This window comes from Panicum virgatum, chromosome 5K (genome assembly GCF_016808335.1).
Source record: "Panicum virgatum strain AP13 chromosome 5K, P.virgatum_v5, whole genome shotgun sequence".
In the NCBI taxonomy this organism is placed as follows: Eukaryota; Viridiplantae; Streptophyta; class Magnoliopsida; order Poales; family Poaceae; genus Panicum; species Panicum virgatum.
Window position 1 is genome coordinate 22,724,348 of NC_053140.1, and position 70,499 is coordinate 22,794,846.

General features: G+C 49.7%; 4 protein-coding genes and 1 long non-coding RNA gene across 7 annotated transcripts in view; 1 reads left to right on the top strand and 4 right to left on the bottom strand.

Moving 5' to 3' along the window:
* Nucleotides 1–853, bottom strand: part of LOC120709452 (cyclin-L1-1-like) — a 4,487-nt gene extending 3,634 nt beyond the window's left edge. The window contains exon 1 of one of the 2 annotated variants that reach the window (XM_039995082.1): nt 412–853. In XM_039995082.1, the coding sequence (XP_039851016.1) occupies nt 412–563 (152 nt within the window). In that variant the 5' untranslated portion in view covers nt 564–853. The remainder of the gene's footprint in view (nt 1–411) is intronic. The other variant, XM_039995081.1, reaches the window with a different exon arrangement.
* Nucleotides 854–15,827: 14,974 nt separating this feature from the next.
* On the bottom strand, nt 15,828–17,614 carry LOC120709453 (putative nuclease HARBI1). 2 transcript variants are annotated; one of them, XM_039995084.1, is made up of 4 exons: nt 17,307–17,614; nt 16,673–17,209; nt 16,160–16,586; nt 15,828–16,066 (listed from the first exon to the last, which is right to left on the bottom strand). In XM_039995084.1, exons 1-4 carry the CDS (start codon nt 17,350–17,352, stop codon nt 16,057–16,059), a joined length of 1,020 nt encoding a protein of 339 aa, XP_039851018.1. In that variant the 5' UTR covers nt 17,353–17,614; the 3' UTR covers nt 15,828–16,056. The 2 variants fall into 2 exon arrangements, with proteins under 2 accessions (XP_039851018.1, XP_039851017.1); XM_039995083.1 differs by having other exon boundaries at nt 15,828–16,586.
* A 167-nt stretch (nt 17,615–17,781) lies between these two features.
* LOC120709455 lies at nt 17,782–19,524 on the bottom strand. Its single transcript, XR_005689667.1, has 3 exons — nt 18,880–19,524; nt 18,027–18,161; nt 17,782–17,881 (listed from the first exon to the last, which is right to left on the bottom strand). It is a non-coding gene; the product is annotated as an uncharacterized LOC120709455 (long non-coding RNA).
* A 1,065-nt stretch (nt 19,525–20,589) lies between these two features.
* On the top strand, nt 20,590–25,204 carry LOC120709456 (NPL4-like protein). Its single transcript, XM_039995085.1, has 2 exons — nt 20,590–21,842; nt 24,824–25,204. The coding sequence occupies exons 1-2, from the start codon at nt 20,844–20,846 to the stop codon at nt 25,076–25,078; spliced, it is 1,254 nt and encodes a 417-aa protein (XP_039851019.1). The 5' UTR covers nt 20,590–20,843; the 3' UTR covers nt 25,079–25,204.
* A 1,830-nt stretch (nt 25,205–27,034) lies between these two features.
* Nucleotides 27,035–34,057, bottom strand: LOC120709457 (peroxidase 27-like). The gene is made up of 4 exons (XM_039995087.1): nt 33,417–34,057; nt 33,070–33,258; nt 32,812–32,977; nt 27,035–27,647 (listed from the first exon to the last, which is right to left on the bottom strand). Exons 1-4 carry the CDS (start codon nt 33,666–33,668, stop codon nt 27,223–27,225), a joined length of 1,032 nt encoding a protein of 343 aa, XP_039851021.1. The 5' UTR covers nt 33,669–34,057; the 3' UTR covers nt 27,035–27,222.
* Nucleotides 34,058–70,499: the final 36,442 nt, after the last annotated feature.

Genomic DNA, 70,499 nt, shown 5'->3' on the forward strand with positions numbered 1-70,499 from the left:
AGAACAAGCCAATTCTACAATTTATATGACATCAGCGCAGCAGAAAGAAATCCAGAGGCAACTAAAATTCATCCAATCACAAGTTATCACTGACTATCCAGCTTAATTAAGCAAAGCTGCTAGAATCTTAAATGGAAACACCTCACTGATCAATAACACTATAGAAGCCACAAATCTACCAGGCAAACTAACCTAATCCCAAGCAAAACCAAGGGAATTATTTCTACAAGAAAACAAATGACCTATAAATCGCACTTGAATGCTGAATAAGAGATGGACCATCCAATGGAAACTAATTACCTAACCCTAGAAACCCTAGGATCCTCGAGGAAACCCCGAAGGCCCTAACGAGTGGATTTGGACATAGAGCGGAGGCTGGATTAGCAAGAGGGACTGGATGCAAAAGGATACAGCCTGAGGAGGATGCCGCTCTCCTGGATGAGGTCGCATCCGTAGACGCGGAGCGCGGTCTCAGTGGCCTCGTTGATCCCATCCTTCCGCGACGGCGAGTCCCGCAGCTGCTCGTCCGTCAGGTAGAAGGTGTCAATCGCCGTGTAGATCATCCTCTACACGGGCCGCCCCGCCGCCGCTCGCCTCCCCAACGGTCGGCACCGCACCGCCTCACCGGCCGCCTCTGATCGGGCCGGAGCCGCCCCGGCGCTCCGCCAGGGCGACGGCAGCTGCGCGATGCGACGCGCGGCAGAGATGGAGGAGAGGAGGCTGGCGCGAGCGGGAGTGGCACGGTGAGGGCACGAGGGCGGCGTCGGCGGCGGCGGATGATCGGAAGACAGCGCCGGGGAAGGGGATTGAAATTGGAGCACCGCTCGGGAGTCGGGAGTCGGGAGTCGCGGGGTGCTCGTGTTCTCGGGCTCGGTTGGGTTTTTTTATTTGGTAGCATATTTCCTTGTTATTTAATAATAATATTTAATTATAAATTAATTAGGTTTAAAAGATTCGTCTCATACTAATCAGTTAAATTGTGTAATTAATTATTTTTTCAACTGTATTTAATATGCTTTATGTATGTATTTAAATATTTGATGTGATAGGTAATGTACAATTTTTTTTGAAAGCCTTCTCTCGACCTCGCACGGGGTGACGTCGGCTGGAGCATCCTTGCGCAATCTGGTCCGTCCGTTTCAAAACAACGTCCAGGATACCAGTGCGGCTATGGAGATCGCCTATTGCCTGTGTAAGTGTAACCGTGAAGAAAGGATTCCTATCGAACACCGCCGAGATTTGATAATGCAGAAAAAAAAGATTTGATAATGCAGGGTGACACTGAGCTTTTATTTGACTGTAATAAGTATTGAAAGAGCGTATGCTTATTTCTAATCTATTTCTCGAGTGATTTAATTTTCATTGATTTGCTTGGTGTTTATGTTCTTGGTAATCGTCAATGATTTAAGAGCATGGCTAATAGATACGGCGGCGGCAGGCGAAAATGAGAGTGAAATAGTGAGCATTTAATGCTGCAGCAGTAGTAGATGGTGGAGTGGCAGCAGCCAATCAGCGGTGAGTGGAGCAGCAACAACGAATGCCAGCCCCGCGCGCATGCACCCGCTTTTCGCTAATGTCTCATGAGGCGTCCGCTTGCTTCTCTTTCCTCCTTTCTCTCTCTTCCATGTTGAACTCCGTCGGCTCCCTGTCGCCCATAATACTTGCACTAAGGGTGTCTCTAATCTAACAATAATATCTTATTTAAAATAGTCGACATTATAGATTTATTCTAGAAGGAGAAAAAATAGCCAACGATAAGGGTTACTAGTTAGTCTATAACATAAAGTTAAGTTAGTGAAATGTTATTCATTATTTATTGAGTAAGTTAGTTTCATTGTCGAAAATGCTTAACAAACTCTTTAGAGCGCCTTCCACGAAGTTAGAGTCCCTTTGGCAGGGCTCCAAGAATAGCTCCGGCAGCGGCTTCACCTGGAGCCCTACCAAACGGTGGATTTTCTACCAGCTCCGGACCAGGAGCTGCACTTGGAGTTGGTTACAGCTTTCACGTGGGGGCTAGAGCCACGAAAATTAGGCTCCAAGCGGCTCCACGTCGGTTCATGCCACTTTAACCCCCCCTCCCCCACCACATGAAACAGGGGCGCCACCAAAAGGAGTAGGAGGCGCGGGCCGCCGCCGCGCATGGGGAGGAGGCGCAGGCTGCCGCTGGGAGGAGGGCTGGAGGAGGAGGCGTGGGCCGCCGCCGCCGGGAGGAGGAGACGTGAAACACTGCTTGTAGGTCGAGGAGGCGCGGGCTGCTGCTGGGAGCAGGATTGCATGAGGATGCGCAGTTCCCTTGTCGCCGCCGAGAGGAGGAGGCATAGACCACTGCCGCCGGGAGGAGGAGGAGCTGCGGGCTACTGTTGCTTGGTGGAGGAGGCGCCGGTGGAACCGTGGAAGAAGGAAGGCAGCACGTGCGGTGGGTGGGTAGGTCGTCAGAGGATAAGGAGAGGGAATGCAAGGAAAGTAAATAAAAAGAAAAGGAATGGGATGAAAAATAAAAAATTGCTAAGAGTATATTGGACATTTCACTAGGAAAAAAACTACCTTTTGTCTCGGTTCCTTAGACCTTTTAGTCCCAGTTCCAAAACCGGGACTACCGGTCCGAGACCAAAGACCCAGATCTTTAGTCCATGGTTTCCACACCCGGGACTAAAGGGTACGTACAATGCAAAAAATATACTCTGCACTCAGTTGGATTAGAACCGGTGACCTTTTATCTCGCGTAAAGCTCCTTGTCATCCTATCTACGCAACACATGTAAAGCTTCCTTGTCATCCTATCTACGCAACACATGCGATTTTGGATGGGAAGTCTTCCTTTTAAACTAACTCGTAAATGATCCTTTAGTCCTGGTTGGAGCCACCAACCGGGACTAAAGACCCTTTTGGTCCAGTTTCGAGCCACTCTTTAGTGCTAGTTAGTATTACCATCCGGATTTAATGTACAAGACCTTTGATCCCGATTGGAGCCACCAATTAGGACTAACGGGTGACTTTTTGTCCCGGTTGGTGGCTCCAACGGGAACAAAGATCCCCGCCGCCCCCTAGCTGTTAGACTCGGAACAAATGCCTCCATTATATTGGTCTCGGGCCCAATAGCGGCAGGGACAAATGTGGGGGATCAAAGGCATGTTCTGTAGTAGTGTTTGATATCTTCAATCCATTTATGAAAATAAGGTGAAGTTGTTTTGCCTATCGATTTTCAAAATGGATTTAGCTCCATTAGAGAAGTCGCTCCACCAGAGAACCCGGAGCCGAAGCCCTGCCAAACAGACCCCAGTTTGCTAGATACTCGCTCCAGCCATATTTGATAAATGTATAAGGGAAGGTGAGCCAGCCACGTAATTATCATTATGTGCTACGTAGCGCACATCCCCCCGAATCACATCAAGCCCCCTTTAGGCCTCGTTTGTTTTTTTTTAGTTTAAGTCATAAGTCCCGTCAACATCGCATGTTTACACATCTATTAGAAGTGCTAAACATAGATTTATTACAAAACTAATTTCATACGTCGTGACTTAATCATTAGATGAATCTATTAAGCCTAATTAGGCTATAATTTGACTACTAATTGCTACAGTAACCATCTACTAATTGTGCATTAATTATACTTAATAGATTCGTCTAAAGCCTTAATTACAACTTATGCATTATTTTTATATTAAGTTGGCAACCGAATATTCGATGTGACAGCAATTTAAAAAAACAAACAAAGCCTCGCTCCTCTCTTGTTTCCCTCGTAATCCACCGTCACCGCATCTATTTGTTTTGCATCTATTCCCCCTCATGGAAGAAGCATCTGTCGCTTCCTCATTCTCCATTGCTCTCCCATATTCCAGCACCGCAACGATGGAAGCAGACAGCAAGGGCATGGAGAAGCACGTAGAGAAAGAGGAGGACATGGAGTCGCACACAACGAAAGGACGATGAGGTTATGGTCGCTCTGACCGAGACCGAGCGCCATATGGTGGTGACGAGCGAGATGTCATAGGTGTGGATTCGCTGCAGTCGAGTTTATAACACCTAGGATCATAGAAGTTCCAGTGCCATTGATCAGGAAAATAAAATGATATGAAGTAAAATGGTTTGCACAAGCCACCAAGCTCCCGTGAAATTCTCGCGGCCCTCTCAGGATCGCAAGCGGGGATGAGCTAAGCTAGGGGCCTCTCGCTCCCTCCCCGCCGCCACCCACGCCGCCGCCGGCTGCCACCGCGGCGCCAGCGGCCTCCCCCTCCATCCTCTCCCCTCACCTCCCCGCCTCACCCTCCCCTCCTCCACGGCTCCACAACGCGTGTCTAGGCTCGCGACGGCGCCCGAGCACGCGGGATGCGGGGCTGTGCCGCGCGTCGGGCGGACGCCAGCACCCCCTCGCCCTCCACGCCGCCGGGTGCTACCTGCTGTGCCGCCACCGCGGCCACCCCACAGCCTAGAAAGGGGGCTAGATCTGGCGCACCCCTGCCTCTGGTGCCGGCCGCCGCTGTCGCCGCAACTGCCCCCCCGGCCATCGACTCCGCCCGCCGGCGCGGCGGGAGCTGCCACCCAGCAGGCAGGCCATGACCCCCTCTACCTCAACGCTGGTCACCCAGATCTGGCTGTGGGGGGGGCTGGGCCGCAGGCAGCCAGGGGAGCCACTACGCCTGACGGCGGCTCGTCGCCCCCGTCCGGGTCTGGGGGAGCGAGCCCCTCCTCTCTCTCACCGGACGCGGCCCCGTTCCGCCCATGTCGTTCCGGTGGACGCACGAAGAGCCATTGATGGGCGGATGAATACGGCGAGGGGCCCGACGACGACCACCCCACATCCTACCTGTCGGATACCACAATTAGGGACACCCTAACTGGGGTACTCAGACCGCTTCAAAACGCAAACACATGTTAAGACAACTGGGCCCACGAAGGCCCACGGCCTCCTTCCAAATCTGGAAGAAAGGAAAAGACTCAAAGAAGCCCAGCATGTAGACCATTCGCACCCCTCTCAGGCCCGCCGGACAACCTCCGCCTCACTCGAGGGTAGCGGATCTACCCTTAAGCGGGTCACTCATCTCCGCCTCGCTCGAGGGCTCCCCCTCGGGACCCTCGACCGCGCAACGCATCTCCGCCTCGCTCAAGGGTGGCGAATCTACCCTCGAGCGGGTAAGTCATCTCCGCCTCGCTCGAGGCCACCCCTCGGCACAAGGGACGAACAGCCCCGCCGCCCAATCGCTCGCCGTACGGAGGCATTGAATGCCCATCACTCTTCCACAGTGCTCAGGACAGGCAGCGTCAGGCCGCCATTCCCACAGTAGCTGTGACAGGAGTCCCATCCATCACCCCCGGTCACTGCTCCGCCATCCCGGATGCTGTGGCAGCACTGTGGAACCTGCGACGCGGGACAAGACGCGCTCAGCGCAGTCCCCGTTACTATTCTGCCAACTCCGGTTGACCGGACTCCACCTCATCATACGTATGGCCCCGGGCCCATCTTCCGCTGGGAGGAGGTCCGGTGTCGCCACGGACCCCTCGAAGAGGGACGCCCGTCACCATAGCCGGGGCCCCGGACCCCCCTCGAGGGGTCCGGGACTTCAACGTGCCTCCCGGACCTCCTAATGTTCACGCCAGTACTCCGACCAGGGGGTCCGGGACCACCGCGTGCCCCGCTACTGCTGGAGCATACGAGACTTTGACCTGCGGGGCCCGCAGAATGCCACCGCTGGAGCACGTCGGACCCTGACCTATAGGGCCCACGAAACGCCGTCACGCCACTTGCAGGGGCTGGCGGAACGCCGACGCGATCTCCGCAAGAACAAGGACGATATCCAGGACGACTGCCGCTCCTGACACCATGCCCCACAGTGTACATCCTACAGTATTCGGCCACTGTACCCCGTGATTCGGAGGAAAACGACGACTTCCACGCCCCCACTCATGTGCGCCGTCCCTCCTTGTGACTATAAAAGGAGGAGGCAGGTTTCCTTTAGACGGGCTGGTTTTTCTCGCTCTCTCGCTTCTCTCGCTCTGAGGACGCTCAGACACTTCTGGGCCTCAGCTGCTGCGATCACCAACGCTCACGATCATCGCCATACCCGACTCCTCTTCTAGCAGAGACCTGGGAGCTTCCCTCCCTCTCTCGCCTCGCTTGTACCCCCTACTACAAGCACATCGGGTGCAAGATAATACAATGCCCTCGCACACCCCCTTTGCTGGACGTACGGCCCCGCGGCCGGAACTAGGATAAACCGTGCGTTACTGTGTTGTCTCTTGCATCATCACCTGGGACAAGGAAACACGCGGCATTTACTAGTTGGCATCCGGGCCCCCAGGTCGGGATACCGATAGTTGGCGCGCCAGGTAGGGGCCACGCTGCGTGACATTTTTCTCTCTTGTTCCCATTTGATCTCCAGGGATGGCGGGCAGATCCAACCCATACCCTATGGGTATTTCGGATCCGCTCCCAGCGGGATTCGTGATCTGGTTCTGGAGTCTCGAGTTCAGAGCGACCGGCAACGGTTACCTCATGCGGCTCCTCTCGCCCAGACGCAACCCCATCACCCCGACTTCACCAGCCCGACACAACAGGCGCTCGGGTCAGCGTTCGCGACAAGCACACGCGGAGCGGCGTCGCGCGGCATGCCACAGCTCCCCCACGTGGGTCGAGGCTGGCATGTTGCAACTCAGCATCATGGCCAACGGGGCCACCGTTTCGTCATCACGTGCCTCGGCGTCATCTGCGCTGGCACCGTCACCTGCTGCGGCACCAGTGGCTCCGGGGGGGGCTCGACCTCGCCTTCGCCCTTCCTCTTCGGGATGCGCAACACTGCCGCCCGCACCTACGCCTCTTCAATCAGCACTAACTTCACCGAGTATGAGGATCTGCCGGGTCATCATCTTCTGTCGATCCGCAACCTCATCGCATCGTCTCCCGACGAATCCTACACCGAGACGGCGAGCTCAATCGCCGACGACGTCAACTTCTTCAGGAACAACTTCACGGCCGAGGAGGCCGAGGACTACTCCGGGGTCCGCGACCCCGACGCTCTCTGCTCGTTTCAGCTGGCGACGGCTTACTGCCTCACCTGCTCTGAGGACTCTAGCGAGGGGGATTATGATCCCGCCCGGGAGTGCTTCATGGCTGACCTCGCGGACGAGCAAAACAACAATGCCCCGAGCAACGACGGGGACGTCGGGGCGGACGCACAGGCAAACCAACCGGTGGTGCCTCCTGTAGCCCCTTCCTCGTCAAGCTCGGCAGCGCGGCAAGCTCAGCTGGCGCAGCTCAAGGAGCTTCAAGCCAAGCTCGACGAGCAGTGTCGGCAGACCCAGGAGCTGCGCACCGCACTCGAGCAGCAGCGTACCGCACGTGGTGCACACGCCTAGGCGGCGGGACGTGTTGCCCGGGGGCGCATCCTAGCCGATGACAATGTCGACAAACTTCTGGAACTGAAGACGGCCGGTGAAAAGCGCTGTGGCCTATCTACTCCAAGCTATGCCCGAGCCATCGACGCCTTCGGGCCGCAACCTGCGCCGCGAGGCACAGGAGCTCATCAAGCAAGCTGCCGTGCAGCAGGCCGAGAGTTCTGCGTCTCGTATGCGCGCGAAAGCCCCGGAGAACTCTGTTGGTGAACGCTGAGAGCGCGCCACGGTAGTTCCGAAGGTAGAAACACCCTCGGCTCCACCCGGCGTTGTTCGTCGTCATCCTGCTCGGGATGTAGAGGTTCTTCCGGGAGTGACGCACGTGGAACGTCAGGCCACCAGCTCGCGCGAATCGCCTCGGTTGGCCCCGCGCGCTCTCGACGAAAAGTTCGTCGCGGAACAGGTGGATCCAGATATCCCAGTGTACCTCTATCCCAAGGTACCCCTCGCAGACGGCAACGAAGACCGCCGCCTGCGAGATGGAGTTGGGGCTGAAGTTGTGCAGCTCCGCTCCATAGTAATCGCACAACGGCCGCATGAACCTGCAGACGGGGACGCCGAAGCCTCGCTCGTGAAGGCGCACGAAGCTCACGACGTAGCCCTGCAGGGGCCTCGGCTCGGTCTCCTCTGGCCGGGGGGAAATCCACGCCGGTGCCCCCCGAGTTAGAGATCCGCGGCAACAGCCGGTCGGCGACCAACTGCTCCAGAACCGCCACGGTGGCGGAGGATTTCCCCCACGGCAATGGCTCCTGGATGTCCGACATCTCTGCGAGTCGAGGGGGGAATGCGGGAGTGAAGGCTCCGAAATGGCTAAGGTGCTCTCTCCTTCTCTCTTTCTCTCTCTCTCCTTCCTCTTCCTCCTTTCGCTCTTGGCTGTGGGCTCAGGATGCAGGGGAGCGCGGAGAAGGCAAAGCGGGACGAAGGCAAACAGCCAGGTGAGCCCAAACACCCCCTTTCTCTTCGTTTTTATTCACCGTAACGGGCAGAGCCACAGCCAGAGCCCGAATCTACCGCATTGAATGCAGTAGATTTCGCTGTCGCTGACGGCTAGGCCTGACGACCGCGGAGTCTCCCACGTGCACACGTAGCAATAACTGCGGCACGGTAACCGGCGGGCGCAGCGCGACTGTTGCACTATCCCATCCGTCAGCTGCCGCCCACGCCGCTTCGTCTGCCCGAGACTGCCGCCTGAAAAGGCGCGCCCGCACCGCACCGCACGAATCGGGCCACGTCGCCCACCACCAGCGGAAGATCCGCGCGCGTGACTCGCGACTCTGCATAGTTTTCGAATCAAGATGGAATATTCCTTCAGGGGTCCCTTTACCCTCGAAGGAATCGCATTTCGAGGCCTTATTGATCAGGGGTTCGAAGCCAGGCCCTTCGGAGGTTCGACAGGAGCCACAGATCACTAGAGTCAGGGACTGCAGGGATGTGCCGTACAAGCCACCCTCGAACGCGGAGTTCGAGACATCCTACGCAGTGTTCAAGGCCAGTCGAGGGTGCCTAGAAGGGGGATCCCATCGAGGGAGAGCATCGAGCCCTCGGACCCTATCGAATGGGTCCGAGCCCCGCCTAGCGAACCCTCGCGAGCGCTTTATGAGACGTGTCCATGGACCATGAGCCGACCCCTATTGAACGGGGCACGGACGTCCGCTTGTACTACCCGCTAATAGCTCACCGAAGGAGCCATTGCTCGCGGCCCGGGCATGGGTAGCATGGTGCGCTTCACCCCTCCTCCCTGCGGAAGGGCGACGAGGGTCGTAGTCAAAGTCGAGGGTTCCCCTGAACGCCTTCACATGGGCCTGGGCTCGGGGGCTCCTCGCACACCACGGTTCCGATCGCACCCTCGAATAAGTCGATGACCGTCAACTACGAAGCTCCACGTGTGTAACTAAATGCTCCGCTATTTACGTGCACTCTCCTGACAGTTAAGCTGAACGCCGGGTCGTTGTACCAGCACGGAGAATGCCGAGGGCGGCTGAAAGAGTGCCGTTGCCGGCTAAAAAAGACGCTGGACGACCATCCCGGTGAGGCAACCCAGTGGGACAACGTTCATAGCCCTTGGACGAGCACAAACTCTCCTCCAAGGCCTCGGGGGCTACACCCGCGGGTGCGCTGACGCGCCCCCGCGAAGGAGACTTCACACATATTCGAGGCCTGTAACCCTCTGTATGCCCCTATACCCTCGATCATACTTCCCGTACAAAAGAAAGAGGGACTTTATTGTTCAATGCAAATAAAGATTACAAAGGGTTACCGGCGCGAGACCGTCGGAAGATACAAACACGTTGCCACCTATGTGGCAATTTTCCCTGTCTTGGGGAGGAGCGAGCGACGAAGAAAGACACCGAGCCCCTGGCTAACGCAACAGCCAGGCTGCTAGGGATGCGAGGAGCAGCCCCCAGGCCGCACGGGTCCAGCGGGATGCTCTCCTCGCAAGCTTTCCTCTAGCATCTCCTCCACCAAAGACCATGCGGGGGGTCGAGCTGGCGGACAGCGCCCTCCGCACCGTCTCCCTGAGAGCAACCTTGTTGCCGGGGGGGCGATGCGAAAAACAGCCACCAGACTTGGCGCCAGCACCACAGTCAGGCGTCTCCATCCCCCTTCAGGCTAGGGGACATCGCAGGAGCAGGACCCCACGGGCCCAATGCTCTTTTGCTGATCCCACTTAAGCTGAGGGATGGTGCGCACGCCCACTCCGGTCTTCCCCCACCGCTCGCAAGCATTCTTCTAGCGCCAAAGCCTAAAAAAGCCAGGCCACCCCATCTGGGGGCCGGTCACGAAAGGCAAAGGAAAACATTACAAGATTTAGGCGATGCTGGAAGAAAGAGCTGGGAGGTTGGAGAGGAAAGGGAACCCCACGACCCCTATTTATAGCTGCGCCGGGCACCAAGCTTCAAGCCTATCGAAAAACGGGGGCTTAGATCGCCCGTGACGGCGCGGCACTCCACGAGCAAAGGATGCCCTCGGTCACCGCGGCGAGACGCGACTGAACGAAATAAATCGAAGCTCAGCCCCTGGACGCTAGGCGGCACAGCATCGGCTCAGGCCGACCGCCCTCAAACGACGCGCCGCAAGGCAACCAGGGAAGGCGGGGCCAAGGCCCTGAGTGCGGGACAGCACGATGAAAGCACCAACTGCCAAGCAGCAGGCGCCATCGTCGCCCTGGCCCTCCTCAGCGCGCGGACACGTCTTGTCCTTGGAACAAACAAACAAGGAAGCACGCGCCTCGAAGTACCCACCTCGCAGGCGCACTACTTCGACCGACGAGTTGTCACATCCGCCGGGCCCGCGCTCAGGCGCACCCAGCAGGAGTACGACTTTAACCGATCACGCCAAGGGAGAAATCGCTGAATTACTCTTTGGCCGAATCCCTTGACTCGACCAAAGCATCGAGGGCTACTGTCGGGTACCACAATTAGGGACACCCTAACTGGGGTACTCAGACCGCTTCAAAATGCAAACACATGTTAAGGCAACTGGGCCCACGAAGGCCCACGGCCTCCTTCCAAATCTGGAAGAAAGGAAAGGACTCAAAGAAGCCCAGCATGTGGACCATTCGCACCCCTCTCAGGCCCGCCGGACAATCTCTGCCTCGCTCGAGGGTAGCGGATCTACCCTCGAGCGGGTCACGCATCTCCGCCTCGCTCGAGGGCTCCCCCTCGGGACCCTCGACTGCGCAACGCATCTCCGCCTCGCTCGAGGGTAGCGAATCTACCCTCGAGCGGGTAAGTCATCTCCGCCTCGCTCGAGGCCACCCCTCGGCACAAGGGACGAACGGCCCCGCCGCCCAACCGCTCGCCGTACAGAGGCATTGAATGCCCATCACTCTTCCACAGTGCTCAGGACAGGTGGCGTCAGGCCGCCATTCCCAAAGTAGCTGTGACAGGAGTCCCATCCATCACCCCCGGTCACTACTCCGCCATCCCGGACGCTGTGGCAGCACTGTGGAACCTGCGACGCGGGACAAGACGCGCTCAGCGCAGTCCCCGTTACTATTCTGCCAACTCTGGTTGACCGGACTCCACCTCATCATACGTATGGCCCCAGGCCCATCTTCCGCTGGGGAGGAGGTCCGGTGTCGCCACGGACCCCTCGAAGAGGGACGCCCGTCACCACAGCCGGGGCCCCGGACCCCCCTCGAGGGGTCCAGGACTTCCACGTGCCTCCCGGACCTCCTAATGTTCACGCCAGTACTCCGACCAGGGGGTCCGGGACCGCCGCGTGCCCCGCTACTGCTGGAGCACACGAGACTTTGACCTGCGGGGCCCGCAGAATGCCACCGCTGGAGCACGTCGGACCCTGACCTGCAGGGCCCACGAAACGCCGTCACGCCACTTGTAGGGGCTGGCGGAACGCCGGCGTGATCTCTGCAAGAACAAGGACGATATCCAGGACGGCTGCCGCGCCTGACGCCATGCCCCACAGTATACTTCCTACAGGATTCGGCCACTGTACCCCGCGATTCGAGGGAAAATGACGACTTCCACGCCCCCACTCATGTGCGCCGCCCCTCCTTGTGACTATAAAAGGAGGTGGCAGGTTTCCTTTAGACGGGCTGGTTTTTCTCGCTCTCTCGCTTCTCTCGCTCTGAGGACGCTGAGACACTTCTGGGCCTCAGCTGCTGTGATCACCAACGCTCACGATCATCGCCATACCCGACTCCTCTTCTAGCAGAGACCTGGGAGCTTCCCACCCTCTCTCGCCTCGCTTGTACCCCCTACTACAAGCACATCGGGTGCAAGATAATACAATGCCCTCGCACACCCCCTTTGCTGGACGTATGGACCCGCGGCCGGAACCAGGATAAACCGTGCATTACTATGTTGTCTCTTGCATCATCACCTGGGACGAGGAAACACGCAGCATTTACTAGTTGGCATCCGGGCCCCCCGGTCGGGACACCGACACTACCTCAATATCATGTGTCACCCAACAATGCTAGTGCCTACGTCCGGCCCCCATCGCGCACCTAGACTCGTCCGATCTTGGTGCGAGGTCGAGGTGGAATGGGCGCTGGACGACAAGAACCAGGGCGAAGACGGAGGAGACGCAGCCGGCCGCGCGCCCAGCTGGTGCACGGCTTGCCTACCCAGCCGGTGGAGGGTCGTTCCCTGCCCGCCAACGCCTTGGCTGCCGTGGAGGAGTCTCTGTCCCCAACGCCGATGAGTGGCGGGAGATTCTCTCACGGCTGGAGGCGCAACCTGCGGTCGTCAAGGTTCAACATCGCCAAGAACAGCTCTTACAGGTCCGGAGGATCCCTGCAGTGCTTCACAACAGATGCTTCAACCGTCTCTCCTACTCACACTGTGTTGTGACTTGTCGGTTGCCACGGCGTTGCTTGCGCTGCCTTGGCTTCGGCCACCTCGCCAGGGAGTGCAAGCGACTGAGGTCGACGGCGAAGGGAGGCGATCTGCCATGTTGGTCTATTCGCGGCATCAACTCTTCGGCCTCCCTCCACACGACTCGAGGTGATCAGATGGTCTCGGATGGTGTTGTGCGGGGTGCAGCGAGTGGCGCTGGCAGTATCCAACAACGACGACACCGGCGGCACCGGAATACGCCAGTGGGGGATGTCAGCATGGGCGCGCCTATCGGCTTCTCCGACAACACCGACAGCGCCACTACTGCATACCTTTCCCCAATGCCTGATCCACTGGAGTTGGAGCTATGCGCGGGTGAGGGGCCTCCGGCGTGGGTTGACCCCATGTTGGAGGAGCTCGTTGCTTCGCTCACCTGACAGCTGGTGCACCAGCGGTGGAGTGCTCGCCTCCTTCGCCGGTCACCTCTCATGGGGTGGATGCATCGCTGGGGGACACCCACTCCCCGGTGGAGGGTGCCCATTGGACAATGGACTCACCTTTGTTGTCGCTTGTGTGGGAGGGGCAACCCGGCGCCGTGGTGGCCGTGACATGCCCCACCCACCCCGATGCTGCGACGGTCGAGGCTGCGACGGACGTCGCTAACCGCACTCCATCACCTCAAATGCCATCAGCTGATGAGTCGGTACATGACACCATTTGCGGGTCGAAGCTGGTGCTTCCTACCTCTTCTTCTTGTCGCAATGTCACGGCGTGGCACGGGGAACACACGAGGTTCTTCCATTACAGTTGTTCCCTGATGCCAGTTCGCCCGTAAAAGAAGTGGTCGCTAATTTTGTACATGATGTTTGTACGGAGGCTCCCCCACCCGTGCTCAGTGGCGGAGCCAGGGGGTGCTCCAGCCCCCCTACTCTCATAGAACCCATGGTGCCCCCCAAAGCCCCCCCAACATTTTTCAAGCATGAGTGAAGAAGAGGAAGAAGAAAGGAGGAGGAAGAAGAAGAAAAAGGAAGGAGGGAGGAAGAAGAAAGGAAAATGAGCCCCCCTCAATTTGAATCCCAGCTCCGCCACTGCCCGTGCTGGTCGCCTCGCCGCCACGACAGCGCTCACGACAGCACCCACAAGACTTCACCATCTGCCGCAGCAAGAGGTTGGCAAAGAAGTCGCGCCATCGTGCTACAAAACCGGTGGTTCAGGCTCAAAATGTGATGATGAGGAAGCTAGGCCTCACTTCAGACACTCACCCGCCTGATGCCTCATCCTTCCAGCAATTCGAGGAAGTTTTTTCTTTCTCCCTCACTGTTTCACACTGTGAGGCCTTGGATGCTTTGTTGCCGACAGGGATGGGCACTCTGGCAACCGGAGTGGTGACACCCGTGTAGATACTTGGGTTGGTTACCAGGTCGCACATCGACTACCATGTAATAGTCTAACTCTATGTACTAGGTTGCTTTCAATTCTCCGAAACCAACTTATACGTTGTACTTTGCTTCTCTTCCTCTTAATGAAAAATGTGCTCAGGCACGGTCGCGAAAAAAAATGGTTTGCACCAGCTGACGACGTAGATTATGAGCTTCTTGATCTCGGTGCCAGACCCTTATGCCATATATATATATATATGTGTGTGTGTGTGTGTGTGTGTGTGTGTGTGTGTGTGTGTGTGTGTGTGTGGATGGAGGAACTATAAGGTTGTTCAAAGATCCTTTCGTAGAAAAGGGGAAAGAAAATTCAAACGATGGCCATTGATTAGTGAATCGGCTAATAGTGACCTAGCCAAAAAGATTTAGGCAGGTTGGGATGTTAGACCTAAACAAGTCCAAGGGTTCTCCATCTTTGATAAGCTCTTATATAATTAGACTAATGATTCAAACCATCCATGGTCATGTACTAGAGTCTCACGCCATTGATCAACTCCTCTTGAACACTTTCACCATTGATCACAATATGCAACAACAAGAAAGATCTTTTTTACACAGTTGTTGGTTAGATAATGATAATTATTGAACCGAGTTAGCGAATTACTGATTCATGTTCAGTAAGATGGTGTTCGGTAATCGCATGCAGCAGTTATATATATTACTGAGAATTTGTTCAGTAGTTAGTTGGATGCAGCTACACCTAGAGTGTTGAATAGCACGTGGGAACTGATATCCTACACTTTAAGTGTAGTGTTTACAGTCAAATTAATTACTGATTGAACTAACCAGAAATTACTGAACCGAGTTACCAAATTACTGAATCATGTTCAGTAAAATGGTGTTCAATAATCGCACACAGTAGTTATTATTGAAAATTTATTCAGTAATTAATTGGGTGTGGCTCAGAAACTATCACCCCATCCCTTCGTCATAATTCAATTAGAAAATAAAAAGGCTAAAGAACACGAATTTGAGAATCATATAGCTTCATGATTTGTTATATTTAGATAACCCACTTTCTTACAGGAGCAAAAATGAAGTAGTTTAACAATCATCTCTTTCTCTGGTCTTGAAGTTCCATGCTATCAACGATTGTTGGATGCTACTGCCATATCTGTGGAGCAAAGTCAGAATTTTAATGAGTGATCACCTACGTACTATAAAATGTGGAAAGAAAAATGGAGAATTTTTTCTAAATTCTTTTTGAGATAGCTCATAAAGTCATAATATAGTGTGTAAAAGCAGATGAGGATATGGATGAACATGTTGCGTATCTTGCCTAAACCTATAACTCATTGCCATTATTTCCGTTTGCTTTCTTTCTTAGCTTGGTGTGTGTCTGCATTGAGGTATTTTCTTACGACAAATAGTACAGACGTCACGACGCGCATACACTCACCTATAAGAATACAAGCACCCAATCTATCTCTACAAGTATCTTCGAAAGAATTAAGCGATATGAGCATCTTCGAAAGAATGAGGCAATAGATCTCAGATTGACAGTCACTATTCACCGTGTTCGGCTGGTCCCAGCTGGAGGGTGCAGCAGGGGGCTGGTTCTTCCAGCAGGGCTGGAGGGTGCAGCAGGCGGGCTGGTTCTTCCAGCAGAGCTGAACGCAGCGCAATTTTTAATTCAAATTTTGGCGCCAAATGAGTGCGTCCTTGTTAATTCAAATTTTGGCACCAAATGGGTGCGTTCTTACGCCAGATTACCAGTTTTATCATCATGTATTCATACAACCGAATGAAGGTCAGTCAATTACCAAATTACCAAGTGGTTGTGCATTATGCACTACATGCGCAAATCCAAACTTCATGAACCCCTCCGTACCAAAATAAGCCAACATACAGGCACATGCACCTTCATGAAACCGTAGGGACCAAAATAAACATTGTCCTGTGCTTCTCCTTCATTCCAGGTTCCACTGCAGATCATCTGAGCCTGGTTCACAAATTTGTCAGCACACAACAGAATCATACATTTGTTCAAATTTTACCAACATCAAAATCTGAATCTTTTTTTAAACTCACATACCCGAACCCCATTACTCCAAGTCCAGTAGTAATCCAATCACGGAGAGTTGCCATGTCATCTTCCGCATTTGACTCAACCCACTGATTAGAATACTCACTTAGTGGACGTACCAGCATCGGACCGGCTGTCGATGGCCATGCATTCTCATCCCGTACAAAGTTATGCAGTGCAAAACATGACACAATAATTCCACATTGCTTCTCCGTAGGATAGTTTGGCATACCTTTCAACATTTGCCACTTATTTTTGGCGACCCCAAATGTCCTTTCAACCACATTACGCAGTTTCGAATGATGGTAGTTAAACAACTCTTGCAAATGCTCAGGACCCCTATATTTGAACTCCTTCTTCCAGTACCTGTTGTGGCGATGCGGTCCCAAATACCCACGCTCTTTGGCATACCCTGAGTCCACCAAATAATATCTTCCTATGTACAGAAACCAAATGCACATGTTACTCAATTGCATTCGTACAACGACAAGTGTCTACTAGGTTTTCATTAAGGAAACCAACCTGATGGTGGGTGAGGGAATGTTCGAGCCGTCCACCCCTCCCTTAGCACCGCCATGTCGTGCACAGCTCCCGCCATCCCCACTCCAACAAATGTGAACCTCATGTCAAAGTCAACTACAGCTAAAACATTCTGGCTTGGCCAACCTTTCATGTTGAGGTAATCATCATGTGACCTCCGAGAGACACACACAGGTACGTGTGTTCCATCTATAGCGCCTATGCATCCGTCGAACAAAGGTGAGTACGTCCGCAAAGCCGGATGCACTGTGCTATAAGTAGGATCCTTTGGCATAATAACTGTATCTGCAAACGACACCATAGCACGCAGCACTTCCCCGAACTTCTGGCTTACTGTTCCCAATGCCCTACGAAGTCTTTCTTTCACCTGTCGCATGCATTGCTTGTGCCCGCATGCCCATAGGAACATGCCTAAAGCCTCTATGGACCCGAACTCTTGAGTGGACTGCAACCCATGGTTGACAACTAGAATTGTATGCAGCTTATGGAATGGCTTATGGAATGTCTCGCTGTTCATACCTACAAACAAACGATCCTAGATCAGAATTGGCTAAAATATCCCAAAAGTTTTTGAAGCTGGGATTACACCTAAATGCATTTGGGAAAGGATACTTACGGAAATTCTCATAGCATCTCCTTGGGTCCCTCAAACTAGCTTCCATCCATTCTCGCCCAGTAGCCTCGTGCACTTCGATGGCCACATGTGCCGCTTTTGCAGATCCATCCACCTCTTGAATCTTTTTTTCAATGTTTGCAGCTTGTTGGTCATCTGCCTATCAGTAAATCGACCGCTGCCGATTTCTCTGAATTTCTTATGCACGTTACGCCACCCGTCTGTAGTTAACCCTTCTTTGTTCCAGTTGAATTTGTTCTCCTTCTCGTCAATACAGAGGTCAAGGAACAAGGAGGTACTGGCCGGGTCCCAATGGCATGGCCGGGTCCCAATGGCAACGGTTCATCTGTTCGCAAATACATTGCATAGGTTTCGTATTTGTGGATGCAATAGTGCTGGGGGTAGCTGCGGCTAAGATAAGAAAAAACAGTGTATTGAAAGGACCAGGAACTTGCCTTGACTCTGTGTTTTCCTTTTCTTGCACGCAGGTTGTAGTGCCTAGCTCGAGGCGGGGAGCACGATGCTGTAGACGACGGTGCCAGCGTATGGACTGAAGCAAACCTAGCAGATCAGGACTCCTGCAGACACAATGAGGTGAATTGAAAAGTTAGTCACACGCTTAATTCAGAAATTGAATCAGCCCATAGCAACTAGCAAAACAGAAAAATAACACAAGCACAGCTGCACATACCAGTTCAACGGGGCCATAAATGGAATGCTTACCTGGGCCAACAAAGTTTGGCGAAGAGAACAGCATGGATTGGATCTTGGTGATCAGAGCTCCTTGAAGGCGGCAAACAGATCCCCGTGGATGTAGTCGTTGTCAACAAGGCTCACCAGGTAGTAGCTCTTCTGAACCTGATATGAGCAGCAAAGAAATATTTTTAGGGAATGAGTTTCAGAAAGATGAGTAGTCTGTTAAGGTTGGTTTTCCCAGTGTAGTTTGCAAGGCAAAGCAGGTGAGAGAACAAGATGCCATTACAGACAAGCCCTGCAAGGGGTTATCTGTTCTAGGCTTCTGACAAGAGGTTCTTCGGCTCATGGCAGAAAGTATAATGTAGTGGTAGTAGTTAACTCATATGCCACCAATCCTGGAACGACAGGCTTAAGAGACATTCTTTGGTTGCTTGACAAAAGAAGTAAGATTCGCAAGATTGAAGAACGAATCCCGTAGCTGATAGCTTGAAGTAGAATCTACTATAGGCTCCCATGAATATTCGCCCAAAAGATCGACCGAGAATCCACAGGATGAGTGATTTCACCATACAAGATCCCGCATATATATTCTTCTTCCTGGCTCCCTCCCTGCCTGCTCCTTTCCATTTCTCTAGTAATAAACAAGGTTCGCAAATCGCAAGATTAAGGAATCAGAACCCGTTGAAAAAGGCCTGCCCAGATTCGACCAGCCAAGAAATTCCGCACATTCCTATAGCTAGGCTTTCCTATCCAACTACTGCCATGGCCAAGGCCGCCCAGAACCAGCTACCAGGAGTAACCCCGCGCAGCACACGGCAGCAGATCAAGAACAGCGGGAAGAAGAAACCAATCAGAGAGCAGAGAACGGGGCAGAGGTTACCTTCACAGTGCACGAGGTGCGGCAATGGCGACAAACGAGCGGGGAATCAGCAACCGAGGAGATACGTGACACAGAGAGTGAGGGAGCGGCAAAGGCTCTCCCCCCCAAAAGATACACCGTGGTGGATGCAGAAGTGAGTGGTGGCCGAGGTGAAGGCGTCGTTGCAGATCGCGTCGGAAACGGGGAGGCGGAGCGGCGGCGCCTGGACGGAGGAGAGGTGGCGTCACCTGGATGGAGGAGGGGCGGCGGCACCTGGCGCGGACGCGGAGAAGGAGGTGGTGGGGGCTGTCCCTCGTCACAGATCGGACATCAATTGGCGCGCCCGCGCCGATCCGAGGCCCGATTCGCGGCCGGAGTTGGCGGCGGAGGCGAGATTTGAGGGCTAGCAGAAGGTAAGGTGGCAGCCGCAGGTGGGGAAGGGAAGGAGGAGGAAGAGGTGGTGGCGTTAGGGGAGGGGGAAGCCGGCGGCGCCTTGCGACGAACGCGGGGGCGGGGAGAAGCCTCGCGGCGGCGGTGCTGCGCGACGTACGCAGGAGTGGGGAGGTCGATGCGGCGGCCCGGGATGCGGCGAGGACGCCTGGAGGCGGCGCGGTCGAGGCGAGGAGATGGCCCGCCCTAGGGACCCGGCCGCGTGGCCGATGCGGTCCGCGCCGCCGGAGCAGGGCCCGGCCCCCTCTGGATCTGCTAGATCCCGATGGCGGGGAGGACGGAGGGCGGCGGATGCGGATGGGGCGGAGGGTGCACGGCGGCCGGGGGAGATGCGGAGGTGCGGAATGGAGACCTGCCCACGGGCGAGGGGCAGCGACTGGAAGCCGTTTCGGCTAATGCGGCGGGCCGGTAATGGAGATGAGCCGTTGGTCCGGCTGCTTACCAAAAGTCCTGCCGAACGGCTGGATTGGGCCAGCCGAACAGCTGGATTGGGATGCAGCCCAGGAGCAGCTCAAAACAGACCAGCCGAACACGGTGATTGAAGGCTCGTCGCATACCACTAACGGAATACTACCGGTTAAACTTTAGAATAATCCAAAAATATGAGTACCTTTGCAAAAATTGGTGACTTGGTGCTTCTCTTTTTAAGATTACACAATACAACTCAAACAGTTGAAAAATACACTCACACCCATCTCTATAAACGCACGTACGCAAATCCTACTGAGCTGGTAAATCGTCGAGATCCGTTTTGCCGTACTTAATTTGTTGCATTGTTTCAAATGACAGATTGATTTAAAAACAAATTATAAACTGAGGCCGTGTTTAGTTACAAAAATCAAAATTCCAAATTTTTTTTCCGGCACCTGCATGGAGACTTAAATCTAGACGAAATAAAAAACGCATTACGACTGCTGCCTGTAAATCGCGAGACGAATCTAATGAACCTAATTAGGCCGTAATCAGAAGCTAAATTGCTACAGTAATGCTACAGTAAACAACCTCTAATGACGGATTAATTAGACTCATTAGATTCGTCTCGCGATTTATAGACGAGTTCTGTAATTTATTTTGTGATTAGTTTATGTTTAATACTTCAAATGTTGAAAGATGCTTTTTCAAAAATTTTACGGAGCGCAACTAAACGGGGCCTGAGCAAAAATTTTAACATCCCAGCACGTTTGAAAGTTGAAACGTCCTAATCCCTTCCACGTGCAAGAATTTTGGTCAAATTTTGCGTCCATTCATAGATTTTATCCTAGGATCTCTTTACAGGAAGGCGCACGCAACCACCGCCTAGCCTTCCGGAATCTCCCTCCCTCCGAACCCATCCCTCTCCATCTCCGGCTATCCCCCGCCGTCTCGGCTTCCTCCTCCCCTCCCCTCACCCTCCTGCTCTGTTTCCTCCTCGCGCACAGATTCCGCAACCCCACCCCGGCTCGGCCTATAAATCGCACCAGCGCAACCCCGAATCCCCGCAAAACCCATCGCCCAAGCCAAGCGCGAGCAGCAACGCCGCCGCCGCCGCCGCCGCGATGATCCTCCGCATCCGCAGCCGCGACGGCACGGACCGCATCACGGTCCCGGACCCGGCCTCCGCCACCGTCGCCGACCTGCAGCGCCTCATCGAGTCGCACCTCACCGTGCCCGTCCCGCTCCAGCGCCTCTCCCTCGACCCGGCCCTCCTCCTCCCCAGCCCCTCCGCCGCCGTCCCCCTCCTTGCCAACCCGGCCGCCACGCTCGCCTCGCTCCGCCTCGCCAACGGAGCCTTCGTCTACCTCGCCTACCCGCCCGACGCGCGCTCCGCCCGCCCGCCGCCACCCAAGGCGCTCTCCGCCGCCGGCTCCTTCGGCAAGAAGATGACCATGGACGACCTCATCGCGCGCCAGATCCGCGTCACCCGCCAGGAGAACGCGCTCTGCGCCGTCGCCTCCTTCGACCGCGACGCCGCCAACGCGTTCCAGCTCTACGTCGCCGAGTCCCTCGCGTTCGCCGTCAAGCGGGCGGGCTTCCTCTACGGCCGCGTCGACGCCGAGACCAAGGAGGTCTTCGTAGACTTCATCTACGAGCCGCCGCAGCAGGGCGCCGAGGACGTCGTCCACCTCATGAGGGATCCCGACGAGGAGGCCCGCGTCGACGCAATCGCCGAGGGGCTCGGGATGCGCCGCGTCGGCCTCGTGTTCACGCAGGCCGTGGGGAGGAAGGCCAGCGAGACAGGCGAGTACACCATGTCCAACAGGGAGGTTGTGCAGGCCGCCCAGCTGCAGGCTGAGGGTGGGATCCCGGAGTGGATCACGGCAATAGTGAAATTGGAGGTGGGGGGTGACGGTACTGGGGACGTGCACTTTGAGGCCTTCCAGATGAGTGAGATCTGTGTAAAGCTCTTCAAGGATGGGGTACTGGAAACTGAAGTTGGGGACACCGATGATCCCCGCTTGTCCAAGATGCGGAAGGAGGTGGTGGCAGGGGGTAAGGATACTATGGAGGTGGACAATGACTTCTTCCTCGTCCCTGTCAAGATCTCTGATCACCAGGTATACTTCTTTACTCACTTCTGCTATGTATTCTGTAGTTTGAAATTTATCAAATAAGAATGGATGGGGGATATATATTTATCTAGTATAATTAGGCAGTACCACGTTTTATCTCTTTGCGTTGTGTGAATGTACCTGTGGCTTATTTTGATCCAATGTTGTTCAATTAGTAGCAATACTGACTTTTGTAGTGAACCAAGTCATACTTTAATTGGACATAATTGTAAGTAAATATAATTAATTTGCCATAATATTCCAATTCAAAGGGGCAGCATCAGGATTTTTTTTTTTTGTTGACAGGAAGGGTTGCTGCTTCAGTTGTAGCTGGCTAGTTCATGAGCTATTTGTTTATTTAAAATTGCCAGTATTATGAAAGGCGCCATAGCTGGGTTGAAAAATCGAACATTTTATAAATGTAGAACATAAAAAAGATATGCGTTTGTGCTAGGGAGCAATTGATCAATAATCCATGCTTCTCTGTGGGTTTTGAATAACATGTTGACCTGAAACCATAGGATTGCCCACTTTGGTTTGTCACACAATTGTTGAGAGAAAGAATTCTTTGTGTGTGATACTTGAACTGAGACAGCCTACTCCACACTCCGTAGTAGTTAAAGAGGTTGCCCTTTTGAGGGTAATATTGTGATTCAGTCTTTGAATCACATCTAGATGACTAGATAGAGATGTAAGGACTTAAACGGCATTGTTGACATGAAGATATGCTTAGAGTGGGTATGATGCATGGATTGGGGTTGGTTATACAGAGATTTATAGTTCTATTATACCATATTGTTATTTTTAAACAAAAGAAGCTTTGGCATTTTTCTTTATAAGGTGAGCACTTATGTTGGCCCTAGTACCCAAATAAGTGTAAAAACACCTGCCCTGTAATCTGTGGAGGGCGGTCTGCCATACTGCATAGAAGTTGTATGAGACATAATCTTGGAATCTATAGGTCATAAGAATCTGTGATTTACTTGAATTTGATGTGCTTTTGCTGAAAAATATTGGTGTCCTGAGGCAGAAGGTCTGGGAGTGTATCAGTTAACTGTCATAAGATAATTATTTTTGACATGTACTTTCTCTAGTACCAATGTTGAGATTAGTGGGTCTGCCAGAATATTTGAAATGAACTTGCAGAAGAAGAGATTGACATTTATGACTATGTACCTTTGCTTTTACTCAAATATTCTATGGATCTACGTTTAAAAGAATTATTGTAATAGTAAAATTGTTGAGATTAGTGGGTCTGCCAGAATATTTGAAATGAACTTGCAGAAGAAAAGGAAATCGACATTTATGACTATGTACCTTTGCTTTTGCCCAGATATTCTACGGATCTAACCTTTAAAGGAATTATTGGAATCTTCATCTTCGGGGATTAACATCTAGGCTCTAAAATAGCTTTCTTCAAATATTCTATGGATCTAACTTTAAAAGAATTATCGGAATCTTCATCATAAGGGATCTCAGGCTCTAAAAATTCCAACTTTTTATCCAATGCATGATTCTCCACTTTCAGTGCAAAGAAATGGAAAGGTAATCCATAGGTTGCAGTTATGACCTAGATGTGATGTTTGGCTGCCCGGTTGCTCCTTTATATATTTTCGTTTCATTTTCTCAGATTAGTTCTAGAATTGCAAAATAGCCAAAATCGTCCCTGAACTATGGGGCTTAGCTCAATTTGGTCCCTGAACTATGAAAATGTCCAGTTTAGTCCCTAAACTATCATAATCGGCCCAACTTCATCCTTGAATGTGACGTGGCATGCTACGTAGGCTACTCCAGTCACCGCTTAGTCAGTTTGTGGTGTGAAATATCCTTTTTGCCCTCCATCCATAGAGCAGGTTTAAACACAGGCAGCTTCCAGCCCGCATCGACCCGCTCCCTCCCTTGCCATTGATGACCAGCACTACCTAAGAGGGGTGATGACCTGGTTGGGGAGGGAGCGGTCAGCTCGATGTGGGCTGCAAGCTGCCCATGTTAAATCTGCTATATGGATGGAGGGTAAAAAGTTTATTTCACACCCCAAGCTGACTCGGCTGACTGGGCAGTGATAGGACCCTACGTGGCGTGCCATGTTGGATTCAAGGACGAAGTTGGGCCGATTATGATAATTCAGGGACTAAATTGGATGTTTTCATAGTTCGGTGACCAAATGGAGTCGAGCCCCATAGTTCAGGGATGATTTTGGCTATTTTACCTTCTAGAATACTAGAGTATTTAGTTTTCTCTATTTGGCATAGTTTAAGATGACAAATTATATTGAACTTTTGGTTAGAAAATCATATGAAACTTGGAAAGGTGGATAATTTGTATTTTCCTTTTTTTATTACTTGCTAACAAACCTAAAGTCTTGAATAATACTGGTGCTGCAATCAAGCTGGAAACATGATTTACTGATTGCTGTGTATTCCAATAGAGCATCTGCTCATGATCATCAGGACATAACAGTTCTCACATATTTGGCATGGTCAACTACAAGAACTATTTTAAATAAATCACATGTATTAAGATGGTAAAATTATGTTCTGCATATGTTTCTTTTCAAGGGATGCTTAGCTCTAAATCCAGCAAAAATTGTTGATTGTCCTAGTTCCTGTTGTTAGTGCACTGAAACTGAATAATTGCAAGAGTGCTAAGGTGCATGGTGGTAGGATTGGTTCCTGTGAGTTCTATTGATTTATTGTTATCTGCTTCATCGCAGGTTGATTTAATTCTGGGGTGATTCTTGATTATGATTTTATTAAACTCTTGTTCAATAATTTAGGCTCCATAAATACGACTGATGATGCTCTAGATATATTAAAATCTTCTACCTTCAGTGGATATAATTTTGTACTGTTCTATGTTGGGGTGTAGTAATTTGACGCAGGGCAGGGAGGAAATGGGTTCGCTGCACTCTCTGCGCTGTAGCTGATTACAAATTTCTGTTTTACATATTTCAATGTTTTAACCTCAGTTACGCATGGTGTCTGCAGGGTCTACTCTCAGTAGGCTTTCCTATAGAGAACCGTGGCAGTCCTGTAGGAATGAGTGCGCTGAGAAGCCACCTGGACCGGACAAAGCATCTGAATTTTGTGAAGTGGATCTCCGACTTCCATTTGCTGCTCAAGGTCGCTACTTTCTTAGATGTAAAGGCAGATGTGCCTCCCCTAGCTGCATGTGTAAAAACTCAGAGCAGGGTGCCTGAGGGCTACCAGCTTCTGATCGAGTCCTTGGCTAGTCAGGGATAATCTTGCTCATGGAGGCAAGATAGGACGATGCTCAATTTACTTGTCACATCATGTGTAACCTATGAATGTCTCAGGTGTATAAGTATTTTTCAATTCTTATGCGATTACCATTCTGATAGAGTGACATCTTTCGTTGTGGTGGCGATGCTTGAACCTTGTCTTGCAATGAACTGAACACCAACTCTTACAGTTTCGTCATGGGGGCCGCGACACTGGGTTTGGTGGGCTAGGGCCTAGGGAACAAAGGTGGTAGTGAATGACAATAGTGCCTGAGCAGAACTGAGAACTGTCATTATTTGTTTCTTGAATATTGACTAATCTCCTTATTATGATCAATGTCTTGTGATTCATTCCATCTTCCATGTTGGATTTGTTGTACGACTATGGCTTCACAGAGCTCTAGGGGAAGTTGAAATTAACATGTTGGGAGTGTCGTTAGAAACTGATATAAGCTGGTAAAGAAAGAAAGAAATGTTCTTTATATACAGAATATGGTATAGTTCAATCTTTATATTTACTTTGGATTTTGGAACAAGTCTATTTGGCCTCTAAACTCTTCAGTTTGTCCAATTAACCCTATCTCTAATACTTTAATGCGCTCCAGTGTAAAAAAAATTGGATTACCTTTTGGTCTGGGCAATCCAACTTTCACCCTTTTTAGTTTTGGCACAGTTAAAGTGCTGTAGGATTGATGTGGCGACCCTGTTTAGTTCAAAAAAAAAATTCTACAGTACATGTTATATCGAATTTTTAGACACATACATGAAACATTAAATGTAGTTGAAAGAAATAGGAAAAAATCTATATCACCCTCTCACCTATGAGTGGTGGACTACATAACCCCCAACCTTTGAAACGATCTATATCACCCCCTGAACTTTCCAAAATCGGTCAAATTACCCCCTAAAGTAGTTTTGAAAAATCATTGTAAATCACAGAAAATCATAAAATAAAAAATCCAATTGTGTTGGACTCTAAATTAGTAGATCTACACAGTGAACATATAATATGGTATGCTTTAGTATATTTTTTTACAGCTATAAAGAAAAGCATAGATCTAAAGCTACAACAAAAAAAATGTACTAAAGCATACCATATTATATGTTCATTGTGTAGATCTACTCATTTAGAGTCCAATACAATTAGATTTTTTATTTTATGATTTTTCTGTGATTTACTATAATTTTTCAAAACTGCTTTAGGGGTAATTTAACCGGTTTCGAAAAGTTCAGGGGGTGATAAAGACCGTTTCATAGGTTGGGGGGTTATGTAGTCCACCCCTATAGGTGAGGGGGTGATATAGACTTTTTCCAAAGAAATAACTAATTGCACAGTTTAACTAATTAGCACGAGATGAATTTTTTAAGCCTAATTAATCCATGATTGGACATTATTTGTCAAGTAACAACGAAATGTGCTACAATACCAAAACCTAAACCTTTTCGCGAACTAAACACAGCCTAATTTTAATGAGGAAAAACTCAAACACCCAACACCTTCACAGAATTTAGAAACAAACTCCAAGAGATATTTTAGCGTACAATGAATCCCACAAAGATAACTAGAGCTCTTGAAACAAGTTGTACAACCTTCAAATAATTTTTTAATAAATATAAAACAATAAAAATTCTTCATAAATTTCAAATAAAATCCATGTAGACTCTGTCATGCGGCTCCTGAATTGTGCATGCTCCAATTCTCCTTTTATTTTCTAGATTTGGTCAACAAAGCATCTTGAGCGTTTTTCCTCAAGCTATAGATATTTCTGTGGGTTCCTTGTGTCCCAAAGTGGCTCTAATTTTTTTTTTCCAAAATTGCTAGCTAGAGACGTTTAGTAACTTTTTCTTATTTAAATAAAAGATCCGCTGCCACATCAGCCTTACTAAATGAACTGAAAGTTGGGGTATCCAAACTAAATGGTACTACAGTCAGTGAATTAAAATTCGACAAGCAGAAGAGCTCTAAACGGACTTATTGATATAACTTTTAGTACTTTTGACGGTTGATCACCAAGGAAAAGATCGATATGCTATTACAGTGCACGTTGCACAGGTAATCATATATGTCACCAATAATTTCAAGTATATATGACTCATCTGAATAATATAGTATATAAATTAAGTTGCATTGGCTCTCATAGATCATCAGTTGACGACGTTGCATTTCTTCCTGATCTGGCCGTTGGCACCGGTGAGCACGCCGATCTGCCCCATGCGCTTGATGGAGTTCTTGAATGCGTCGAAGAAGACGCCCGGGTCCTGCAGCTTGTCGACGATGTTGGCGGCGCGGCCGTCGGTGAGCAGCGTGGCGTCGGAGGTGAACATGCCCTGGTGCGCCTTGAGGTTGACGAAGTAGTGGTTGTCGAAGGAGAGGCTGCTGCCGGGGTCCATGGGCACCACCGTCGTGTTGTCGTTGGGGTTCTGCAGGTTGCGCCGGCACTGCCCCTGTAGGAATCTGGCGTAGGGTGGGTTGAGGGCGGGGTCGATGTCGCTGGGGTTGTTCTTGCCGGTGAAGTTGAACAGCCTCGAGCTGAACAGGTTGCAGTGTCCGATGCCGATCGTGTGGCCGCCTGTTATTATATTGATGCAGCAGGGAATCGAATGAGAATCATACGTATGAAAAAAAAACACTACTACAAAATGATTAGTAGGAATAGACCATCTTTTAGGGATGAATCAAAATGTGATCTGTTGTTATAAATAGAGCAGAGTTATTGTAGCAACCAACCCGCTCCTCGAATGCATTTTCAGGGCGGGTCAACCCCTCATCTGCCCCTAAAAGTGGTCCATTTTTAACCATTTTTAGAGGGGGTGACCTTCACTTAAAAATGCAGGGGTTGGTCACCCCTCACCCGCCCCTACAAGTAATTTTCAAATTTATTCCAAAAATTTATTTAATTCAAAAAATAGCAAAATGCCTCAAAAATGTAAAATTTTTAGCGTAAGCCTATTGTGATCTATAAAATTAGAAAAAATATTTAAAGCATATTTCATTTTATAAAATGATTATGAGTGTGGAAATCACAAAGTGAGCCTTGAGTTGTATGAGATAGTAGAATGAGTGAGTTATACATTATAATTTCGCACTTTCAACCATTATATACGCTGAAATATGGTTTTGATTTTTTAGTTCTACATGTCATAATAGTCTTATACTAAAAATTTCTTTTTTATGTGTTTTGCTATATGTTTTCATTTAAGCAAAAATTTCAAAATAAAAAACAATTTATAGGGATGGGTAGTGGCGTCACCCATCCCTAGAAATGGACTTTTAAGGGCAGGTGGGGTCATCACCCGCCCCTGTAATTTCATTTCTAGGGGTGGGTGACACCTCTACCCACCTCTAAAAATTGATAGCCCGCTCCCTTCTCGATGTGGCATGACATCCATGTCATGGATCCGCGCTCCCACTTTCTTCGCCAATCGCATGGCATGGCGGCCTCTACACACCCCGCATGTTCCTTCTCTCCCTCACTGCCCTCCCTTCCCCGCCGTTCTTCCCCTTCTCTTCCTCGTCTCCCAGCCCAACCACCCCTCACATTATTTTCCTTCCCCTCTTCTCCCACCCCCGCTGCCCTTCCCTCTCCCGCCTGGCGACACGATGTGGGGACTGTGCCGACACGGATCAAGCCGCTCCTCCCTCGTCGCCACCCGGAGCCACGACGAGCGTGCGGACGGAGCAGTGCGGTGGCACTGTGTGGCACACGATGCGGTGCGGTGTGGCACACGGTGGCACAGAGCAGCGGCACCCGAGGTGTGGACCAGCGTCGGCCTAGAGCAACGAAGGCATGGAGCTGCGACTACGCAGGGCTGACGATCTGCTGCATAACTGCTTTGCTGGGCGCCTCCGCCGGGCGGAGCAACCACAACGTGGGTCTGCACCACGACCGGGCACGGTTCGCACACCTCTCGCGGGACCGGGCTCGACGCCATCTCACGGATGCCTTGTCTGCCCTGTTGCTACTTACATCCAGAAAACAGCTCATTCGTCCCTACACGTTAGTACCGGTCGCACTTTGGTCCGATACTAATGCCTCAATTTAGTACTGGGTGGTGCGCACAGTGCTCTCAGGAGCCGTTTAGTACCGGCCATAACCACCGGCCAACACTAAAGTGAGTCGCCGACGCTAGGGGCAACAACTAAATGGCAACTTTGTACCGGTTTGTGGCTTGATCCGGTACAAAATGACCTCGAAGAGATTTAATACCGGCTAGTGGCACCAACTGGTACCCAAAATCTCAATTTAGTACCGGGCGTAGAGACTACCCGGCACTAATATCAAGAGCACCACACAGGCTTTATCTCCTCTCATTCCTTATCTCTTTCCCCAGCACTCTCTCTATCTCACTCTCTCTCTCCCGTCATCCCCTCCGCTTCTCTCCAACTCCCGTGGCGGCGGTGGCACGAGCGCGCGGCTCCGACGTGAGCCCCCGGCGGCTGCGGAGCGTGTGGCCATGGGCGGAGTGGCGGCGGCAGCGAGCCGTGGCGCGAGCGAGCGACGGCAGCGGCGGCGGGGGACGACGGGCGGGCCGCAGCAGCTGCTAAGAGCAGGGGCACGGAGGCCTTCCTCGACCGCCGCTGGCGCGCAGGGGAAGCGGATGCCTTCCCGGGCCGCCACCGGCACGCGGGTGGCGCGGAAGCTGCCGACCACCAGGGAGCAAGGGGCGACGCCTTCCCCAACCGCCAGGGAGCAAGGGGCGACGCGCGGGGGCCTTCACCGGCGGCTGCCGGCGCGCCGGAGGCGCGGAGGCCGCTGACCACCAAGGGAGCGGGGCAGCCGGCGCGGCGCGCGGAGGATGCGAAGGCCGCCGGCCACCAATGGCGTACAGTGGGCTCCATGTGTCTATGTGATAATTTTTTTTTTATTCTTGAGAAACCTTAGCTTGTTGATGTGAAATCTCTGATTTTAGTTCATGTATTCTTTGAAATTTGTAACTGGTTCATGTGATTGTGATTTTTTTTGTGATTCTTGTGATTGTGAATGCGTGTGATTGTGAATGCAGTGGTGGTCGGTGCTGTGTGGAAAAGAAAAGGAAAAGAAAATAAGAAAAGAAAAGGAAAAGAAAAAAAAGCTACGCGTGGCGGGCGAGCAGTTTAGTACCGGCCGCTAACACCGGCCGGTACTAAACACTCCATTTAGTACCGGTCAGAGTGACCGGTACTAAATGCTTGCATATTTAGTACCGACGGAACAATACCGGGCGGGAAACCGGTACAAACTGGGGGTTCCCGACCGGTACTAATGAGAGAGTTTCTAGCAGTGACTGGAACGCCATGACGCGGAGCAGCGGCGGCCCGGAGAATCAGCGACGTGGGGAGCGACGGTGCACGAGGGCGGAGTGCATGGCGACGTGGCTCCTGCCACCGTTGATTTTTTAGTTTTTTATTCGATTTGTAGGAGTGGGTCGCTGTGTGACCCGTTCCTGAAAAACCCATTTCTAGGGGCATGTGGTGCCCTCACCCGCATCTAAAAATGGATTTTCAGAGGCGGTTAACATACCCATTCCTGCAAACAACTAATTTAGTTGCGGAAAAAATGGGTTTTTACCCGCCCCTACAAACCCTTTTCGTAATAGTAAAATTAAGATGTTAATAATTCAGAGGAAAATGACACAAAATTAAACTTGGGAAAAATTGAATTGGTTATTTTTTTTTGCAAAAGCAGATATATATAGATCGCCGTAAGGAAGCGATTTTCCCCAAATTATTATATTGCTTCTTCGAGGCTAATGGATCGATCGACACATATATTTCATCATGGCGTCAGTTATCGTCTAATAATAATAGATTTGACAATATATTTATTTTTTTTAAAAAATAGGCACATAATAAATTTGAGCTGAAGATAAAACGAAACTAGGAACCATAGCTGACTTGAGTTTTTCTCAACTACCAGTACAAGGCACGCCCATCCCAGACAATAGACATGCAAAGGAAGGGGGAAAAAAAGGCTACGTACAGTTGCCGACACCATGCATTCACGTGTGATGCTTCCTGCCTGCTTGACGTACGGGGAATGATTGTTTGATTTATTTGCCCATCACCGACAATTTCATCAGATCCTTTTCAGTTCAGATGGACACTGGCCAGTTGTTTTCAGGTCACTGTAGGAGCAATGATATTTATGCTGAACATGCTTATTTCATGCTACTGTGTTCAGGTTGATCCGTCCAAGCCGTTGCTATTTAATTATTAGCTACTATTTTTTCGTCAACGATATATATTCATCTACTGCTTATAGCTTCATCCCCAAAAATTTAGAACAATAATAGGAAAACATTGCTGGAAATTCTAAGTCGTCACAACTAGCATAGCAAGCACAGACTGATGTTAAAAGGGAACATGGGGCTATTCTATTAGTCTATATCAACCTTGCAATGTGTTAAGGCTATAAATACAGAGTAAAATAGAAAACTTACTGGAGGGAGCATGCTGCCGGCAAACAAATTACACTTACCAGATATTTATAAAAAACTAATTATTCATCTATATATCTGAGTGGCATTGTGGTCCCTTATATATTAATTAGCTTGTTATATTATTAGTTACGTGCACACCATAAAGTTAAGTCGGGAAATAATACTAATTCAAATATTTTCGTTTATTGCTACATCGGTTTGTTTAATTAACTAGAGATATCACAGCATGTACGGTGGAATACGACACTTCGAGGAAAGATCTCTACTAGTTTCAAAGTTACATTCATTATTTCAATAATTACAAACATTGTAAGCTGGTTGTGTCGGTGCCTAGCCCAATATTAATGGCAGACATTGACAACTGAATGGGTGGGACCATAATAGATGCATGTGATTTTTATTCGAAGTTTGAAGCTCTATCACACGCGAGAAGTTAAACTCCCTATAGTACATAGTCTCAGATATTTTAGTTGCATCATTGTTTTTTATAAGGGAAGTTTTATTAAATTTCAATGTTTCAATAATGTTTACACTAAAAACCATAAGAACACTAGCACTCTAATAAAAATCAATCCAAAAATTAGATAAGCTTTATTTTAGTTTGATTTTTACTGTAAGAAAAATGCAAAAAAAAAAGCATGCTTCATGATGGTTGACTGGTTGTAAGCTGGTACGATAGTACGTAAATAGCAAGGTTCTATGCCAGTCATATTATAGTGATCGAGCTATGTTCGGACATACTTGATGCGATTTGATGGACGTCTGATGTATCAGTTTAATTTGTCATGGAGCTGTGTGGTGGTTAGCTAATAAGATAGGTGTGTGTGTGTGTGTGTGTGTGTGTGTGTGTGTGTGTGTGTGTGTGTGTGTGTGTGTGTGTGTGTGTGTGTGTGTGTGTGTTGGCATTAATAGAGAATTTACATACTAGTCTCGATTCTCTTTAAACGACTGCATGTTCCTGCATTGGTAGAAATAATCAGCTATGTACATGCACTTGAGCTTGATCATCACAATTATGCTTGCTACCAAACAGGCAAAGAGCATCTTCAGTTAAGCTCGTGGAGGAAGGCGTCGATAGTCGTAGAGCTAGGGATAGATATATAGACGATGATCATCATCATGTCCTCCATCTAAACCTAACCAATAATGGCAAGCAACTAAATGCGTACGACGTCGTCTTAATTTTGCGTACACATATGCGTTCATGCATGAATGCGTTTGCTTGTACGTGACGTCATTGTCTACCAACACAATACTACTGTAGAGATACTGCAGATAGAGGAGGATGGTGGTACTGGACTACTGGTACCGTACCTGAGAGGACGACGAGGTCCTGGAGGCCGAGCCCTTTGCTGGAGAAGTTGGCGAGGAGGATGTCGAAGGTGGAGGACGGCGCCGGGATGTCGTCCAGCGCCTCCTGGTCGCTCGACACCGTGCCGTCGCGCCGCCCCGTCTCCACCTCCCACAGGTTCCTCTTGTACTGCATTGATCGCTCGTCATCATGCATTGATCCAGCACCGATTTCATCATTCGTTCGACCGATCGGTCGATCGATCATAGATCTCACCGTACCTGGAACGAGACGGAGTCCCTGGCGGCGAGCGCGACGATGTCGGCGCAGGAGACGACGCCGGGGCACGCCCGCTCCAGCGCCGCCTTCACCTCGTCGATCACGTCGAAGCCGGCCAGCGACAGGTTCGGCGCCGCGTCCTTCTCCGCCGTGTTGGTCGGCGAGTCCAGCAGCACCGACGCGTCGCAGCCCTGTACATACACATGCATGGTTCGCATATCTATCTCCATTATTATTAATAAATATGCGCCTCCATTCTAGCTAGCTAGGTGTAGACGACATCCATACAGTAACATCATCGCTAGATCGATCATCGTTTGACCACACTGATCTGCACGCACGCACGTACCCTGACGAAGCAGTCGTGGAAGAACATGCGGAGGAACTTGGCGGCGAGCTCGCGGTTGCCGGCGACGCGCGCCCACACCACCTCCCGCGCGATGTCCTCCGCCCGCGGGCAGCTCTTCTTGTAGAACCCCTTCTTCAGCCCCGCCGCCTGCGCCGACGCGGTGCCGACGCCGGCGGCGGCGGCGACCACCAGCAGGGCCGCCAGCACCCAGCTCATCACGCCCGTGAATGTGATCAAGCCCTTCGCCACCATCTTGCTCGATCACCTATAAATCTGTCTATCTGGACAGCTGATCGATCGATCGATCGACCGACGACGCCAGTAGCCAGCTACTGCTCTAGCTTCTTGCAACTTTTACACAGGTCACCACAAGAGATATAATAGAACTCTCTGATTATTGCTATATATGGAGTATCAATAATCAAGATGCATGAGCACTTTCTTAGTATAGCTAGCTTTATATATGATTCCTACCAGTGGGTGCTGGTGAGGATCATAAATGTGTTTGTTGCGGAGATCGATTTGCTTCGTGGTCGATCTACACTACAGTACTATACCTGCAGCTTACTACGACTAGTCTACCTGGGCATATGCATGGCACGAAGCACGGGAGCGTTGGACGCCCTTGTCAAGGGGTTAATGTGAGAGGCAGTGGAGGCCTGCTCCTTGGTGTGATGAGTGATTGTCAACACGTGGAGTGGACTAACAGTGTGTAGTCGCGACTCTGTGGAGATTGCGCCAGTTCTTGGTCTGTGGTGGGCAGGTACACGGATGGCGCGGTTGCAGCGAGATGGTTTGGACAAGAGCGTGGCGCGTGCCGATGCACCATGCGGCGGCGTTGCGGTGGCGGGAGCTCGACGACCATGCGGAGGCGGGAGACCTTGCAATGGCGCTGGAGGCCCAACCGGACGACCGTGCGGTGGAGAAGGACAGCCCAGATGCTTGGGCCACTGCTGGGCCGCGAGGCGATTCACTCCTGGCGCCAAGGCGGGACGGCGTGGAGTTTGTTGGTACCTCGGGAAAAACCAACGGCGGGATGCGTCGACGTCGGCCAAGTCGAAGAGGTTTCGGCGGGAGGTCGGACACGTGGCGTCATCGGGCTCGGCGGGTGTGCCCGGAAACATCGCGCGGGAAGGGTTCGCGGTTCCCTCCAAAACCGCACCCGAACTCGGTTTCGGCAGTTTCCCAAAAACTGCCCCCGGAAGATTCCAGAAGGACGCGTGGCAACATCAAGAGGATTGCGTCGAGTCGAAGCAAACTTCTCGGAGTTGTCGCGGCCATCGGATGTCTTCGATGTATCTTTTCCGGTTTTGCCCCTACGGGCTTTTAGTTTAATTTCAGCTGTAGGGGTATTCTAGTCTTTAGTAGTCGGAGGCTTGGATGGCAAGGAAGGGAGCAGGTGGGAGGGGACGTGCTGGCTTGGGAACAAAAGGCAGGCACCCTCCCTGGTTGAGGTGCGCTGGACAGAGAAAGAAAAAGAGCTGCAAGCCAGGCGCCATCTCTCCTCCCTGTTCTTCTTCTCCCCTTCCATCTCTAGGATTCTAGCAATGGATTTTTGAAGAACTTGTAAGGAGATCTTGTGGGAAAGGAGGCCCATCCCTCCTTGTGCCCTCGGGGCTTTGAAATCAAGGTTCGTCTCATGTTCATCTGAACTCTACTTGCATGAATCATCCTAGTTCTTGATTTCCTTGTTCTGGTGTTTCTACTACTTGTTGCTGTGGTTCTTAAGGTTTTTCTTGGCGACTAGAATCATCCTAACCAAGTGCTAGAATTCATCTAGATCGCGAGCCTTCAAGAACTCAGTTTTAGGAAAATTCTGAAAACCCCGTTCTTGCCTCGTTCTTCGTCGATTCCTCACAATCCATGGAGTGGATCGTCGATTCCTTTGGTGGGTAGGTTCACAAGGTCTTTGTGAGCGTGCCTGCGAAATTTGGTTAGATTTCAACTTGATTTGGGCTTTCAAACGTCAAATCTCTCTCAGGTCGCGGGCTGGAAAAACTCTGCTCTGCTCGGGCAGATTTTTCCTTAACGCCGGTTGAACCGACGCTAGCCTTCGCATGCGTCGGATCAACCGGTGAGTGCTTTTGTCACGGGTTAGGGTTTTTGGGGTTTTGTGTGATTGCACCGGTGCTTTGATTTCCCCAACGTCGGTTTAAACGGCGTCACTAATTTGGTTTTGCTGTTGAGAGCGTTCGACCGGTGTATAAGGGTTTGTCAACGTCGGTTCATCCGGCGTTCATTTGCTTCGGTCTGTGAACCCTCTGGACAACTGCACCGGTGATGGAGTTTTTGGGAGCATCGGTTTAACCGGTGTTCATTGCTTGGTTTGGTGCATTTTGTTGATCCTCTGGACAACTGCACCGATGTGAGTTTGCGATTTTGTCGGTTTAACCGACGTTCGATCACCGGTTTAACCGACGAGGTTCAAAACCCAGCGTCGGTTCAACCGGTGCTCACTGGTTGTTTGCTGCAGGCTCTGTATCACCGGTTTAACCGACGTCGTTCAAACGTGTGCGTCGGATCAACCGATGATATATACCTTGCTTGGTTCTTGCACTGCTTTCGTGCAATTGCTTCCGCACTTGATCGCTTTGGTTCCTAGGCTTGTTTTGTGTTAGTGTAGCTTCCTTGTAGCTACTCTGCACATCGCCTAGAACTCTGGGGTTGGGGTGCACTCTTGAATTGTGAGCCGAAGTTTTTGATCGCGATAATTTTCGAAGGCTCCCATTCACCCCCCCCTCTGGTCGCATTTCTCGGTCCTACAATTGGTATCAGAGCCGGGACGGTTTCTCTATAGCCTTCTCCGGTTCGAAATCGTTGTGCGACCATGGGTTCACCGGGCAAACCCCCGATCTTCGATGGATCCGATTACGACTATTGGAAGGTGCGCATGCGTGCCTATCTTTTGAGTCTAGGTTCCGAGGTCTGGGAGATTTGCGTGGACCCTGATTATGTGAACCTTGCGGTCCGCACGACCGAGCTTCAGGTTAGGAGACATGAGGTCAATAGCAAGGCGTACAATGCTCTCATAGCCTGTCTCTCTCGTCCTGAGTTCGATCGTGTCAGCGACCTTCTCACAGCCCGGGAGATCTGGACACGGTTGGCCAATTTCCATGAAGGAACCAACCATGTCAAGTCGAGGCTGTATGAGACTCACCGGCGGGAGTACGAGAACTTTTCTCAGTTGCCGGGTGAGAGCATCGACACCATGTTCAGTCGTTTTCAGTCGATTGTGAACAAGGTGCGTGCGAACCAGCCACAGGGCACCCAGGCCTACTCCGATCATGAGAAGGCTATGAAGCTTCTCTATGCTCTTGATCGCAAGGTCTGGGAGGTGAAGGTCCAGACTATCATAGAGTCTGCTAGCTATGAGACCCTCACTGTGGATGAGCTGTTCAGTAAGCTCAAGGCTTCGGAGGTGGAGAAGCTCTCTCGAGCTAAGATGGAAGGCAATCATGCTGATGCCTCCGCCTCCAAGTCTATGGCCCTTGTAGGCACCTCTGGAGCTAACTCTGACCCTTCTCTTGGAGGTTTTTGCTTGTCTTCTCTTGTGTCTGTGACAGATGAGCAGCTGGAGGTGCTGGGAAACGAGGAGCTTGCATTGATCATCCACAAGTTCCAGCGTGCCTTCAACAACAGACAAGCACGAGCGAAGACCTGCTTCAACTGCGGCAAGACCGGCCACTTCGCCGCCGAGTGCCCCAAGAAGAAGAGTTCCAGGGATGATGACGGCCGCTCCAGGCACGAGGAGTACCGCGAGCACCGCCACAAGCACAAGAGTGAGCACTCCCACAAGAAGAATGGCGGACGCTCCAAGCGGCACCACGAGCGGAAGAAGAAGAACGTCGGCAAGTACAAGGACAAGCAGGCGTTCGTCGCCCGGAGCGAGGATCACTCCTCCACCAGCCAGAGTTCGACGTCTTCGTCCTCATCCAGCTCCAGTGACTCTGACTCACACCACCGCGGCGAAAAGAAGCGGAGCTCCAAGAAGAAGGCCACAGAGGGCTTCACTGGCCTTTGCCTCCATGCTGGGAAGGCGGCCGGTCTCTGCACCATGGCCATCGACTCCGACGCCGACGGAACTCCTTCCACTACTGCAGAGCGTGCACCTCAGCTAGAGTCAAGCTCTGAGGTACGTCCTGAGCACCCCACTCCTGAGGAGTTGGAGGATCTTTACACTGCTCTAGATAATCAAGACCTGATCATTAAGGATGCAAAGAGGCAGTTTAGAGCTTTGAGACAGGAGCTGAAGGAAGCTAAGCTAGCTCTAGAAATTGCTCAGTCTGCACCTATTGTGGAGGAGTGTGTTGAGGAGGATGAGTGCAGTCAGTGCATCGGTTTGATGTCTGACCTGTCCGAGCTCAGGAGCAAGTATGATGAGAACTTGCTCAAGCTCGAGGAGGGCAAGAAGGCCATGGATGAGCTCAAGTCCCGGCCTACCCTCTTGGGTGCTTGCAAGGAGTGCCCAGCACTTAGAGAAGAGCTTAAGGAGAAGAATGTTGCTTTGAGGAAGTTGGAGAAATCCGCAGTTCCTAGCTCTTGCTCTGCTGATTGTACTGTGTGCCCAAGCCTGATCTCTGAGCTTGAGGAGGCACGGAAGGACAAGACCCGGATGGAGGAGGAGAACTCCCACCTTCGGGAGATTCTCAGTTGGGTGTCCGCCCGCGAGCCTCAGTTGGGCATGATGGTTCAGCAGTTTAAGCGTCCTGATGGTGTTGGGGTTGGTTTTGCTTTTACTCCTGCTGACTTTGTCCAACCCTATGGTAAGATTGGTGAGATACTTGAGCCGAGTGTGAATGTACTCTCTTCCACAGCTTCACCAGTTCCTAAGCCAGCACCAGTTAAGGACGGAATCCTCACTGAGCCACCTAAAGCTCCACCTAAAAATCCAGTGTGGGTTCCCAAGCCTAACCATCTCAAGAACCGACTGGATACACTCCCTCCTAGTGGTAAGCCAATTCCTAAGCCCAAGGTGAGGACTCAGCCCCCCAGAGTTCCTCAGAGAGCCCCAGCTTCTACACCACAGCCTACACACAAGAGAGAGCCTTACCTGTGTGAGTGGTGCGAAAGGGAGGGTCACTTGGCAGAATTTTGCTTCCGGAGGTTGAGGTTTGAGCGCAGGCAGTCTGAGAGGCGTGCTCCGGAAGTGTTCCACCAGGCTACAGGTGGACACACTCCAGCTCGACGTGGGCAAAGGCGGGATGCCAGGCCACGTCGTGTAGGTGGAGGAGGGGGAGGCGGTGGTGGTTACCGTGCTCCTGTTGGTGGTTTCGCCGGCCCTGTTCCACACCGTGCCTTCGGTGGTGGTCAGCGAGGCCGAAGCTTTGGTGGCGGAGGCGCACCACGTTTTCCTCAGCGTGGTGGTCGCCAGCCACAGTTTTCGTTTGAGGATACTTACCCTGCTTTCGAGCAGATGGCACGACACTGGTTTGCTTCTTTCTGTGCTAACCCCAGTGTCGGGCCATTTGCCCGCTCTTTCTCTTCTTACTGAGCAGGACACTCGAGGCCTGGAGGACATATGGCTCATGGACTCCGGTTGTTCGCGCCACATGACCGGAAGTCACAGATGGTTCTCCAGCCTCACCCCGATGAAGGACAAAGAGTACATCACCTTCGGGGATAACAGCAGAGGAAAGGTACGTGGAGTTGGCGCTATTCGGATTTCAGATGACTTCACCTTGAGAGAAGTTGCTCTTGTTGATAAGCTGGGTTTTAATCTGCTCTCTGTCTCACAACTTCTTGATGATGGGTTTGAAGTGAGTTTTAAGAGAGGTTGCTCGCGTGTTCTTGATTCCAGAGGAGAGTTTGTGTGCGGCATTGTTCCTTTTGGCCGTGTGTTTCGCATTGACTTTTCTGGATCTTCTTCTAGCACCTCTCACTGTCTGGTGACTGGTCAGTCTTCTGAGCTCTGGAGGTGGCATAGGAGACTCGGTCACTTGAGCTTTGATCTACTAGTTAGGCTCAGCTCACTTGGTCTGATCCGAGGATTGCCCAAGCTGAAGATGGACAAGGACCTTGTGTGTCACCCGTGTCGTCACGGGAAGATGGTTTCCCTTCCGCACCCACCTGTAAATCAGGTGATGACATCGCACCCTGGCGAGCTTCTTCACATGGACACCGTTGGTCCTGCTCGCGTGCGCTCTGTCGGTGGGAAGTGGTACATTCTTGTGATCGTTGACGACTTCTCTCGGTACTCTTGGGTTTTCTTCTTGGAGACTAAGGATGAGACTTTTCAGCACTTTCGTGATCTTGCTTTGAGGTTACAGAACGAGCTTCCACATGCCATGAGGGCTATCCGCAGTGATAATGGAACTGAATTTAAGAACGCTCGTTTTGATGACTTCTGTCGTGACTTTGGTCTTGATCACCAATACTCCTCTCCTTATGTTCCTCCACAGAATGGCGTGGTTGAACGCAAAAATCGGACCTTAGTGGAAATGGCCAGGACGATGCTCGATGAGCATAGGACTCCTAGGCGTTTTTGGGCCGAAGCGATCAACACCGCATGCTATGTTGCCAACCGCATCTTCCTTCGCTCATTCATGAAAAAGACTTCGTATGAGTTGCGGTTTGGTCGACAGCCCAGAGTGTCCCACCTGCGTGCTTTTGGTTGCAGATGCTTTGTTCTGAAGGAGGGAAATCTTGATAAGTTCGAGTCTAGGAGCTCTGATGGCATTCTTCTTGGCTATGCTCTTCAATCCAGAGGCTATCGTGTTCTTATTCTTGAGACTAATCGGATCGTCGAAACTTGTAATGTAACCTTCGACGAGTCCACTCCTTCTTTGTCTGCTTCTTTGGAGTGTGCAGGTGATGATGAGTTTGGCCAGGACATCTTTGAGGATGAGGATGAGCCTGAGGCCTTTGAGGATGATGGTGGTGTCCCTGTGCCGGCTGCAGGCCCACTTCCTGGAGATTCGAGTTCTGACGATGATGGCGGCCCGCTCCCCACAGCTTCGACTACGGCCGATCCACGTCCAGCTCAAGGTTCTTCCTCCGGGACCCATGTTGAGGGCAGTGGCGAGGCGACTTCGTCAAGAGAAGCACCACGACACATTCAGCGTCGTCATCCACCTCAACAAATGTTAGGTGACCTCAACGTACGAACCACGAGGTCCAAGGTAACAAGTATCGCTGGCTTTGCTCATTCAGCGTTTGTTGCCTCCTTTGAGCCCAAAGATATTGGACATGCTTTATCTGATTCTAACTGGGTCAATGCCATGCATGAGGAGCTAGAAAACTTTGAGCGAAACCAAGTCTGGGTCCTTGTAGAGCCTCCACCAGATTGCCACCCTATAGGTACCAAATGGGTTTTCAAGAACAAACAGGGTGAGGATGGGATGGTTGTGAGAAACAAGGCTAGGTTAGTAGCTCAGGGTTACAACCAGCAGGAGGGGATAGATTATGAGGAGACCTTTGCACCTGTAGCTCGTTTAGAGGCCATCAGGATCTTTTTAGCCTTTGCAGCTTCAAAGGGGTTCAAGCTGTATCAGATGGATGTTAAGAGTGCCTTTTTGAACGGGTTTATAGAGGAGGAGGTCTATGTGAAGCAACCTCCTGGCTTTGAGAGTCCCAAGTTTCCAGACCGAGTCTTCAAGCTTCAGAAGGCTTTGTATGGTCTGAAGCAAGCCCCTAGAGCCTGGTATGCGAGATTGAGAGCCTTTTTGCTTAAACAGGGGTTTGTCATGGGATCGGTAGATAAGACTTTGTTTCTCCTCAGGCGTGGTGCTGATTTTCTGTTGGTTCAGATTTACGTGGATGACATTATCTTTGGTGGCTCCTCTCACTCTCTTGTTTCTAGTTTTTCTAATGACATGAGCAGGGAGTTTGAGATGTCTATGATGGGTGAGCTTCAGTTCTTCCTCGGGTTGCACATCAAGCAAACCCGGGATGGCACCTTCGTCCACCAGGCCAAGTACACCAAGGACATGCTCAAGAAGTTCGACTTCGGGGACCTCAGTCCCATGCCGACTCCCATGAGCACTTCTACGGCGCTGGATGAGGACACTGAAGGTGTTGCTGTGGACCAGAAGGAGTATAGGAGCATGATCGGCTCGCTCCTGTACTTGACGGCCACCAGACCCGACATCCAGTTCGCCGTCTGTCTCTGCGCGAGGTTCCAGGCTTCTCCGCGCACTTCTCACAGGAACGCTGTGAAGAGGATTTTCAGGTACCTTCGATATACTCCTGAGTTTGGCTTATGGTACTCTTCTTCCTCTTCTCTTGCGTTGGTTGGCTTCTCTGATGCTGATCATGGTGGGTGTCGGATTGATCGCAAGTCGACTTCAGGCACTTGCCAGTTTCTTGGAACTTCTCTTGTGTCTTGGTCTGCCCGCAAGCAAACTAGTGTAGCCCTTTCCACCACAGAAGCCGAATACATAGCTGCTGCTAGTTGTTGCTCCCAGATTCTTTGGATGAGACACACTCTCAGTGATTATGGCCTAACCTATGGCAGAGTTCCCATTTTCATTGACAGCACCTCAGCCATTAGCTTAGCCAAGAACCCTGTCCTACACTCTCGCTCCAAGCATATAGACGTGAGGTTCCACTTTCTGAGAGATCACTATGAGAAGGGTGATGTCGAGCTGACCCATGTGTCCACTGAAAATCAAGTAGCCGACATCTTGACCAAGCCCCTAGAACAAGCTACCTATGCTCGCTTGCGGGGAGAGCTTGGCGTGTGCTACCCATTTTGAGTTGGGTAGTTGTTTTTGTAGTTTAGGTTTTGTTTTTCCTTCTTTTTGCTTTTTCTTGCATTTTGTGTACATATCATCTTGCATTGCATTTGCTCATATGCATTACACTTGCACTAAGCTTCTCATGTATGATATCTGCATTTGCTTGTGCCTTGTGCTATGCTATGAGTTGTATATATGCTTTGACCATGAGTAGCTAGCTCCTTTGAATATGTTGTATATTGGCTCTGAGTTTAGCTATTTTATTCTTTGAAAATCATATAACTTGGTCACCTTCTGGATCTGCTACTAGCATGTGTAGGTTTGTATGCCTATGCTATCTTGATCATGCTTAGTGGCTAGGTCCCTTGCTCTCACATGCAACAAGATGCCCTCTTTTCTGTTGGAATAGTTTAATTGGTATCTAATTTCAAAAAGTCCAACAATTTGGTTTATCTTGGGTTGCTTTGAGTGAAAAGATCCAGGTGGGATTGCTTGCACCACTGTTCTTGTATCGAGACTGCTCCTCTGGAGAACTTGGACAAGGCTGTGGATGACTGAGAGTGGTGTCTTAAGCTTCTGATGGTCCTTGACCTAGGCTTGGCACATTCGTTAAGTTAAGCGCCTGCAAGCCTTCAACCCCTGGCACCGAAATTTGAAAGTTTTCAATTGGTATCAAGGCCGCTTGAGTGGCAGTTGCTGTGATATGGTTTGGGTAGCTCACCTGTATGTTCTTGCTAGCTCTAGCATGCTTGCTTGCCTTCTAGTATGCTAGGTCCTTTATGGTGATGCTTTTCTTTTACAAATGACAAATGCTTGCTCATGATCTGTATAGATATATTCTTATGAGCTTCTTCATGCATTGTCTTTGTATATGCACCCTCATAAGCTGTGCTGATTTGACCCTTGCAAATGCTCTTGTTCTGTACCTGGAAGCTTTTAGGCACGCATGCACTTCATGGCATATTTCCAGGGGGAGCATCTAGGCAGGGGGAGTTTCCTTGACGTGTGCCTTGTCAACAAGGGGGAGAGAATGTTGGTTTTTGTCTCACCTTAGGGGTTAGGGTGAAATTTCTTGATCCTTGTCCAAAGGGGGAGAGTTTGTTTGTTTGATCTCAGGGAGAGATTCAGACTTTGAGTGTGCACACATCGGGGGAGAGTTGCATAGTGAGGGGGAGCTGCATTTCAGGGGGAGTTTTTGAGCCTTTCTCATGCTCTTTGCTGGTTGCGTTGAGCTTAGCCTCTTTCTGGAGGAACCAGATTTGCACATGCTTGGCTGTGTTGAGCCTTGCCTCCTTCTTGAGGGGTCAAGCATGTTTTGGAGTCAGTGCGTCGAGCCGTTGCCCTTGTCTTAGGGGCTGACTCTTTTGGCTTTGCTATCTTCAAGTGATCTTTTCTGGCTTTCATTCGCTTTTGATCACTTGAGTTTGCTCTCTTTGTTTTCTATTTCTTTTTGGTTACCCTTTTCTTTCACCAGTGCCCGTGTGGGGTATGGTGTTGACAATGCACTCATCAAGGGGGAGATTGAGAGGCAGTGGAGGCCTGCTCCTTGGTGTGATGAGTGATTGTCAACACGTGGAGTGGACTAACAGTGTGTAGTCGCGACTCTGTGGAGATTGCGCCAGTTCTTGGTCTGTGGTGGGCAGGTACACGGATGGCGCGGTTGCAGCGAGATGGTTTGGACAAGAGCGTGGCGCGTGCCGATGCACCATGCGGCGGCGTTGCGGTGGCGGGAGCTCGACGACCATGCGGAGGCGGGAGACCTTGCAATGGCGCTGGAGGCCCAACCGGACGACCGTGCGGTGGAGAAGGACAGCCCAGATGCTTGGGCCACTGCTGGGCCGCGAGGCGATTCACTCCTGGCGCCAAGGCGGGACGGCGTGGAGTTTGTTGGTACCTCGGGAAAAACCAACGGCGGGATGCGTCGACGTCGGCCAAGTCGAAGAGGTTTCGGCGGGAGGTCGGACACGTGGCGTCATCGGGCTCGGCGGGTGTGCCCGGAAACATCGCGCGGGAAGGGTTCGCGGTTCCCTCCAAAACCGCACCCGAACTCGGTTTCGGCAGTTTCCCAAAAACTGCCCCCGGAAGATTCCAGAAGGACGCGTGGCAACATCAAGAGGATTGCGTCGAGTCGAAGCAAACTTCTCGGAGTTGTCGCGGCCATCGGATGTCTTCGATGTATCTTTTCCGGTTTTGCCCCTACGGGCTTTTAGTTTAATTTCAGCTGTAGGGGTATTCTAGTCTTTAGTAGTCGGAGGCTTGGATGGCAAGGAAGGGAGCAGGTGGGAGGGGACGTGCTGGCTTGGGAACAAAAGGCAGGCACCCTCCCTGGTTGAGGTGCGCTGGACAGAGAAAGAAAAAGAGCTGCAAGCCAGGCGCCATCTCTCCTCCCTGTTCTTCTTCTCCCCTTCCATCTCTAGGATTCTAGCAATGGATTTTTGAAGAACTTGTAAGGAGATCTTGTGGGAAAGGAGGCCCATCCCTCCTTGTGCCCTCGGGGCTTTGAAATCAAGGTTCGTCTCATGTTCATCTGAACTCTACTTGCATGAATCATCCTAGTTCTTGATTTCCTTGTTCTGGTGTTTCTACTACTTGTTGCTGTGGTTCTTAAGGTTTTTCTTGGCGACTAGAATCATCCTAACCAAGTGCTAGAATTCATCTAGATCGCGAGCCTTCAAGAACTCAGTTTTAGGAAAATTCTGAAAACCCCGTTCTTGCCTCGTTCTTCGTCGATTCCTCACAATCCATGGAGTGGATCGTCGATTCCTTTGGTGGGTAGGTTCACAAGGTCTTTGTGAGCGTGCCTGCGAAATTTGGTTAGATTTCGACTTGATTTGGGCTTTCAAACGTCAAATCTCTCTCAGGTCGCGGGCTGGAAAAACTCTGCTCTGCTCGGGCAGATTTTTCCTTAACGCCGGTTGAACCGACGCTAGCCTTCGCATGCGTCGGATCAACCGGTGAGTGCTTTTGTCACGGGTTAGGGTTTTTGGGGTTTTGTGTGATTGCACCGGTGCTTTGATTTCCCCAACGTCGGTTTAAACGGCGTCACTAATTTGGTTTTGCTGTTGAGAGCGTTCGACCGGTGTATAAGGGTTTGTCAACGTCGGTTCATCCGGCGTTCATTTGCTTCGGTCTGTGAACCCTCTGGACAACTGCACCGGTGATGGAGTTTTTGGGAGCATCGGTTTAACCGGTGTTCATTGCTTGGTTTGGTGCATTTTGTTGATCCTCTGGACAACTGCACCGACGTGAGTTTGCGATTTTGTCGGTTTAACCGACGTTCGATCACCGGTTTAACCGACGAGGTTCAAAACCCAGCGTCGGTTCAACCGGTGCTCACTGGTTGTTTGCTGCAGGCTCTGTATCACCGGTTTAACCGACGTCGTTCAAACGTGTGCGTCGGATCAACCGATGATATATACCTTGCTTGGTTCTTGCACTGCTTTCGTGCAATTGCTTCCGCACTTGATCGCTTTGGTTCCTAGGCTTGTTTTGTGTTAGTGTAGCTTCCTTGTAGCTACTCTGCACATCGCCTAGAACTCTGGGGTTGGGGTGCACTCTTGAATTGTGAGCCGAAGTTTTTGATCGCGATAATTTTCGAAGGCTCCCATTCACCCCCCCTCTGGTCGCATTTCTCGGTCCTACATAATGTGAGCATATGCATGGTGGCATGCTAGATCCGAAGCCGAGATCCATGGATAGCTAGAGAGTAGCTTTATTCAATGGGCTCGCAACCACCAAGGCGAAGCTAGCTATATAATCGACCGTGATTTGACGCCAACGTCTCAACGTCTCCAGCACATGCTCCGGGAGACTTTTGTTTCGAGAGCTAGCTGAATTAATTCTTGTTGCATCTATTCATCCTGCTCGAGGTAAGGGCAGTTGCTCCGGGTCCTAGTCTTCGTTTAGTTTATGATGAGAGGACACAGTAGTAGTAGTGGTCACAAAATGGGCACCGGAATTTGGTAAACAGTGACTTTGTTACTCAACGATGTGGTTACCAATAGCCAAGTACTAATTCCTAAAAGTTTATCTTTCAGAGAGGCTTGAACAATTTTTTTTTAAAAAAATCATTATTTCAGATTTCTTTAAATACAAATATAATGACGTTGTCATGCACCGACACATGCACCTATGGTGAACTTAGGTAGGGTTGCTTTCCCTTTCTTTTTCTACAAGAATTTTGTGTCATTCTCATGGTAGCTACCATGCTCTATTATAGTTTTATTATTCTGTCCCCTTCTTTTTTTCATTATACAAAAATATCATACTGATTTCTCATGGCAGCTATAGATGTGCGCACGCACACTACGACCATACGCAGACACATCACTGGCATACTCATGAGCGCGCGCGTCTACTACGTCGCATGTTCTTTCTCTTCCTAGGTGTGTGTCGCTCGAGGGATCATATTGACTTCTCAAGAACATTTTTCTTGTCGTATATACATGTGTGTGTAGTTCCTTTTTCCCTAGGAATATACGCTACTGGATGCATAGAAAACAAAAAGATGTGGACTTTTCAATAACTTTATTTTAATACCTTCCGTTGTAGCTATATGCACCCAAACTGACACGTACGCATTATTGTTTTCTGAGGTTGTAATAATAAAGAGCTAGACTCTTGGTTTGATCGAGTACCGACATGACACTTGCTTGGGCCGTATGATGTCTGGTAATTCGCGCGCGCGCGCCATCCACCCGAATACCCGATCTGTCTACGTCCTGCTGCTTATTGCGCGACGACGTATACGTACGTGCAGGCAGCGGTTTGTTCCAGTATTGGAGTCAACCACATGCAGCTGATCACTTTGTCGGGTTGAGAGAGAGAGAGAGAGAGAGAGAGAGAGAGAGAGAGAGAGAGAGAGAGAGAGAGAGAGACGTGCCAACGAAACGATAGATGGATGGAGATGACCGGATCTAGCAGCCCACGAGAAACCGCGTGACTTATAGTTGAAGCCATGCATGATTTTTCTTGCAAGGAAGTAAAGAGCTCCGGAACCATTTGGTACAGCCAACCAAACCAACGGCACAAGAGAGGCCTTCTTCATTTCTTCTTCTTATTATATATTTTTTAGCGTGGCTGCTGCAGGCACTACTATAGAAAGTGTCTTTGGTCTTTCATATTTGTTCCGACTATTGTCGGTCCGGATTCAGTGGCTCGCTAGGCGACTTGGGAGCAGAGACACTTTTTAGTCTTGGTTAGTGGCTCCAACTGAAACTAAAGGTCCATAAACCCATTTGTCCCCGTGAGTGGCTACACCCGGAACTAAAAGTAGAGCATTAGTCCCGGATGTAACCAAACACCAGGCCAAATACTGCATGTCTATCTACTTATTTGTCTTCCTCATCTCGATCGGAGCATAGTCCATTCCATCCCTCCTCTCCTTCCTTATCCTCTTCACTCTCCTAGTCTCTCCCTCATCTCGATCACTCCGAACGGCCCAGGTCAAGCCCCAAGAGGGGATTTCGACAAGCGGCGGCCTCGGCAGGAGTGGCGCAGCCAAGCCCGGCAGGGGGGCGTGGCCAGGCCATGATAGTCGTTGGCGCAAGCGGCACGTCCGGGCCCGGCTCAAGCTGATTTGTTTAATTCGTGAAAAATTACATTAGTGCTAGTTAGATAGCTGTCGGGACAAAAGAGACACACATATATATGTCCCAGATGGCCAGTCCCGGTTGGAAACTGCCGCAACTAATAAAAGCAGTTCCCAACTGGGACTAAATAAGGATTCAGTAGTAGGCTAGTAGCAAGGCTGCAGGCTGTAGCGGTTGCCGCACGGTGGCTCCATACTGTGCGACAATGGAGTGCTTACGATTAGGACGCGAACTGTGGAGAAGCCAACAGAGCTATGCACTACTGGAAAAATGCTAGTACCAATTGGAAACTTGCTTTAGTCCCGATTACGTTCTCCAACTGGTACTACAAGATCCGGCACCCAACCATTATATACAGCCGGTACTGATGCGGCTACAACAATGGCCGATATATTTGCCCCGGACCAATAACCCTTTGTGTAGTAGCTAGTGATGGGCCCTGCACTATTTGGCCTAACGAAATTATTACCGTTACCAATGACCGATTAGTAACCGTGGTAACGTTGGCTATGTTCGTTATGTCTCTGTCTTTGCCCTAATGTCTGTCTATGACGTAGTGGTTGCGTTTTGCTGGGCTGGCGTTACGCCTTCGTGGTTAGGAATGGCGTTTGCCACACTTGCCTAAGGTTATTATATCTGATGGTATAGACTACTTATGCTAAGTTTTTTTGAGATCAGACTACTTATGCTAAGTACTTTACCTACTTGTGCTTGGGCCGGTATTTCTCTCGGGGCAGAGCCAAACCTGCTGAGCATGTCACCCGGTAACCTCTGAGGAGGATTTAAACCAGCGTCTCGTTGACGTTTGGCATCTAGAATGAACCTGTCGTAGCCTATCTTCTCTGTTCTTCCTCTGTTCTAAATCCCCTTATCGTGTGTGCTGGTTTCTTCCCTAAATCCCAAGCATTACCATATATTAGATGTAGTTCCTACTTTCTAGACTCTACTCCCTCCGTCATAAAAAAACAAAGTCATCTTAAAAATTTTAAGACAGATTAGCAATTGTTAATGAAAAATGATTATGTTTGTCCCTATTTATTTTCCATATTTGACATTAATTGATTCTTACATGCGCATGCACTTTTCAAATAGTTTGATGATTTATTTTTTGAAAACCAATTTGAATTCTAGAATGACTTGTTTTTTTGAGACGGAGAGAGTATGTTGGTTGCGGCCATGTCTTTTTAGTTTAACTATCACCCCGTTCGGCTGGTGGACAGCCTCCGGCCTCTACAGTATTTTCCTCTCACACAACTCCAGTTCCAGCCTCCAGCCACCAGCCAGACAACAGTGTTTTTCTCTCACACAACTCCAGCTCCAGCCTCCAGCTCCAGCCTGCCGAACAGGGTGATTGTAGTTTGTAGACGACCGTTGTTGCCAACAATCCGGCTCATGGGTTGTGACAATCTGCCAGTACGGGCGGCTTTGAATATTGTCCTCGATGAGCCAGTGGGCTGCTAAGGCACGGGCTCGCCGGATTTTGAAAATTTTTGTTGAGCAAGTAGGGCCAGAGCTTGTTGTTTCATTCTGACACGACCTTTTGAGATCGGCCTACTCAAAATCATATATGTAGTTTGCCAACCAAATTCGCCGATCAGACTAAACCTGGGGACGTAGAAGATGAAGGTGTTCCGACTTCGAACTGCAGAGCAGAGTGTGCAACTGTGCCGTGACTTGGCAAAGCTGTCTCTGCAACTTTCCCATCTCATCGGCCAAACAGACACAGAAAAAAAAAGAGGCCTGTTGATTAGAAGCTTGAACGTTCCACGGTCCATTCGAGCTATTATTTTTTTACGTGGCCGGAGGGGTGAACGGACCCCACTGTTTTTCATTAAAAGGAAGCGACTACGGTTACTATCATTTTTTTACGTGGCCGGAGGGGTGAACGGACCCCACTGTTTTTCATTAAGAGGAAGCGACTACGGTTTCTCTCAGCCGCGGAAAACCCCCCGAACTCTGGCCCGGCGAGCACCTCGAGGGGATTTTTTTACCCATGAGCGAAAATTCGTCCCAGCTGGAATTCGAACTCACGACCTCGTCGGAGCGATGCTACCGGGTTGGGCTAGCCAACTCGGCCGTCCAACCTTTCGCCATTCGAGCCATCGTAGTCTGACCAAAGAAGAATCAAGAGCAGCAGAGGTATGGACATTATAATTAAGGTCGGCAAACAAGTGTAGAAGGTCGCTAATTCCACATTGAGCCCAAATTAAGTACAAGAAAGAAACGGGAAGTGAACACCATGACCATGAGGTGTAGCAATGGACATGTGTAAACACATGTTGAGAATCTCCAATAGTTCTAAATATATTTTTCTCAAATTTTATTGTTTGCCCACTCCCCAAATAAATATGAAGAGATAAAATAAACTATATCTCAACAGTTTCCAATTTGTATTCCCTGAAAATCAGAAATCGTCACGCGACTGCCGCCCGCCGCCCTTCGCTGCCTCGCGTCAGGACGTGATGCCGCCCCTCCCTGACCCTGATTGTCACGTGACGCAAGCTGCTGCGGTGCTGCCGCCGGCCCTCTGATCCGCGGCTCCGCGCATGAAGTATTGAAAAAAAATAAAGCAGCCACCCAAGGCCTGGCGCAGGGCGTGATGATGTTGGCGGACAGGAACACCACGCGTATGGCGAGGCGCAAGGCCTAGCATCTTTTTTATTTCTATATTTTTCAAAAAAAAAATTTACAGAAATATATTTTTCATTTCACATTTTACAGTTTTATACCCCTACCACCCGGCAGGGAGCCGGTAGGGACCTCTATTTAAATAAATATAAATTTTATTTGCGCAGATGTTCTTGGTAGGGGCCTGCCGCCCCCCTGCCGCCAAGTGGTGGGGCGGCAGGGGGCCTGCCGCCCGGTAGGGGGGCAGCAGGCTCCCGCCAAGGATATAAAAGCTCCGCCCTTTCCCTCGCGCCTTCATTTTCTGCCCGCCAAGGATATAAAAGCTCCGCCCTTTCCCTCGCGCCTTCATTTTCTGCCCACGAGATCCAGAGAGGGGAGAGGGGAGAGGGAGAGAGGAGGGGTAAGGAAGGTAATTCCACCGGCGAAGCCCTATCGGATTTTGGATCCGAACCGCAGGTAACCAATATTTCTGACCTATTATAGACTTGTTTCTAAAATAATTATGAATTAGAATAGATTGAGTTTTTGGATAGTGAAATATGGAATAGTAAATTTAGAATGACAATACTTTATTGTTATTGCAGCATAAGGCAATGACTGCCTCCAATTCTGTTAGATTTTCATGGACCGAAGAAAAATCTAGTATATTTCTTGAGATCATGACACATCTTGTAATCAGTAAGAAGTTGGATCCATTAGCGGATGGTACGATAGAGATGGTGTTGTCCAAATTAGTAGGGTTTAAAGATTTCACATTGTTTCGAAGTATTACAACGCAAGATGTAAAGGGACACCTGCTAGAACGCCGTAAGATGTATATGAGGGTATGTAAACTAGCTAATCATCCTAATGTTATTGGTTTCGTACAAAGTACTTTTACGATATGGATGCGGTCAGAGGTGTATGAAATGCACATTAAGGTAACTATCATTCTGATCTAATATCTCTAGTCATTTGTAATCCATATTCCGTAAATTTTAAAGTTGTTGTGTAATTATATGCAAGGATTACCCCGATGACATGGAGTTGATTAACAAATCAATACCAAATTTTCGTAAATTGGTATGTATCTTCGGTGGACTCATGCCGCAAACAAGACGAAGGAGGCGTGGAAGATCTTCGGGTGATAGTACTTGGCAATCACATAGAACCGGAGTTTCGTCAAGTCAAACTGCACCACCTCCAGCACCAAGTTCTGTTAACTGGGATGACGACTTAGATGACTTCATGCCCCCAAAACCATGGCCTCCAAGACCTGATGTTCCTCCCCCTGTACATGAACGTAGAACCATAAAAGAGAGAAAGGAAAAGTCAAGAGGTTCATCAAGTCAAACTGCACCACCTCCAGCACCAAGTTCTGTTAACTGGGATGACGACCTAGATGACTTCATGCCCCCCCAAACCATGGCCTCCAAGAGATGATGTTCCTCCCCCTGTGCGTGACTATATAGATGATTTCATAAAATAATGTGTAACATATGGTGTTCATCGGTCTAGATTGTGAAGTATATTGTGACGGGACGGCAGGCCTCCTCTACCTTTAATTGCAATACTTATATGTTTGCTATGTTTTATTGCAATGATTTTTTTTGTGAACCTTGAACCTCGTGTGGCTCTCTGACTCGGTCAAGTAGAGCTGGCGTTCATAATTGTTTGATTTGTTTAATTGGTGCTTGATGTACTGAAATAATGTGGATTCTTCAGTATCATGGATGGGTACTCATTTATCTTTCTTCTATGTGTCACATTATGTGGTGGCTTGTGCTATAGGTGGCCACAAACCATGGATAGGTGAACGAAATATAAATAGAATGTTAAACAAGATACCACATAAGATATTACATTGAAGGTTACATTCATTACAACCAAATTCTATAGAAATACGCACTTCCAACTAATTAAACAAGACATTTAGGCATAGTACATACACAATATACTTAATTTCGTACACACAAATAAATGCACAACTAGATGCGGCGAGTTCTTGTAGGTGGAGCCGATCCATCCGTCGGATTCCCGGAAGGTCCAGCCTCGGCAGCAGCATTGGGTACTGAAAGCTGTGGGCACTTCTTGTAAGTGTGACCGTCCGCTCCACACAAGTTGCAATGTTTTTTCTTCTTTCCAGCCTCGGACTCGTCCATTCCGTTTCGGATACAACGTGTCTGCCGTCGGCCTATGCCCCACTTCGTAGCTGCATCAGTGAAGAGAATTGGATGGAGATTTTTTTGAGTGAATGGGCCTAGAATACCGATGCCGTATATCTCATGACACCAAGTCTGTGCTGCAGCTTCTTTTGTGAAATATTGAGAAACATATGACGCAGCATCTAACCCAGATACAGAACAAGCCGCGATGACATGGGAGCATGGTAAGTGATGCACCTTTGGCTTCTGACATCGGCAGAACACCCTCCCGTCAATGGTTATCAAGACTTCTTGAATTACCCTTTGTCTGCGGACACCCTGTCCGGTCCTATCTGTAACACCCCGGGTGTTTACACAGTATTTTAATTAGGTGCCTGCACAGTAATTGTGTGGGTTTGCTATACATTATGTGCTCGATTTAAGTGAAAATGATCTTTTTGTAATTATGAAAGGTTATATGTGTAATTATGATTTTATGTAAGGTCCTTTATAAAGTTATTTGTGTTTATAGCTTTTATGGAGGGTGTTTGTGCAAAATTTCAGTGCATTTATTGCATGGCATCAAATTTTGCTTGAAGGTCTACATTTGAAGTGAAATTGCTTTGAAAAAGACAAATTTCCTGGAATTCAAAATCCCTTCAACAATTTTAATTTTAGCTCTTGAAGCTTTGGCCAAATAAATTTTTGCACAACATCAAAGTTGTAGATCTTGAAATTTTGAACAACTTTCATGTTGGGCACTTTTCCATTTGAGCTTTGGTTTAAAAGTTATCACTGGTTTACAATTTAGTCCCTGGAACTTTTGGAAATTGCAAAATTGCCCTTATGACCATCTCCCCCTCCCTGCTCTGCTTCTCGCCGCCGGCCACCGACAGCGCCGCCGTGGAGCGCCTTCCCGGCTTTCCCGGCCATTACTTCGCCGTGCGCTGGCTTCCACGCGTCGCCGGCGAGCTCCTCCCCCTCCTGTTGCCTCGCGCTGGAGCCCCCACCCCTCGCCACGCACCCCCGCCGCGCCCAGAACCTCCCCGACGGCCGCCACCGCGACGCCGCCGTGGAGCGTCCCCTGCAGAGCCCGCCGCTCTATTCTAGCGAGCTCCCGAGCACTACAAGAGCCCCAGAACTCGATTTCGTGCTTCCCTTCGCTCTCTCATCGCTCCCACGCCGCAGAACGCCGCCGCCGCCCCGCTTGAACCCCGGCGAGCTCCACCCCGCCGCGGAGCCGCCAACCCAGACCCGCTCCACCCCTACATCCCCCACCTTTAGCACCGCCTCGACCTCGCTCAGCTCCCAGGCCTTTTCCCCTCGCCCAAACCTCACCGGAGCACCCTCGCCGTTGCTCGCCTCCGCCGCCGACCCGCCCTGCTCCGCCGAGCCGCCGCTTCCGAGTCTCTCCCCGCGACCCTAGGCCACCCAGAGGTGCGCCTTGCACCCGTGAAGCTCACGCACCCCTCCACTTTCGCCGCCGGTGAGCCCCTCGCCGGGAAATCGCCGGTCAACCGCCGCCCCCTCTCTCTGACCCGGCCCAGGGACCTCGGGGTGGAAGAAACAAAACTTCAGGGTGTTATTTGAATAGACCTAGACTCATGTGAATAGTGCACTAAGGACTGCTTTGTAATATTTTTCAGTGAACTTTGAAATTCTAGATCAATTCATAGAAAATTCGTAAAATAGCAAATCTTGATGTTTTGGAATCCTTTTGGAGAGCTCTATGCAGTAGAACCATAATATGTTAGGCTTTAGTTGCCAGTTTTTGCTGTATAAATGGTTTTGTGTCACTAGATAAATAAATACTAGATGTTTAGTCTTTTTCTTATCTGATGCTTGAAAGCTGTTATTGCTATGAAATTTTGGTGGTAGTTTACTCATGTAACACTAGCTTTGCTATAAAAATTTCATGGTCAGTTCCCTTGTGTAGCTATTTATTTGTTTTAATCTTTGTTTAGTACACTTTATTTATGGTAAATAGTTTCTGTTTGTAATAAATCATGATTTTATTTTGGCATGTTCTTTTTGAGAAGATTAGCTTGTCCAGGAAGTTTAAGCTTCAGTTCATGGCTAGAATAGGAGTTAAAATTTAATCTTGTTAAACTGGTGTCGGTTTTGTTTAATTTATCTGAATTAATTCCTTGTATATAAAATCATGAAAAATTCACAGTAGCTAGATCATCCGTGTGGAGATCTCCTGTTAAATTTTGAGCTTCTGTTTTGATCTATTTTGATCTGTATAATTCAGGCTTGTACTAGGTGTTGCCTGCATAAATGATTTATTGTGATTAAATGGTTACATGTCTTCATATGATCTTTGCAGGATAGCTTAGTATGTTCATGTTCTGTTTAGTGTAATTTTGGTGTAATTTATTTCTATTTGTACTCTGAGTTGTTGATTTATTTGTAAACCATGACTTAATTGTATAGGAAATCACCCCCACTTGTTTATGAAGTTAGTCAACTTCTTTTGTGCTGTTGATCATGATGTCTTGTGTAGTTAAATTTGTTATTTAACTACTCTATAAACGATTGCCCATGCTTGTTTATAATGTTGTTCTTGCATTACATATAGATACGACTACTCTGTCAGACGGGACGTACGAGTTGATTCCGGAGTCTGACGGAGGTGATCTCGAAGCTCAAGTGAACACTGCGGAACTAACTGAAGCCCCGAACCAAAGTTCGGAAGAGCCTAGCGCTGAAATAGTTAGCAACTACCGAGAAGGCAAGCCCCGGACATAACCTATACTTCAAATTAATATCATTTACTGTATTACTTACTTGTGCATTTACAGTTCTTAGGATTTGGATTGAAACCCTAGATGCATGATCCTAGGAACCTATGTCCTGAACACTAGACTTGAGTTCGAGTAATTGCTAAGCTTATAGGAACGGTAAAAGTCGAGTGATTGCCTGTCACTCGCGAGCTTTATAGGAATTGCTTGTTTACTTTCTGTTATCAATATAAGGACGACGGACGGGGTTGTGTTCGATATCATGTCCTATGTGAGACCCCGTCTGTGTTGATGAACTTGCTAAGGTCGCGGTGTGTGGTAGTGCTGGTTAAGTTTTTGAAAGTACTAGTCACATGCCGTAAATATGGTACGCGGCAAGCCTAGTAGCCGATTGGACCGGGGAGTGGATATACCTCCCACTCTCTCAGTAGGGATAGGTTTTATTATATGTTGCGCAACACTACGACTTCTAGGGACAAGGTTCGGCCTTGGAGCCCTGTAGTCGGGGAGAGTGGCACTATCCACAAGCCGGAAAGAAAGGTTAACGGTTGTTTGGGAATGACCCGACGGTATTCCAGACGTGTGTGCTAGGTTACCCTTGCAAGGTTGAATTTCGATTCAGAATCGTCCGCCTCTCACGATGAAATGAGACTGCTTGATCTCTTTGCCACACAGAGTAATAAGAGCAACAATATTCTTATTAATCTTGATGTTTGCTTAGAAGTTCCACCATGAATGGTTAGTAGATGCTTACATAGAATGGTTAATCAACTAGAACCTTGCAGCTAAAACTTGAAAGTAAGGACCTACTCTTTATTGCTTTTCAGCAAAGGAAAACTAGAGCCTTACAAAGCCTTGCATAGTCTAGCTAAGGTGGGCTACTTATACCCGTTGTCGGTTAAGTCTTGCTGAGTATTAGAATACTCAGCCTTGCTGTTGAAACCCTTTTTCAGGTATGACTTTTGAGGATCAGGTCGCTAGCTTGACCTATCCTTGCTCGTTGCCTCCTGGCTGGTCCGTAGAATGGGATACGTCTTCGGCCGGCAATGACTATGACGAGTGATACCAGGCTTGGGCTAGCTTGGTATACTTTTGGCGACGTGTTGTAGTGATCGTGTTTCATCTTCCGCTGTTTAGACTCTGAACTTATAATCCTGGCTTGTATAACTGCTTTACTTAAGTTGGCTTTGTAATAAGATTTTCAACTGGTTTGTAATCATTACTATGCCTGTGTTGTAAAAATTTTGGTTGTAATATCTCTGGACTCGCCTTCGTGCGGGGTATGCTTGTTCGATCCAAGAATCGGTGGTTGTATCGGGACGTTACCCGACAGACCAAAAATTGTTCCGTTCGAAGTGCGTTTAAGCTAATGTTGCCTTTATGGTGATGGTTTACGCACTTGAGCCGGGATAATTTAGGCGGTTCTGCCACACTATCCCTGTATGATACCTCAAATCTTTGCTCCTTTGTGCCCATAGATATGACTGAGTGAAATCGAGGCTTTTCAATTTTTTTCTCCATGTACTCATTGACCCTTCTGCAAAAATACACTCCTGGATCATTAAGTAAGGGAGCGGCTGATGCGTGTCGCTCTCTAAAATACCTTATACATCCATACATGATGAACTCAACAATGCCAACAAGAGGAAATCCACGAACACGACGCATTACCATATTGTAACACTCAGCATGGTTGGTCGTCTCGATCCTATAACGTCTCCCATCTGTGTCATACAGAAGTGACCACTTCTCTTTAGGCGCACCATCAATCCACTGTGAAAATGGCTTAGCATGTCCCACTAATGAATCTGTAGAACGTCTCCTACTGGATGAAGAGGCCTGGCTCTTAAGCAATTCGGCGCTCATATCATCAATTATACCACACAAAGCATCGAACTTCCTCTGCTGATTCTGAGTGCACAATCACTTGAACAAATTCATCAAATCCTTATTCTTGAACCGCTCATAAAAGTTAGCAGCCATATGCCTCACACACCACCTATTGACAACATCTGGCCATATAGGAGGTGAAAATTGACTAACTTCTTGGAGCTGCCTTATAGCTGCAAGTAGACCTGCATGCCTATCACTGATAAGGCAAACATTAGGCCTTCCAGCAACAACGTGAATCTTCAGACGTTCAAGAAACCAGTACCAGCTTTCTGTGTTCTCATTCTCAACAAAGGCAAAGGCAATGGGAACTATCTGCTTGTTGCAATCAATTTCGATTGCCGTCAATATTGTTCCCTTATATTTCCCTGTCAGGAAAGTGCCGTCAATACACAGAACAGGAAGGCAGTAAGTGAATGCCCTCACACATGCTCCAATGCAGAAGAAAGCTCGCAGCAGAATGCTTGGCCCCCCTGACATGCTCGGTACACTATATGTATCAAAAGCACTTCCAGGATTTCTGTGCACAATTGCTTCAAGCATACGAGGTAGGTTGTCATATGATGCTTCATAAGTGCCAAACCTCATCTCAAATACTTTTTGTTTAGCCCGCCAAGCCTTTGCATAGCTGATCACATACTGGAAATTCTGTTCAATGTCCCTAATTATCAATGCAGGCTCGTAATCCATTTTGTCAAGAATCACCCCATACATCTTCTTAGCCACGAAAGTTGATGTGATATTACGATGATGTCCCACAACACCTATCAATCTACAACTATGTGGTGTAACAATTGAACATTCCCAGTGTGTCTTGAACTTTCCCTTGTATGCATGCACTCGCCATGTACAGTCTCTATCTGTACACCTCACCTCGTATTCTTTGCTGCTAGACTTCAGTACTCTGAATTCCTTCCTCAGAGATACAGCCCAGAGCTTCACAACATCCTTCACATCCTCAATGGTACGATACTTTGTCCCTTGTACAACCTCATTCACTCTGTATTCAAACTCCGAACTCTTAATATCTTGTACCACTGGATTCCCAAAACCCTCTTCACGCCATTCACCTAGCACTGGGAAGCGCTCATCGTCCTCATCATCCGATGAGTCCCCACATTGCTCCATTATTTGCGCATCCTGGTCTTCTTTCTCCATGTCCTCCGCAATTCTAGGTATCCGCTCACCTTCAGCTGCCAAACCTTGTGGTTCTGGAGCTTGCACGTTCTCTTCTTCTTTATCCTCTTCCATCTCTTCATTGCAGTCAGATGTTGTGTGTGTTGACCCTTCACCTAATCACCGGTCTTCTGGTGAATCTGAATTACCATTGCGAGAGGCCACCCACTTTCAAGAGCTGTGTGCATGTAATGTTGCCATTCTTCTGTACTACTTATATGCGTCAACTCCCAGAAATCCCCATTAGTTTCCCAGAAAGTCAAGGTATGAACCGTAAGCAAATGGGTATTTGGATTCACATTGAACATTCTGTGAAGACATTTCCGTATGGACTCAAAACTCCTCTCTAGGGGTTTATCTAGACTGCACTGTCTTCTTTCCAATGCTGATAGATTTACTCCATAGGAATCATGAGTAATTCTATAGAAGTCACCGTAATGAACTTGAAACGCCAGTTTGCTCGACATATCTGGCCATCCAAAGACTTCATTTTAATTAATCTAATATCTAGAAATATGCTATGGCTTCAATTATAACCACTAATCCGAACCCTAAGTGCTTACAATAATAAAAAATACTAATCATAAAATTAAACATACAAAAATTTTGGAATGAGAAAGTTGAGAAATATTGGTTACCTGCGGTTCGGATCCAAAATCCGGTAGGGCTTCGCCGGTGGAATTACCTCCTCACCCTCCTCTCTCCCTCTCCCCTCTCTGGATCCCGTGGGCAGAAAATGAGGACGCAAGGGAAGGGGCGGAGTTTTTATATCCTTGGTGGGAGCCTGCCGCCCCCCCGCCGGGCGGCAGGCCCCCGCCAAGTACCTCTGCACAAATAAAATTTATATTTATTTACATAGAGGTCCCTACCGCCCCCCTGCCGGGAGGTAGTCCCCCTGCCGCCCCCTGTCGGGTGGTAGGGGTATAGAACTGTAAAATGTGAAATGAAAAATGTATTTCTGTATTTTTTTGAAAAATATATAAATAAAAAAGATGCCGAGGCCTACGGGCTACGACGGCTGGCTATAGGCCACGCGCAAGGTGAGGCGCAAGGCCCACGTCGGCAGGCCATAGAGACAACACAGGAGGAACCGTCCGGCCACCCACCACGCGCACGTCAGGCCAAGGCCAGCAACCGCCCAGCACGCCGACTGTTGTAATTTATTTATTTATTTAATAATTTAATGAAAAAAATTAAAGTCCACTACAAATGCTAGGAAATTGTTACGAAGAAATTAGTATAGTTATCAATTTCTGTAATTAATTAATTAGATTAGGCGGTTACCTTTCACAAAAAGACCAATCCACAAAAGGGCCAACTCACGAAGGGGCATGTTCCTTCAAGAATAGACACCTTTCTCTTTTATACATATAAAAGAAGTGGTCTAAACCATCAATCGATAGAATCAATCACTTTTACTTCTAACACGTTATCAGACTCGCTTTGCTCTCCATTGAGCGATCATCCAATTCGCCGAGACATGACAACTCGATGAGAACTACCATGGCAAGAACATCAGAACAGAACTCGTCGAGTTCCTGTAGGAAAAGGCAACAATGCCAGAGAGAAACTCGTCGAGAACTCAACAGAAGACATAGGCACTCAGCAAGAGGAACGACACTTACATTTCTTTGAAATCGACGACGGTTTCCTTGTCTTCCCACTGGCCACCATTGGACGTTGTCATCGTCATCACAAATTTGGCACTGGTGGCCGCATCTTCACCATTGTGCCCAGCGTCTTGCCGGACGACATCATCGCCATGGCCGCCGTTTCAACGATGGTTGCGGTCGCCACTCTTCAACCACAGCGCCACCACGGCCGCCCTTGCCGGCAGCAGACACCCCACATCCTTGGCGGTTCCCGCAACGCATCCTCGCCATCAGTGGCCGGCACCCATCGGCCGGCGCACATGGAGTCGGGGGCGGACCACAGCAAGAAGGGGAGGAGAAGAGGAGATGGAGCTGCAGCACTGGACATGGCACCCCGGCGGCGAACCAAGGCGCACCCCGGTGGCGTATCGACGCTACAGCGCCGGGAGGCATGGCAAACGGGGCCAAAGGATGCGGCGGTTCAAGGGGCGGCGACGGCATGCCTTTTGGGCAGGGAGCGACGGCTCCTCGGAGGGGGCGGTTGGGGCGGCGTTTTTTTTCATTTCTATATTAAAAAAATAAAAAAAATTTCAAAAATATATGTTGTTTTTGTAAAATTTCAAAAATGGGGGTTGATGCCCCGTGTCGCCCGTGTAGTAGGCGACATGACCTATCAGTAAATTTTTTTTACAGATAGGTGCCTGTGAGAAACATTGCGCTGTGGGGGGGACCGGTCCCCCCCCCCGCGGGCGACAGGGGGCCGGTCGCCCCCCCTGCGGGCGACAGGGGCTGGGGGGCCTCCGCGGGCGACAGGAGGGTCGCCCTCCCTGCGGGTGCGCAGGGACCTATCTGTAAATTTTTTTATAAATAGGTCTTGTCGCCTACTACACGGGCGACAGGGGGCATGTCGCCCCCTACCCGGGCGACAGGCCCCCATATTTGAAATTTTACAAAAATAACATATATTTTTGATTTTTTTATTTTTTAATATAGAAATGAAAAAAATGCGTTGGGGCGCCCCCCATCCCTGTCATTTCAATCGGGTCAAACTGGGCCGAATCGGGCCGAAGCAGGCCGACCCGAGATGGGCCGCCTGCAGGCCGAGCCGACCGCCAGCGGCTCGGGCCCCTCACGCCCGCAAGCCGTGGGCCGAGCCGAGTTTCCTCCCAGAACTTCGTCTTTTCACGTATGTTTTTACCCCTATACTAGATACAACACTTCAATAGATTGCATTTATAATTGCTAATATAAATGCTTGTTTTAGACCTTGTGTTTAAATAATTTATGATGCAAATTATTTACCTAGAGTAAATGGATAGTTTTCTTAGACCTATGAGTCTTTAGAAATTGCATCATAATACTTTATATTGCGGAAATTTTTACTGCTTAATATTTACATATGTTTTTCTGTGTCTTTGATTTTCTGTTTTAGTCATGAACTCTGACAGAATTTGTATGGTAGAATCTTTACTCCTATACATAATTTGCTTTTGAGACCAGAAAATTGTATATGTAAACACAAACAGTTTATCTATTTTGTTGTTTGACAATTACTTTTAATTGCAATAAAATCTATCCTCTTAATTAAGTGATGCTTAATTAATGATGGTTGTATTTAGGCACATATTGGCCTAGTCTAGAAAGGGCAAAATGGCAGCCAAACCATTTTCGCTAGTAAGGCTAACATAAAAAGTGGATTTTTTTGCTTTGATCCCTAAAGGATTTGTGTAAATTATGCCACTATCCATCTATAGCACTATGTGTTTAGTAAATTTTCTGTTTTAATATCACAATATCAATATGGTAGAGTACTTTGTAAACATTGTTAATTTGGTTATTTTTCTATAAGTAACATTTCAACAAAGATTGTTCCTCTTAATTAAGGATTTCTTAATTATTGAGGGGTTATGCAAAATTGTTATATCTATATCTTGGATACATTTGGGATTCTAACACAAGTAATAGAGTCCTAGGCATTGGCTGCATTTAATTTATATTGAATTATTCAGCCCAGAGACCGTGCCTATGGCATCGACTATTCGCCCATTGCTGAGAGGTCTACATCATATTTATTTTAACTTGATGATTACCTACATTGTGTTCTCCTGAATAAGTGTTCTGGAAATATACGAATGATACACTTTTATGGTGACTACTGTTATTCATTATTAAAAGTTACACACAGGTAGTAGAGTCTTAGTCATTGGCTGCGGTATATTCATGTGAATATATCAACCCAGAGACCGTGCCTATAGCAGCAATTTATTTGCCTACTACTGAGAGATCTACTCTATGTTTCGGACATAGAGATTATCCAATATGTGTGTGTTATATAATAATGATTGTCTATGAAGTATACACATCTTGTGACTACCTCTAATTGTTGTGAGGCTTGAAGTTTTGTTGACTATCACCAAGTATCCAAAACAAAGTGAAGATATGGATCCCCCTAAATTTTGCTTTGTAGATTACAACATCACCATATGATTTTTAATTTATCTTAGGTGTAATTAATTAAATCAATGGGCTGTCACATGTGTGGATATTGACTTCAGAGGAGTTTGATGAGCTCACTCTAGATGGTATCATTATCCCCCGTGGACAGTGGAAAATAGCATTAGTTTTATCCCATTGACTAAAGGAAAAAAAATTCATGAACCTCAATTTGGAGTTGTTCTTTATACATAAAGGATGTTGTAATACTCATTGTCAATGCATAAGTATTGTAGGTGTCATATTATGAATTTGATACTTGATAATATTTATGGATTTCTGTATATTAGATGAGAATTTCATTGAATTCTTGTCATATATAAATATAGATAGTTTGGGAATCATTCCAATGTGGGAATGGTATGTACCTAGTGGACATTTTTTTACCACAAAATCTATAATTGGGGAAGCAAAATGTTCCTAGTTCTTATGACAATAAGAGAGAATAATTTTGGCCATCGTTGATGCGATGCAATAATAGTTTGGTTTCTTCTACCACTATCATTATTCCTATGGATATGAGTTAACAATTGCGGATATTTAATTATGTCTCAATTCGAATCATATCTTATTATAGAGATATCCAAATGTGTTTTCGTTTGAAAACAGAAAAAGACAATATTGGATATGGCATATAAGTAATGAGATAAGTCTCATTTTGATTGTATTATGCATACAATCATTCTAGTACAAGATGTTGCGTATAATATAATTTTTCACACTATTGATGCATTCCAAATTTGGAATGATCAACTTGCCCATCCTATGGGATTAGTTGAAAAATTATTAGCAATTCTATTGGTCATATTTTTTCAAAAGTGTGGTTTCGATATGTACCACAATAAAATAGATCTTAAGACCCTCTTATCTTAAAATCATATTTCAATGTCTAAGATCCCTTGATTATATTCAAGAGAATATGTTTGAGTCCGATATAAACATTGTATGGACAGATCAGGCATTTCATGGTTATAAAGATTCATCTATAAGATGATCTATAGTGTGTGAAGTATCCACACTCAAGTATGCATTTGGTAAATAATGGCTCAAGTTGTGAGCTCATTATCCTAAACACTACTGAATTTATATGCCTCAAAATGATTGTTTTAGCATTAGAATTCAGTTAAACATCCAAAAGGATAAATGGAATCTATGAGAAAGACATCAAAATAATAGAGGACCACTGTTAGAGAATTGCTATTTGCCAACTTCATGTTGGGGTCAGGTAGATTTACACACTCCTGACTTATGGTTAACTGCATATCCCCTATATGCATTTAGTACGTGGGAATCCATGAAGATTTCCTATTTGCGTAAGATTGAGTTACGTACATACCAATCTCACCACCACAGCGTACATTGATGGGCACACACAGAAAATTTGGGATCAACATAGGATTTTCAATCCTCATCAATCATTAAGTATCTAGAACCTCTCAAGGAGGACCTATTTACAGCCCGTACGCTGGGTTTATTTTAATAGTGAGCATTTTCAGGCATTAGGGGAGATTTGAAGTACCATATATTATGCCAGGAAAATATTTAGAATGCTTAAGGCATTTCAAGCTCTGGATCACGTACTAAATGAACTGAATTTTGAGTTCAAAGAATTGTTGATTTGCAAAGTATTGCAAATAAACTACCAAATGCATTTACTTATTACTAAGTTATCTTTTTAATTTGTTATTCCTTTGCAAGTATGTGCCAGAAAGAGTAGAGATACCAAATAAATCTAGTCAACTCCCAATTGTAAGTAAGAGGGGCAGAAGTATGGCCATAAAGCAGGATTATTCATTGCTAGCAATAGAATGTTTTTCTTCTAAGATAGTAAATGCAGGTCAACCTATGGTTGGCGACACCTTGTGGGTAAATATTGGTTATTACCCGGTGGATGAATGTCATCCACAAATTTAGCTCCGAGGTGCACCTAAATACTGATGCTAGAATATCGGAAAGCCATGACTCTCGTCTCAGGAAGTCACAATGAGTCATTAATGATACTTTTGAGTCTTGATAGACCGGATAATTATATGATACAAAGGCTACACATGTCGACACATATTTCTCTGGATAAATTATATACAATATTCCAAGTCATCCAATTAATAAGACCATGGCAGAGTGTTTTGAACACTCTTATTGCAACTTGTTGAATGAAATTGTACATACAGAGATAGTCTTACTCACCAAGAAAGAGATGTTTTAGATTATGGAGCTAACATCTCAAGGTATCTTTACTGTGGGATACATAGTATTTTCATTTTAGAATTGTCGGGTACCATGATTAGGGGCACCCTAATCAGGGGACTAAAATTGCCCTAAAAACACAAACGCATGCTGGGCAACCGGGCCCACGAAGGCCTGCAGCCTCCTTCCAATCTGGAAGAAAGGAAAGGAATCAAAGAAGCCCAACACGCGGCCCACGTATGCAGTGCGGCCCATCCGAACCTCCCTCGGACCCGCGGAGTGATCTCCGCCTCGCTCGAGGGCTCCCCGCCGAAGCCCTTGACCGCGCCCCGCGCCTCCGCCTCGCTCGAGGTTACGACCTACCCCCGAAGGGGCGAATCATCTCCGCCTCGCTGGAGGGTAGCGAGCCTACCCTCGGAGGGGCGAATCTTCTCCGCCTCGCTCGAGGCCACCCCTCAACGGAAAGGACAAACGGCCCTTCAGCTCACCCGCCCGCCGTACGGAGGCATTAATGCCAACCACTCCTCCACAGCGCCTGGGTTTGACAGTGCCAGGCCGCCATCCTCCTCAGTGGTTGTGACCGGAGTCCCGTCCGCCAACTCCGGTCACTGGTCCGCCATTTCGGACGCTGTGATGACACTGTGGGAACCTACAACGCAGTGCAAGACGTGCTCGGCACTGCTCCAGCTACTATGCTGCCGACTCGCCAAACCTCCTTCGTACTTTCCCTTCCGCAGAGCCCTCGAACGGCATGGGCATGACCCTCGGAAGCGGCCACACCACGCCTGGAGGACGGTACCCCCCACAACAACGACCATGCCGCCCGTTGGAGCCGCCAGGACGCCGGCGCGATTTCCGCCCGCGCCCGCGTTTGCATGACATGTGGCGGCTCCTGACCCCTCCCGAGCAGCTAGCTGAGCCGAGAGCTCGCGGGAGTCCGGATAGGCACGTGGAGGTCCCGGACCCATCTGCGGGAGTCCAGATGGCACGTGGAGGTCCCGGACCCACCTGCGGGTGTCTGGGTCCGTGGCCACAGGTGCTGAGCATTTCCACCTCTGGGACACGTGGTGACACCGGATCTGTCCCCGAGCGGGAAGCAGGTCCGGGACCGTTGGTCCGGTGAGATGAAGTCAAGGATGATGCCCAGGACGACTGCCACGACTGGCGCCATACCCCACAGTGTACTTCCCACAGTGCTCTATCACTACACCCCCATGATTCGGGGAGAAGACGACGACTTCCACGATCCCCTGTGCATGTACACCGTCCCTCCTTGTGTCTATAAAAGGGGGGTCGGCCCATTCGGTAGAGCACAACGCTTAACACTACTCACAGAGCACATACACTCTTCTGAGCCCCGATATTGGCACTCGCCTCAATCAACTCCTCCTCTAACAGAGACTTGGGAGCTTCCCTCCCTCTCTCACCTCACTTGTACCCCCTACTACAGGCACCCCTGGTGCAAGATAGTACAGTGCTCTCGCACACCCCTTTGCTGGACGTACGGCCCCACGGCCGGAACAAGGATAAACCCGTGCATTACTGTATTGCCTCTTGTATCAACATCTGGGACGGGGAACATGCAGCATCATCACTGGTTGGGTCCGGACCACCGGGTCAGGGCACCGACAGTTGGCGCGCCCGGTAGGGGAAGCTGCGTGACGTTTCTCTTTTGTTCCCATTTGATCTCCAGGGATGGCGAGCAGATCCAACCCATTCCCTATGGGCGCCTCGGATCCCGTCCCAGCGGGATACGTGATCTGGTTCGGGAGTCTTGAGTTTAGAGCGACCGGCAACGGTTACCTCATAGAGCTCCTCTCGCCCAGACGCAACCCTGACGCTCCAACTTCACCAGCCCGACGCAACAGGCACTCGAGCCAACACTCGCGACAAGCGCGCATGGAGCGGTGCTGGGCGGCACGCCTCAGCTCCCCCACGGGGGTTGAGGTTGCCATGTCACAGCTCAGCGTCGTGGCCGATGGAGCCACCGCTTCGTCATCACGTACCTCGGCGTCATGTACGCCGGCACCATCATCGACTGCAGCCCCAGTGCCTCCCAGGGGGGTGCGACTGCGCTGTCGCCCTTTCCCTTCGGGATGCGCAACGCTGCCACTTACACCTCTTCGTCCAGCACCAACTTCGCTGAGTACGAGGATCTGCCGGGTCATCACCTCCTGTCGATCCGTAACCTCGTCGCATCATCTCCTGATGACTCCTACCCCGAGACGGCAAGCTCGATCGCCGACGACATCAGCTTCTTCATGGACAACTTCATGGCTGAGGAGGCCGAGGACTACTCTGGGGTCCGTGACCCCGACACTTTCCGCTCATTCTAGCTCACGGCGGCTTACTGCCTCACCTGCTCCTAGGACTCCAGCGAGGGGGATTACGATCCCACTCAGGAGTGCTTCATGGTCCAGCTCGCGGGCGGGCAAAACGACAATGCTCCGGGCAATAACGGTAACGACGGGGCAGACGCGCCGGCAAACCAACCAGTGGTGCCGGCCGTGACCCCTTCTTCTTTGTCAAGCTCGGTGGCACGGCAGGCACAGCTGGCGCAGCTCAAGGATCTCTAAGCTAATCTCGACGAGCAGCATCGGCAGACACAGGAGCTGTGCACCGCACTCAAGCAGCAGCACGCCGCGCGTAGCGCACACGCCCAGGCGGCGGCGCGCGTTGCTTGGGAGCGGATCCTAGCCGACGACCACGTCGACAAACCTCCGGAGCTGAAAACAGCCGGCGAAAAACTCATCGCTGCGGCCTACCTACTCCAAGCATTGCCCGAGCCGTCGACGACTTCGGGTCGCAACCTACGCCGCGAGGCACAGGCGCTCATCGAGCAAGCCGCTGTGTAGCAGGCCGAGAGCTCTACATCTCGCATGCGCTCGATAGTCCCGAAGCATCCCGGTGGGACTGCACGGCAGGACCACGAGGTTTCGGTGCACACTCCACCAGGAGGGAAGGGAAAGGCAGCTGTAGCGCATGGTGCGAAGGCACCCTCGGTGCATGACCGCATCGGAAAGACTCCCGCAAGGGAGAGACTCCACGACACGCGCGGACATCACCAACAACGGCACCCAGTTCACAAGCAAGAAATTCTTGGCATTTTGCGACAGCTACCACATACGCGTGGACTGGTCGGATGTGGCGCACCTACAGACGAATGGGCAAGTGGAGCGTGCTAATGGCATGATCCTCCAAGGACTGAAGCCAAGGATCTTCAACAAGCTAAACAAGTTTGGCCGGAGGTGGCTCACAAAGCTACCCTCGGTTATTTGGAGCCTGAGGACGACCCAAAGCTGAGCCACGGGCTTTACCCCGTTCTTCCGCGTCTATGGCGCCGAGGCCATGCTCCCCACGGACCTGGAATACCGGTCACCGAGGCTTAAGGCCTATCAAGAGCAACAGAACCAGCAAGCCCGCGAGGACTCGCTGGATCAAGTGGACGAGGCTCGAGACGTGGCGCTCTTACACTCTGCACGTTATCAGCAGTCCCTGCGAAGATATCAAGCGCAGAGAGTTCGGTGCCGAGATCTCAACAAAGAAGACTTGGTGTTGAGGCTTCGACGGGACAGCAGGGGCCGCCACAAGCTCTCATCGCCGTGGGAAGGCTCATACATCATCGCCGAGGTGCTCAAGCCCGTCACGTACAAGCTGGCGAACGAAAATGACGAAGTCCTCACCAATGCTTGGAACATACAACAGCTACGTCGCTTCTATCCTTAGAGTCCCAAGCTATTACAGCGCTCGTACTCGCATTTACGATTTCCCGAAACAATAAAGGAGTATGCTTTACTTGTTTATTTTTTGGGAACTTTCCGGACCCTCGGGGGCTCGGAGGCACACGAACACTGAGGTATGCTTGGCTTTACCCTCGGCAAAGCCAAGCCTTCCTCGGGGGCTACTACGGGGGAACCCCTGAACGTCTCCAAAAAATCACCAACATTTTTTTTGAAAAATTTCCGTATCTAAATTTCTCGTATACTTGGGAAAAACGGACACGAGGCATAAGCAACTATGGTACGGGGCCGGCCGTGCTGTGGGGCCGCCTACGCCTCCGGGATACGCCACCCCCCTCACCACCTCACGCCTAAGTCTCTTATGAACGCGAAATTCCTCGCAGAAGTTTACCAAAGTCACATACGAGAACACGAAAATAGAGTAAAGAAAACGAGGGCTCGAACGCATAAGGCCTCGAAGGGCCACACTGTCGATTTACAGTTACCAATTTCTTACACCCACAGGTACTATTACGATAAAGTACTAACTTATAACATGGGCTCCGAGGCCCAGACTACCTACAGGTTATCATCCCCCCTTGCGGGTCTTCTACAGCATCGAATTCGGCTATGGGGGGGATGTCGGCTTCCAGCTTCGCGGCCAGGACGGTGGCGAACCCCTCGACGGTGGCGTCGGCATCGTTCATGATGGCCGACACAGTGTCCGGGCTGGCGTCGTTGGGGACTACGTACCCCGACGACACTCTCTGGAGGTCCATGATGTAATGCGTCGAGGCCACGGCGAGGCCCCGTAGGACACATAGGCGGAAGGTGCTCTTGGCGTGCTTGGCGATTCGGCCACCTAGCGCTCGCAGGCGGCTGATCACCGAGCTACTGGACATGGCGCTCTCCCCCTCGAGCTCCTGGCACACGCTAACAGCTTTCCGCCACCATAACCGCGGTGTTGACTGCCTCCTTCGCCGCAGTCTCGTCCACCACTTCTGCCTCAGCTCTGGTCAAAGGAATCAAGATAAGCTGCGATAAATTAGAATCCAACAACAGCGAAATCTCGAGCACTCACCCGCGATATTCTTCTGCGCTTCCTCCTGCTGGACTCGGGCGGCCTCCTTGAGCGAGGACAAGGAGTCCTCCTTCTCCTTGAGGGCGGCCTCTGCGTTCCTGATGACCACCTCCTTTTCCTCGAGGGTCCCGGAGAGCATGGCGACAGTCGCCTCCTCGCGCTAGAGCTCGGCCTCCTTGCCTTGGAGCTCGGCCTCCTTGTGCTGGAACTCAGCCTCCTTCTGCTCAAGCGTCGTCCTATCACGCTGCAGCTCGGCAGTCTACGCCTCGGCTTCCTGAGCCTTCTGCTCCGCTGCGGCCCTCTGGACGTCGCGCTCGCCGGCGGTCCGCGCCAGCTCTTCCTCTAGTACCCGCTGACGCGCCCCCAGATCTGTCATCTTGGTGTTGGCGTCGATGTTCTTGAGCACCAAGTCGGCATTGTGCTGCCCAAGCCAGTGCATCTGGGAGTACTGCTGGGTCAGCTCGTCGCTCTTTCTGCGCAAAATGTTCCTCATCCATTGCAAGTGGAAGAGCGTGAATGAAACGCACAAAATCGAGGCCAAATACAAATGATTCTGGGGAGAGAGCCACCTACCTGGCTGATCTGGAAATCCGTCGTTCTATGGATCTCCAAGGCGCGGTCGAGGTGGCTCAGAATCTGAGAGCCGGCCTCGAACTGCGCCTTCCAGACGGCTTCCTCCTCCTGTTCGGTGCGGAGAAACTCCAAGGGGACCCCAGACTGGATGATCGCCCCGTGACGGGCCCCTCGGACGTCCCCGCGTTGAGTACATCCTCGGAGGCCGACGTGAACTCGGTAATCCGGTCGGCGGTGCTGGCAGCAGCAGCGGGGTCGATGTCCCTCGAGTCCCCATACTCCTCGCTGCTCTCCGGCAGCTGCACCACTGGCACCACGTTCTCCGGCGCCGTTTGTGCCGTCACCATTGCAACAACACCGTCATCCCGGGCCCCCGCAGGCCCCGGGATGCAGGTTTCCTCCGCTGCCGGCGCCCTTGGCGCCGACTCCTCCTCCGCGACACCCTTGACCCCAGCCCTCGGGGGCTCGAGGATGAGGGTCTCCACCCCAATTTGGCGGGCGGGGCGTTCCTGCGCGCCCCCACCAGTTTCTCCTTCTCCTGCGACCGACCGGGCGGCACTATCCGCGTCGCACCGACAGGCCTCGACTTCGACGTCCGGCCGGGTGGCATC

What these genes read in the sequence shown, in the direction of transcription:
- LOC120709453 (XM_039995083.1), bottom strand. Translation starts at nt 17,352, where the DNA reads ATGGAAGCTAGTTTGAGGGACCCAAGGAGATGCTATGAGAATTTCC. An exon ending in GAGATGCTATGAGAATTTCC is followed by an intron (nt 17,210 to 17,306) that starts GTAAGTATCCTT and finishes GTTTGTTTGTAG; the next exon opens with GTATGAACAGCGAGACATTC. An exon ending in ATTCCCTCACCCACCATCAG is followed by an intron (nt 16,587 to 16,672) that starts GTTGGTTTCCTT and finishes TTCTGTACATAG; the next exon opens with GAAGATATTATTTGGTGGAC.
- LOC120709456 (XM_039995085.1), top strand. Translation starts at nt 20,844, where the DNA reads ATGATCCTCCGCATCCGCAGCCGCGACGGCACGGACCGCATCACGGTC. An exon ending in TCAAGATCTCTGATCACCAG is followed by an intron (nt 21,843 to 24,823) that starts GTATACTTCTTT and finishes TGGTGTCTGCAG; the next exon opens with GGTCTACTCTCAGTAGGCTT.
- LOC120709457 (XM_039995087.1), bottom strand. Translation starts at nt 33,668, where the DNA reads ATGGTGGCGAAGGGCTTGATCACATTCACGGGCGTGATGAGCTGGGTG. An exon ending in TCCACGACTGCTTCGTCAGG is followed by an intron (nt 33,259 to 33,416) that starts GTACGTGCGTGC and finishes GTGTATGTACAG; the next exon opens with GGCTGCGACGCGTCGGTGCT. An exon ending in GGACCTCGTCGTCCTCTCAG is followed by an intron (nt 27,648 to 32,811) that starts GTACGGTACCAG and finishes ATATAATAACAG; the next exon opens with GCGGCCACACGATCGGCATC.